The sequence below is a fragment of the Acanthopagrus latus genome, chromosome 1 (genome assembly GCF_904848185.1).
Source record: "Acanthopagrus latus isolate v.2019 chromosome 1, fAcaLat1.1, whole genome shotgun sequence".
Classification (NCBI taxonomy): domain Eukaryota; kingdom Metazoa; phylum Chordata; class Actinopteri; order Spariformes; family Sparidae; genus Acanthopagrus; species Acanthopagrus latus.
Window position 1 is genome coordinate 16,167,725 of NC_051039.1, and position 60,948 is coordinate 16,228,672.

A 60,948-nucleotide genomic window follows, 5' to 3' on the forward strand; every position below is an offset into this window, starting at 1 on the left:
TATATATATACATATACCCTATAAATATATATATATATATATATATATATATATATATATATATATAGATATATTTCAACATGCACGCACATGTACAGGCACATATGTTCTTACCTGTTATAGTGTATTTTGCTTTGTCAGAGTGAAATGAAACCCCAGAGAATCACATCTCAAAGGCAGCTGGACGTCCTAGTCCTAAAGAGACAGGAAGGCAAAGAGAGAGAGAGAGAGAAGGAGAGAGAGAGATATGGGTGGGGGTTATTCAAGCTTACCGAGCTGAAGTCCCTGTCATTTTTCACAATAGAGACAGATAGCCATAATATGTAGTGAACGTGGGGTGCTATGTGAATAATGGGCCCCTCCAGATTGTGTGAATAGCCCATAACCCACTCAAACACAAGAACCAGACAGTTCACAAGCCACTATCGCTCGAGATTGCTTGTTTAGTGTTGGTGTGTCCGTGCGCTCGTACACATGCACGTGTGTGTGTGTGTGTGTGTGTGTGTGTGTGAGAGAGAGTGTACCTGTGCTCTGCCTCGTAATGACCTCTAAAAGGCAGAATGAGGAGGATTTGTCGGTTGCGGGGTTGGGAGCAAAAAATTCAAAGTCAGCCCCTCTTCCGCACCAGAGACAACCACAGCTGGTATATGGTCACCATGTTTTTTTATGATAGGCTCTATAAAACATGGGCGTAGTCTCTAGGATATCACACACAGGTTTCTAAAGAGCCATTGTGAAGCTCAGAGTGATGGCTACGGCTTTCGCCATCTGCATGGAACCTGCATGGGTCTGAGGTGGGCTGAACGAAGCCTGGTTGCTGACAGCTAACTAGTCAGTTAATGTTTCTGGAAATGACAGTATGTCCAAGGTTGACATGTGCACCAAATGTGGCGGAACATTCACACTATATGATTATTAGCCACCTGTTACAAGCCAATAAGGCCGCCAAACAGGCAACCGGAGTTCGAGTCGTACCACTGGATAATTTTAAGGACACATGGAGACATTTCCAGCCATCTTTAGTGGCAACAAAACTGGCTATTTTTCACAGGAAGTTGGCCCATCCATGAGTACGGGTGACCAAAACAGGTATTTCAAGCCAAACCATGATGCTTCCCTAACCTAAACAGAGTATATGCACAGTGCTGTGATTGAAGCAAAATAGGAATTTCAACCTAAAGAAACAGTTGCAACATGAAGAAAGGTCCAGTTTTGCTGCGGTGCAGAAATGTACTTGGCTAACATTTATAATTATTGCCTCTTGGTTTTTTAAAGAGTACTACTATCCCAGTGATGTTGGCCAGAGGGGTAGACATCCACTGCCCAAAGGTTGACACCCAAAAACCTCCCAATCAAGAAGATACCCACTAGAAAATGCACACTTTTAGTGGGTCATAAGTGATGATTGAGAGGGATTATCATTGTATGAGTGCATAGATCATTTTCATTGTTTTTTTTTTCTTTTTTTAAATCCCACCCATCCTGCCTTTAAGTGTCAGGGTATCAAAGTCCATAATGGTCCATCTCAGTGCTCGCTGGCACTTTACAGCTAAAAAGCTCTCTCACGCCATGATAACCAGTTTATGTGTGTGGCATTTCACTGCCAAATGCCAGAGACACTTTTCAGAGAGGGGGAACTGTTAGCTTTGTTACTAGAATGCAGAGTTTACGGTTATTCACAGTTAGAATCTCTCTTGTGTTGTTCTTCACCTGGGCCTTGTCTCGTCTTCCTACCTCCCTCTGCACCTTCTACTGTTTTCTATCACTGTGTGCTTTTTTGCTTTCACCTCCCCACGCTCCTCCCCATCCTTCTCCTCCTGGGGGTAAACTCTGCAGCCTCATCTCACCAGGGTCAGTCTAAATGTGAGTGTGTGTGTGTGTGTGTGTGTGTGTGTGTGTATTTTGACTGACATTGCGCGTGGGTTTTGTGTGTGTGTAGCTCTTGGCATAAACACTGTGGTTGTGTGTGTGTGTGTGTGTGTTTTTGCGGTTACTGGGAGGGCTGATGGGGCCAAGGAAATAGCTTATATGTGTTTGGCCTTGAATTTCCTGTTACAGAGTAGTTGACTGTGTGCAAGATTTTTCACAGGTGCACGAAAAAACAGGTGCATCAACATACTGTTGTACACATGCACACACACACACAAACACTAAAACAGAGTGCCGGAGCCTCGACCTCTGTGGAGATCTCAGGCAGAGCAGTGCAGTAATATGGTATATTAGCCAGTGTGGGAGGCCAGGAGCAATATCTTTATGGCTGGGGGGTGATTCTGTGTGTTTGTGTACATGCATGTGCCGCATGTATTCATGTGTATGCATGTGGATCAGCATATACCTCTATTTCTATATGCGTATGCACGCGCTACATTGCGGGAGAATTGAAAGAAGCAACAGAGCATTGGTGGGAGAAAGAAGTTAGGCACTGCGCTCCCCCACCAACACAGCACCTTCGTTTGTGTCTCGCTCGCTTCTCTCAGAACGCGGCATACATTATTCACACCGAGCTGGGCCAACAATGGAGGGATCAATGAATGAGGAGTGGAGGAGGAGAGGTGGAAAAGAAACAGGCATAGCTGCACGGGCGAGCCGGTGGAGGAACAAGTTTGCGGTGGGAGCAGAACTGAGCGGGGAATGAGATTTTTCATTAGGACTCATTTGTGTGAACAAGTGGAAAAGGGGGGAACGAGGAGATTAAAGATGCAGCCATCGCAAAAGTCCGCGCATACATCCGCAGAGCACCATCGCCTTTTTTCCATCTCTGACGAGGAATTCTTCATTAAATTCTAATTTTGCTCTCTTGTCTGTCAACAGTGTTCCAGGGAACGACCTGGAAAGCTGCAAATGAATGAAAAAAATGTTACATGGGTACATGCTATTATGTTTTTTATATTATTTACCCACAAGCCCAGTAACATGAAGAACTATTTTCACACTGGATAATTCCATACTTCATAATGCAGGAAGTAGCGTGCCCTTTAGTGGGGATATTAAGGTTGGGCCGGTGATGGGAATGTAGCGCATCAATCTTTAATGCAGGAGCCATAGCTTGTGTCTTGCCACATTCTTACAATTATTTTTAGCTGTTGTCCTTAACTCTAACACAATCTTTCCCGCAAGTCAACCAAGTATAAAAATAAGTTAACTGAGCGTAACAATACAGTAGTGAGGATTGGGTCGGACTGCTTCGAAATGTAGTCTTTATTTGATTGGTAATTAGTAATGTAACTAGTACAATGGATTAGAATTAATGTCATTCGCTGCACAAAGAAAACAAGAACATAATCTCACCATAGCACTTTTGGATCAAACAAATCAAACATTAGAAACATTGCTCCTAGTAATAAAAACAATGTTCACAGCCATGACATTTTGAGTTCCAGAAATATTCTCTTTAAACATTTCCAAACATGCTTTCCAAGCAAAGTTTCTGTTGCCGCTGCCTCATCAAAGGTCACGCGTGAGACTTTTCCCTCGTAAACTCAGCAGAACACTCACTCAGAATATTTATCTGCCATTTTAAATCTAAATCTAAATGGAAAAAAAAAAATACTCCATTAGTGTCAGTGGCTGTTTGAACCTGCCATCTTGACTGAATGCTGTTCTTTTTTCTCCTGCCATGTCAGACAGAGTGGAAAACCTGCCTTAGAATAAACCTATATGTCAGACACGCTTTTTAAGAGTTAACAGATCATTCCCATACGCAAATGTAATATATGTAGGCAACATACATTTCCTTTATATGAAACATTTGTAGATAAATGTGCAAACCTAAATTTAATCTATTAGGAATCTGAATCATTTCATGTCATCAAAAATGTATCCCATGTAAACTTTGACAGTGTAAAAATAATATAATTCAAAATATTTAAATAATAATAATTGTTTTCAAATGTTATCGGGGCTGATTATCGGTAGTCATTTTTGTAATGTGATTACATAATTCTGTATTTTTTGTTGGTGCTGGTGTTGGCCATTTTGATAACTATGTCAACATTTGAATTAATACAGGTTGCTCCACTTTCAAAGAATCAGCTGCATCTACATGGGTCAATTGCACAATGTTCCCTGCTATACTAACCATAGCGTCTGACTGCCATTTTTGTGAGCAAGGTTAAGACTGAACCGCAATTGAGTTCAAAAGGGGCGACAGAAGCAAGATTTTGATCAAATGAAGGTGAGAGGGCTCCTCTGAGAGCACTAGACGGAGAAGCAAAGACGAGGACAGCAGTAGAGAGATTATAATGAGAAAATGGTAAGCGCTTATTGCTTTGTAAAGACTTAGGAAGGGGCACTGGTCAAGTGGGTATTTGACAGCGGGTGACTCTGCCTAACCGAACAATGGATGGACATGATGACGAGAAAGGAAAAGGTTTTTTTGTCAAGTCTCAGGGCACGGTATCTTCCTGAAAAGAAAAAACAAACGAAAAAAACAAAACAAAAGGGGAATAGATTCCAAAAGATAGATGCTGACCATTTTCTCACGGTAAAACAATGGTGTTCTCTATTATGAGAGGCAGTGGTTGTATTGATGTCCCATGTCACCCCCATTACTCATGCGCCTGCTGTATGTAATTAGGATGACTCTACAGTATGCTTTCATGGCGGTTTTTCGTGTATTACCCTTTTTAATTATGCTTCAAACAACAGATTGCGCCATAAGACGCGAGGAATGGTGTTGATACGCGTTGGTGGAGATTTACGACGCTTCCAAATGAAGCAACGTGATAGCCCTCCTTTTCAAGGGTTGGAGTCCCATATATGTTCATGGCAAAAACCACAAATCTCCCCCTGGGCATGGACAGATTCGATATAAGCATGAAGAATATGGAGCAATAGTGTATATGGTCTGCCCAGGCGTAAAATTAAAGACTCTTGTCTGTGCGCCCCACATAAATCTTCGAAAGAGAGGGAGGGAGGGAGGATACAGAGAGGCGAAGTGGATGGGTGTGCATACTTACACACACACACAAAAAAAAAAAAAAAAAAACTGATTGGATTGTCCAGCGATTGTGAATCAGCGAACTGCAATGAACTGCACTCAACCCTGGACAGTAAGATGTTTCAACACACGCCGACATGTATCATTCTCACCGCAACAACAGCCTGTAGCACGCCTGACACGCACGGGTTTTGTGCACAAAGAATGGTTTTAAAATACCAAATATCATTCATCAAAGACTTTCACCCCCATCACTCTACAATAATGCCCCTCAATCCCCTCTCACTCTCATCACGGTACATGTGATGGGCACCGTATCATCTATCAAACATATGCCGTCTGAGCGAGAGCCAATAAGGGGGTTCAGAACGCGCGTAAGCACACTGCAGGAGACGCAGGCGTACAATTTCTTACATGGTTAGAAAACAGACACATGGTCCTCGTAAGTTATTGCTGCAGGCCCACAGGCCAGAGTGGTGCTCATCCGTCTTGCCGTGACACTATCAGGCTCCCTTGAACACAGAGATGGTAAAATGGTTTTATTGCAAAATGTGAGAGACACGTCGGGGGCAAATTGACGGGTGCTGATACATGCCAAAGGGGGCATGGTGTCTTTATCTCGAATGAGTTGTATGGTCCTCGCGACAAAAACAACCAGAGCTGCGCGCTGACAACACGCTAGAGGTTAGCTAGCCGCTTCGAGCCCCTGTGGTATTCAGCAGCCAGTCAAAAGGGGATTTAACCTGAGGCACAGTTACGTGCTATATTTACACTCGAGACAGGAATAGTCAGCTCAATAACATGAGGAGAAAACACACAAAAAAAGCGCAAATGATGTAAACATACATTATCAAGCCATTGATCACTACTACATCGGCTAATATCTTTGTTCCATCAAGCATGACCATCTAGTCATCCACGCCCTCGTTCAGCCTATCACACTGCACCATCAACTAAACTCCAGATCAATACTCCCTGGCACATATTCTCACTCTCAAAGACTTGGAATGAAAATGCCATTCGATATCAGTCAAGATCCCAGCTGTGCCACTGAACAGGCACAATAAACGACAATATTATTTTTCAGTAATTTGCCATCAAATGACCGGTCGCATCGAGGCGCTCCACATCAGATCTTTCAGCCTGGTTTATGCTGAAAGGAACCAGATGAACAGGGAGTGGAAGATGTATGTAATGCAGTTAAAGTAAAAGCCCAGTAAGCAGGAAATTTAAGAGGGGCCTGGGGATGATGGTATTACAGCAGACGCTGATTGTGGACAATCTGCTGAAGAAGGGAAAGATATGGAAAATATTATTGGATGCAGCACGGTGGATAAAAGAGGCGTGCAAACACTTTAAAAGGCTGGAGGAAGGGGAAGATTGAAACAATCTGACAATCTGTAAAGAATCTGGTATATTTTGCAGCGATCATTCAAAATTAGTGCACTGAAAAAATGATCTTGGCGGGTTGTTACTGCAGCATAATCAAATCTCTGATATTAACGATAATAAACAGCCTTATTGCCTTTCCCCGCTTTTTTGACGTGGCATTTATGTGTTGTCGCATTTTCTTGTTCTGTATTTTGTGAACTTTGTGTATTAAATACGTCTGTGTTTCACTACCATCCCTATAGACACTGTGTGTTTATATTGTAAACATACAGTGTCCACTGGACAGAGGACTATAATTCCCTTGATGTTAAGCTGCAAAAGTTCAACTGATTGACACAAGTGTTCTGCATTAAGGCTAATCGAGTGATGTTATCTTAACCTGTTGCACCACAGCAACCTCTTGCTGCCTGTTCAAGCCTTGAAGAAGGTCTCACACCAAAAGCTTCACATATTAAACAGATTTTTTTGACACTCACTGAGTGTGCTGGCACTTATTTTCTGTCTTAGTTTGATGCTTTATAGCTCCAGCACCTCGGCTAAGTTTGACACCTGGTGAGTGGTGTTATTTCCCTATCTTTGAATCCAGCCTGAAAATTGAAAATTCTGCACCATACTGTAGTTGCTGAGACATCAGTTTAGAGTTTATTTGAAAACGAAATGTGGTAAACCAAAGATAGTTAACCATTGAAACTGAAGCTTGATTATTGGCTGTTTCTTGAGGCAATGCTTGATGGGATTTGCATTTTGCTTATTTTCTATTTCAGTGTGCACATTCTTGTACTTTTGTACCTTTTTTGTGATGAGCATCAATTATTTCAACACAGCTACTATTTGTTGTACTGGTGATGGTGATGATGATGATTCAGCTGTATTATGCCCAGTCACGTGTTGTAAACCTGAATACTGACCCTTTGGTCACTACATGACCTTTCCTTAAGAGCCACCCTCAGGCTAAAATGTACAAACCTCATTCCCTCACCACTTGCACTCCTGCTGACAAGAAACAGTGACGGACAGCCCACACAAAATCTTACCAAAGTAAATAATTAACTATTTGAATGGGTATTTTCAGTTTAATACCAGAAACACTCCATGGCTAAATAGAAAATGGGAGTAAATGACACGGGCACATTTGGAAAAACAACGTAGCTGCACATGAAGTAGTTTTCAATTAGGAAAAATAGATTTTTGAACTCTTTTGAGTTTAGGTCGATCACACAGCCATTAAAAAAAAAGAGAGAGAAATGCTAAAATGATGTTCGACTGGACTCACGTTGTTTTATCAGCTCCAAAAAAAAAAACCCTGTATTTTTTTTGCACAGACTAATCTTGCTTGATCTACGTACCAATCGGATGCAAAAAATAAAAAATATTTACGAAGATCAAGCTGATTATTCTTATCGGAGTGTGAAAATGTAACTGTTGTCAGTTGACGTAAACAGCACTCAACACACAATGCCACTGCCATCAAACCAGAATTCCCCTACCATTGTCTCTGCCACTGAAGTCGACCAATGCAGTCCTTTCTTTGCGACAATGAATCGGCCTCTCAAACAATACTGCATTTTACAAACCCTTCTGTAGTTTCCTCCATTGATAAGAAATGCTGTGTTATACCACGGCACTGGGAGATTTATGCCCCCAGCCCTGCGATGACCTCATTGTTCATTGCCCCATAATTCAAATCTGCTCCGCTGTGTTGCATCACATTGTGTATGACTCATTTCCAAGCACCCCATTCTCTAAACAAGTGAGACCTCCTCAACACGCTATAGTCGACCGCGGCAAACAACACGGCGAAGAATTTCCCCATCAATACTGTGGTGACGACTGACTCAGGGCTTGCGTATGCGCACACACCGACGTGCTGTTTAAATGGACTGAACTGGGAGGAGGAGGAGGGGAGGGGGAGGTGAGTGCTATTGTAAATGATTTCCTGCAGAGACCAAAATAATCGGCAGACCTTTGAGTGAGCTTCTTACAATCACTCTGGCCTTGTACACTGATTCTCCATTCAGCTCCCTAATGGCACTGTGTGTGTCACTAAATATACAGCTGCAGGCGATTGTCTGTGTGTTGCTCTCCGTGATGGTGTGTGTGTGTGTGAGCATATACGTGTGCGTTAGCCTTCCAACCCTCCAAGTGGGAAAGCGTGTGTGTGTGTGAGAGTGTCGATAATTGATGTGTTCCGCAGTGATGTGTGTGTTACCAGAGTCTGTGGAAAGAAAATGCATGCATGGATGCACGTGTGTGTGTGTGTGCATGTGTGTGTGTGTGTGTGTGCGTGTGTGTGCATCCGTGTGCGTGTGCTGTTCCTTTTGAGTGGTGACAGCTTTGAGTGGGGCTCTGGGAGGTGAAGGGCACCGAGAGGAGGTGCGGACAGGAGATGTGTTGACTGGAAGAACAAGTGTTTTTTTTTTTACTCTGTGAAAGAGGGATAACAACCCCCGGGTGAGAGAACAGTGGACTCTGGATACAGCGGCCAACACTGAAATCAGCTGCTTAAACATGTAGCAAATGGAGTGGTGATGGCGCTCCACAAGGCCATTTGCAGAATAAAAGAGCATAAGCGTGCCGACATTAACACAAACATTAAGGCTGCTAAATTCTGTCTCAAAGCTCAGACTCTGGGATTATTTAAATGGTTATGGTAAGCTGTGCACAGCGTGGTTTCTGTCAGTTCAGATAGAGGGGGTTAAGATGAACCATTTCAGAAATCAGCTGCATCTTTCTTTAACCCGTTATCTAGAATAATTGCATAAATGTACCTTTTCACAGCCTCCACACTCCACCCAAAAAAGGCACAATAATGACCTTTATCTAACAGCATTACAAGGTGTTTTGCAACCAACAAATAAAAAAGCCACCGACAGCAGAAAAGCCAGATGTGAAACAAATTCTGGGCCGCCAAAGACACAAATTAAAGGCTGGTCAACTGGTCAAAGGAGAGCAAATGAAAGCCCGTCTTTTAAAAAAGCATTATCGTCAGATGTGACATTGATTTCACCCACCGAAGCCTCTTAAATTGATCACTTCAAAAGGAACGGCAAATTGATGGCGAAGCGCAAGCCATCAGCGCGTGTTTCTTCTTCATTCACAGTGGCCAATATTTGTTCTCTTTAGGAGTTTTACAACAGGAAGGTGGCAAGAAATATAAAGTAGTGAAGAATGAAAGACGGCATCGTGTCCATACAGTTCTAATATCCTCATAAATGGCTGTAGGGGGATTTCTGGATTTATTCACACTGATTGATTTCTCAATCATTTTTATCCCATGTGAGATGGATCATGACCCAAGTTCAGCTGTTAAAAAACTGTGATTATAAACAAGATGCGGTTGAATCTCTGAGGAGGTCTTAGGACTTTTCAACTTATTCAACAGGTTTGAATTGCCTACCTGCTTTTTCAGGAGTGCGTATATATATATATATATATATATATATATATGATCATTATTTTATTATCATTATTATAATCATTATTAAGCAGTTGTAGTAGTAGTACAAAAGCCGGGCATGATATTTTCAATACCAAACACAAAATCTAAATATATTCACTTCACTGTCAAATAAACCAAAGAAGAGCAAAAGACGTTCAGTATTTGGAAGCTGAGAAGAGATTATTTCTGCTTAAAGAACTGTTTAAAGCAACAATTGAGTTGTATAGTTTTACTATCCATTTTCACGCAATTGTTGGGTTGGAGGGCACCAAATCGCACATTATGCCAATTTCAACATAATGTCGCTTTAATTAGAGGCATAAGAAAAACATTAGACTCATCAATCAGTTTAAGGATGCACATTACTGAACATTGCTAATATCAAACACACGCAAAGAGAAACAAAAACCAATAAGATAACGTTGCTTGTATTTATATTGTATTCTGTTGGGATACACACTTGTGTATTTAGCATCACTCAAAACCAGAAGGATGTTGTATGATACACATGTGAACAGAGCTGCATAGTATGTCATTCCCTTTTTTAAAATGTTCATCCTGTTAGTTATCCCCTTTTCTACTGAATGTATTTGTAAATTAATCACATTTCTTTTTCCTGTAACATTATTCAAATAAAGTATTTTGTTTGGTACCCTGATCACATTATGATCCTTTTCATGTATTCCATTACTCGCCCAGTCTGGCCTTGACTCACTTAGTCATTATATCCTCGTTTCTGGTGATTTTCAGTTTAAATCGAGTTTAAATATTTTTTGCAAATGTACCAACAGTCATCCTCACACATTTGCAATATCATTTCAAGGCCACATAACCCAACCAGAAAATGGTGAATAAGTATCATGACGGTTTTCTGAAGCCCAATGTATTCAATTTACTATATATAAAAAAGCCTAAGACGCTATAGAAAAGCAGCAAATTGGTATTTTTGCTTAGAGAATTACTTAATTATCACTTAAGGAGTAATTTCCACTAACAAATTAATCAACTCTGTTTCATCTCTAATTATCAGTTTCCATCCAGGAGGTTACAGTGATTCATCTCTGAACCATCTTCCCTTTGTCTTGGCCCCCACACTCAGAACAACTGCTGATTTAGCGTCACAGCACTGCACGTGTTGTTAGTAGTATGATTACAATGAACTGCTCAACAATGTAATAACCACTCAGCAGGATTACGGCGCGTATCACTTTCAGCGATGCACACAAACAGCCCAGTCAACTGGCGGCGCGAGCAGCCAGGCCGAGAGTGCACATTTCCTCCGATCGGCCCCAAAATACCGACAGATAATAGGCCGTGGTGGTTGGAGCAGAGAGCCTTCCAACTGCTCCATATTTAGGCAGAGTAAGACATCTATCTCTAGAGGGCTATTCTAGTCGAGGCCATAGGAGCAATGAGTCAGAGAATGCCCTGAGATCTGACAGCCCCAGTCGTCCACTACTGGTTTTTCCCCTTTCCTGAGCGCAGATCTAATCAGGTAGCAAAGTAACTGCGTACGGCCCCTCGCATGGTCTCAACCTCTAATAGGGTTGAATGATATCGCTGGCGAGTTTCACACATTAAGAGAGGTGAACTGAGCTGATAGCTCCAGTCGATGGAGGGACTGAGCCGGGGCTATTCTTTGAGGGACGGGAAAGGGTAGGGAGGAAGGATGTGTTAACACATGACCGAGTGCTTTAGGTGGATGAGGAAGACAGGCAAGGATCTGGCCTCATTATTTCAATACGGGAGAGAGATGTCGTCTAGCGCAGGAAGGGGCCTTTTGAATTAGGTTAAACTCGGCACACAAAGTGGGGTTGAGACGAGCAATGTGAATCATCGGCGCGTTAGGCAGACGGTGCTGTGAAATTCAACAGCTCCGCTTTCATTGAAAACGTAATATTATTATTGCTGAATTAAGATTTGTTTTGGTTCCCCGTCGCAGCTTTAAGCCGCGAGAGTGACAATTTATTTGTGCGGGGAGGCTGGTTGTCGCCGTGCACACAATGAGCACCACCTTCTGTTTATCTACAAGGCTCTCTGACACAAACCTTTACCTTGCTGTGCATAAATTAACTAAATAGAGGACTGGATCTCGGGATGTGCAAATTCTTTAGGAAACGCTTGTTAAAAAACGGTTCTGGGGGAAATCAGCCCTTAGGTTCTACGTGCCCACTAAAATGAATTAATTGCACAAGTGTTGAAGTTAGACTCTCTAATAACCCTTGACGATGGAAATAGAGACTTCAGTAACAAGCAGTTACACTTGTTCCAAAACTGATTATGTGCCTGCTCGTATTAATATTCAAGTGTGTATGTGTGGCTGTTGCTGTCTGTCTGCGGCGGATCACGCTGTCTGCCGGGGTTTATTTTCATTATCCTGAGGTTTCGCTGTGCTCACACACCATGTTTGACATATACGATCCCCTTATTTAAATCACAGGCTGGTTCCATAACACGGTCGGATAATGTTTTTGGAGCCAGCTAAATCTAAACCAAATATTGTGTTACATTAACAGCTCCAAACAAAGAAAAGTCAGCCCTCGGTCAATCAGGCAGAACAATCCGTATTAGCCCAGCCATTGTAACTTGCACCCTGTTTCCCCCCTCTACCCGACGAGGAGCTTTGTCTTTCTTGTGCATCAAAACAAGTGAAATGAATCAGTGACCTAATTAAAGGAGGACAGACAGACACACACACACACACACACACAGAGACAGACAAGACAGACCCACAGTCAGCAGAACGCTCGACTGCTGCTGTTGCACATTACGTAGCTTCAGGTGCTTCATCGGTGCCGTGTGGGTGTCATTTCTTAATGTGGCCCACGATGCTCTTCGACACACCTCGCGTTCGCCGCGTGAGCACTGACAAACACCCTGTGGTTCTCTGGAGGAGCTAACCGAGGCCTGTCAGGAAAGTAAACCAAAAGCATCCACTCTGGCTGGTGTTAGTTTGGACGAGGGGGGGAAATCACACACACACACACAAATACCATCGAAGCTCCATTTTTTTGCTCCACCGTTGAGACTAGATAAACAACTTGTCAGACACCTACAGCCAACAACCACCGCAGGATTTGGGCAGCGGAACTCAAAGTTTTTCTTCCCTTCTCAGCAAACGTTTAAAACACATGATCCACTTGGCATGCCAACGCAACCGCGGAGCTGTAGGATCACTTAGACGACAAACAGATGCAGGGATGAAAGGTGATTTAGTGATATTCATCCATCCATCCAGTAACCTCCTTGGAGACGAGCCTGAATTGTTGGGGGTTGTTTGTGTTGTTATTGTTTTTTTTTTCATTTTTTTTTAACAGATGCTGCCAAAATGGAAGCCAAGCAAATCTGTGTCAAATTCCTCCCGACGTACACGCACAGACAGCGGCCCACGCTGACCGATTCCCCCGCCTGCTCCACGGAGCTCCTTGTAGGCTCTTTGCTCGACCGCAAGCACTGACAGGCGAGTCGACACGCTGCCATCCACCCCAGCCTATAGAGCCTACAAACCCGCCCCGCTGTGTCACAATGAGCACTGACATCAACACAAGGGCTCGCAACACAGTCTCTCTGCTGATAGCCATTTGGATTGTTGAGAGCGGTGATTCAGAAAAGGAGACTCGTTCTCAGCCACCCAGGCAGCCACAGGCAGCGGGAGGCGCTTTTGATGGCCAGATATCTGCATGGGCCACTTATGATTAAGCATATAGCTCATCATCGCCGGCGTGGAGGCACAAGAGGATTATTTTTGCTGCTTCAAAGCAGGAGACTGAGTGTGACACTCAGCGCTGTGCCCTCTTCCTGTTCAGGTCAACAATCGGAATATTGTGCAACCTTCAGTAGTTTCTCAGTGGCGGATCAAGGTCATGTGCCTCCACAGTAACTAAGAGCCACAGCTTTCACTCATGGATCCGCATGATTGACATATCCTGAGGGGGGGGGCGGTGCACACTGGCCTGCTGGATGCTCCTTTTTCTCACAGTAGCTGGATTTACTGTGGATTTTTAAGACTGCGGCTGACAAACCGGTGAGCACAGCAGACCCCCACCACCACCACACTAAATGGGAGAACTGCATTCCAATATACACAGATGACAGCCATATGAAATAGGACTTTAAAAAAAGAAAAGGAGCCGAGGAGGTGAACACTTAGTCCAGTCTGTCATCCATCACGCCAAAGCATGCGATTAGTAATTGCGCCCTGCAGTGAGGCGCGCGCACACACGCGCGCGCGGGCCACAGAATAATAATCATGTGTACACCTTGGCCGAGGAGCCGTCATGGGATAATGTGATTGCATTGATTATTCGCCGGAGAGGTAATAGGTATCATTGCATATTATTTCGCCTCAGCGACGTCTCGCATCCGAGCGACGCCCATCCAGCCACAAGTCGCCGGACCGTCATCCGCGCGAAAAAAAAAAGAAACACACACACACACACACAAAAAAAAAAACATGGGAACTACATCACATTCCGAGCCCCGCTCCTCGTCCATGAGGGGCCAGTTTTTTTGTGTGTTGTTGTTGTTGTTGTTTTTTGTTGTTGTTGTTTTGTTTTTTGTTTTGTGTTTTTTCATCCCGCGCCCCGTAAGCGCAACGATCGCAGGCCACATTCCCATGGGCAAGCCGTGAGAACCGAAGTCAGCGCTGCCTCACGGCTTCCCGGCGCAGGTCACAGGTTGACATGCAGCACAGAGGTTGTGTCTGCAAACACAACATAATTACAAAAAAAAAAAAAAAATCTACATCACGTGTCAAAGCGACAGAGATCCCTTACCGTATCACCAGTCGCAGCCGCGGTATGGGGCGCGTATACACATCCAGCGCACAGATGAGTCAGGAATAACCTTTTCTGCCCTCTTTCATACAGTCCTCTCCTCGCCCTCCTCCTTCCTTCCGACAGCGAAACGCGAGCTCTTGGATAGAAATGTATTCTTCCTCAGTCGATGAATGATTTTCGCCAGCCTCGGCTCCGGGTTCGTTGCGGGTTAATTTCTCTCATGCAGCTGCCGCGGCTGCAGAAAAAGCGACGACGTGGGCATAAACGAGCGAAAGGAGGAGGAAGAAGAAGAACAAGAAGAAGGGATGGAGATAAAGCTTGACGGGTGTAATAAACCAGATAGCTTCGTGCTTAGTATCCCGATCAGCGCGCACACACGGGAGGATGTACCGCGTCCGTCCAAACGCACCAAGTCCGGTGAAGTGCTGGAGGAGGACAGAGGCGTCTCTCTCTCTCTCTCTCTCTCTCTCTCTCTCTCTCTTGCTCTCTCTCGTTCTCTCTCGCTCTCTCTCTCGCTCTCTCTCTCTCCCTAGCCGTCTGTCTGTATCCCTGCCTCCCTCCCTCCCTCGTTTTCTCCCTCTCTCTCTCTCTCTCTCTCTCTCTCTCCCGGCTGCCTTTATGTTCTTACTGACTTCTGCTCAAGTCCACAGACGCAGAGCGCAGCGGAGTAAAGGACCGTGGTCAATACACACACACGGACACACACGCATACACGCACGCACACATGCACGTAGGGCACGCACAGAGTGAGGGAGCGAGTGTGTGTGTGTGTGAGAGAGAGAGAGAGAGAGAGAGAGAGAGAGAGAGAGAGAGAGAGAGAAGGGTCAGAAATGACAAACCAATTTGGAGGCGCGGTGGATGCTCGGTTGATCGAGCGCAGCCCGGCGAGAGGAGCGTTGTGCGTCGCAGGCGGGCGGGGAGCCGAGGGTGGGTGGGTGGGAGGAGGACGAGGAGGAGGAGGTGGTGGTGTTGGTGGTGGTGGTGGTGGAGGAGGAGGAGGAGGAGGAGGAGGCGGGGAGGGGGTGATGATTCCTGCCTGGGGGATGCAGAGACAGAGGGAAGGAGAGAGCGAGGGAGAGATGAAGAAGTGGGGGTGTCTGGTGGAAAACGCGGAACTGGATCTGGATCTCCGAAATGTCTGGACCGAGGGCTCCACCTGCCGTGTGGAAACAGGGGCTCCCGAAACTTCCCGCGCCGAGGGAACGGCGCGCAGAGACCCCCGGTGGACCCGCACCGGACGCGACTTTAACTCGAGAGCACCCAACTCAGAGGCTGTTGGTGGACATGCCTCGGTGTATGATTGCATAATTTCGCCCTTGGGTGACAATTGCAATATGTACAGTTGGTACAGTTCCATCCAGTGTCACATTCCAAGATGAATAAAGAGGGAGAACAACAACATTCACTGAATGACTCATATGGACGAGAGTCTGGGATTTAGAAAGCCCAGGGATGGAATGTAACTGAGTACATTTACTCAAGTACTGTACTTAAATGCAATGCTGAGGTACACCAGCCTTCTTCACTTGAGTAATACTTTTATCTGCTTCTCTGTACCCCACTACATTTTTTATTTGCATTTCCAAATAAATCAGGTTAATTTTTATCAACAGTTGGAATAAAAAATTAGGAAGAAAACTGGATCCAAAAATCTGGATCCAAGGTTGGTAATCTGTCAAACCCGGATTATACCGGATGTGGGCCTAAATGTATAATATACGTTTTTAAAGTATTCATTCGCAGCATCTGACTTTGGTTGATATTGATTTATTGTGTCTTATTTCGAAGGTGTAATAAAAGAAAACTTACTGTTTAAACGTGTTTTAGTAAAAGCTTTCAAAAATAAGTTGATTTAAAATCAGACGCATCTAATGAGTTTATTTTGAAATATGGGTAACTGTCACTTCAACCAGAGGGACGGGACTATATTAACACAGCATCTCTCACACAAGTCGGGTGCTTTTTTACAATACTGAGAAAGCCAGACATTAAATGTGGACTGTCAACAGTTCCCCCTAAAGGGGGTCCTGTGGGGAAGTGGTTCTCAAGGACCCCGTGCATAAATTAGAGCACATACCTCCATTTTATGAGATTCTGTCCCGGGGTCCCCTATTCGATTAGAGTTTTAATGCTTTTTAAATGTTTTATTATGGAAATATATCAAATCCATGAGAAAGAAAATCCCACATTCTGTCACTGTGTTATATATGGACATAGTGAAAATAACCCCCCTTTTTGCTGGGAACCCACAGGAACCCCATCGAGGACGCATGTGGGTTTCCGGACCCTATTTTAAGAACAGCTGCAATATGGGTCCACTGGGCAAAGCTGAAAATGAGAAAATGACAAATTCACAGCAGCAATAAGCTGGAAATGCTATTAGAAAAGAAGTGGCCTAAATAGCCAATGGAAATGAGCCTTTTAACAGATCCGACCACCCATTTTTCCTCGATATGGGTTCTTATAACATTCCCACATTAGTTGGAACACTCTCAAAGCTTCCCTGTAGGATAGCCACATCAGTTTACTTGGCACCACGCGATCCCCGAGATTTATTTGCAGTGTCCCACTGAAATGCTTTACAGGATTACTGTAGGCTACTTCTTTTTCATTAGGGATGAGCCCTGTGCGCCTGAAGATCAGAGGGTGACATGCGCACTGCGCCGAGCGCTCGCAAGCCGCGCGGACACAACGCCGGGAAATAAAGCGCACAGCACTGCTTCTTGATATCTTGTCGTCTCTCTCTCTCTCTCTCTCTCTCTCTCTCTCTCTCTCTCCGCAAGCTGTGATGACTTGTCCCGTCAGGGAAGTGTCGTCCTCGGTGTTCGGTGCTGCTAAATTCAGCCTGCGGACCGGTGGTGGTGGTGGTGCTGGTGGTGGTGCTGGTTGCGCGGTGCTTGGAGTGGGGACCTGTTGATAGCCCGCCGGGCGCTGCAATGGAGGTGAGACGAGGCTTTCTGCAACATGCGATGCTGGACTGTCCATGATGTCCGCCTGTTCGTCACAGTGATAGGTCTGACGCTCCCGGGTCACTCTTAAAGACATTAATGGACCGTTTGGTGGATTACATATCAAATTAGGAGCTAATTGGTCCGCGTAATTGCCGTAAATCATTCGTGTGTAATGATTTTTTAAATTTATTTATTTATTTATTTATTTTTATCATTCTGAAGCTGTCAGTGTCGCTTTGATATCAACAGGTATAAGATATAGATTGCATTAGGCTGCCGTGAAGGGCATGTAAACACTGCGGCACCCCGAGTGCCTATCAATGGGCCTTAATTACATTTAAGATGAGACGTTGTCATTTCCAGCCAACCGTTTTTTTTTGTTGTTTTTTTTCCCAAATCAAATCATGTCATTCGTGTCGCGCTTAGATGCTATACAGGCTCCCCCTCAAGTCAGAATGGCCGGACAGGCCATGTGTCGCTGTTAATTAGCGTCACTGGCTGATAAAGCCTTTTGGAGAAGATTTAAATCCTGCTAAAGAGCATTAGTGCACAAGCAAGGCGCTTGCAAACAAGCATGGCCTTGCAAGGGGATGTGGAGGTAAAATGATACTGAGCATGTATATAACACAATGGTGCAGTAGGGTGGGAGGCTGATAAAAGTGCAATTTTGATAAACACAAACCAACAGTGGACTGCCAACTGTCACAAGTGCTCAACCACACAAAATGAAAGTAGACCATGAGCATAAGTGTCGTTGTTGTTGTTGTTACACAGGTGCCAAACAGAGAAGAATGACACTCAACTGAGACAGGAAGCCACAAAGACACAATTCATCCGAAAACAAATCCGTCTGGCTACGATGGAGATCATGGGTAAGCGATTTGCAGATGCAGGGGGCTGTTTAAAGCCAAACCTGTTCCAGTAACCTCAGCGGGACTCCGCCGTCACAGGCTTACAATAAAGGTGTCAGGCACGGCGGCTGCAGGCAGACAGTAGGGAATAGTTACATGTGCAGGTGGCACAGGGCTCGCAGTCTGGTCGGTAGTCAAAACTTTGTGGTGAGGAGTTTACAGGGTCTTAACCTCCTGCCACATGCAATTACTGCAATTGTGGCTTGCGCTCATTAGCCGCCGCTCACACACAGACACCCAAAAAACAAGGGCAACATGACCTGATGCAACATTTCAGTTGTTGTCTTTGTTTTTTAGTGCTGCAGAGGGGCGGGCACATCCCTCTTTTGCACTATCTAAATGTTTCTTGATGAAGTTGTCTAATAAAGGGAAGATTTTGCTGCACACAAGTGACACCACATGTTTAAACTTTGCAAGGTGACGTGACAGCATTTGTGAAAACTTCGGAGCTGAAAACAACAGGGTTAGGAAGCAGGGTTCTTTTTTTCAGAATAGTTCCCTGTCCACTCAAACCAGCCTAAATGTGTTTTTCATAGTTATCACACTGTGGATCAGAGTCTGGAATCTAAAGCCAGATGTTATATTTTAATGGTCCCTATTACAGGAGCACTGTGTGGTTTTAGGGAAGGAAATAGAAATTTCTTCATTGACCGTTTTTGTTGAACAAACAAACTGACCTTGCAGAACAACGCTATTTCATACTTACTCTGTTACTCTGTTTATATGTGGCGGACCCTGCCACCTCTCTAGCTTCAAGCAGTGTTCTGAGGACCTTATTTTCCTCCAAGAACGGCTTGTTTTTTCAGTTGCACGAAAATATATATATATATATATATATATATATATATATATTTCTGAGTTTGCATCATCCCTCAGTAATATCATACATATCAAAACTCTGAGTTTGAATTTCATCTCCAAAACTATTTATCACCCCTTTAAGTATTGACATTTCGCAGCTTATTATAAAATGAAGGAAAAAAAAAAAGTCTGGGTCTGTGTCAGGGTCACGCAGCGGCTGCTACAACACACTCCACGGGAAGAAACCCTGTGCCTGAGTGACACAAATGATATACGATTCCTCTGCAGATACTCAGCGTGCCTTGGAGGCTGTGGAGAGGCTGCAAGCCAAGTTGAAGGAGAGAGGAGAGGCCCCCACGCAGGAGAAGCTCTCCCTGCTGAAGACGGTCCTGCAGAGCCCCCTGTTCCATCATATACTCAGCTTACAGCAGGCTCAGCGGAAGTCCCCAGCGAAGGTACAAGCGCGAGCGCGTGGGCGCTCGGCGTATAGTGAATGGTGGGGAAGGAGCCGGAATCGTTCCCAAAATACTGAATGCAGGAACCAAACTGGATGAGTAATCAGCTTACCTAAGCTTACCACTTAAAGCCCCGAGAAATAGAGAGAGAGAGGGAGAGAGGAAAAAGGGGGAGGGGGGGAGGAAGAAGTGGCTACATCATGTGGAGGGAGTTTGCAGAAGTCATACGTAACTGTGTTCTGAGTTTTGAGCCGGTGTGTGGGATGTGGTCACCAAGCAACTTTTCATTTTGCACATACCGGCCTGATCGTGCGCAGGCGCACGTGTTGGCGTATGACATTTGTTCCACCATCAAGGTATTTAACGCGTTTGTCAGCGTTAATCATCACGGCTTTGTAGTTGTCTGTTGCGGTCCACTGTAATAGGCTAATGCTATAAGCGCCACAGATCTACACACACACACACAGGCATTATTACATTAGCTTTGTGTGTGCCAGCCTGTAGCCGTTTGGTTTCTCTGCACTCCAGGAAACACGGCACTGGATCGCGTCAGAGGCTTCTGGATTGTTAGCGGCACAGGCAATCGACACAGTTTTTAAAAAAAAAAAAATTAAGTTCAAGTTCTCGTTGTAATGTAGATAAAGCACAGAGAATGATGAGTGCGACTCGAAGGGGTTGCTTATTAGTGTTTTGTTAGTGCTCTGCCTTTTTGTTCAGGCGTCGTAGTTGCTGGAATGGAACGTCAGAGATCTTCTGAAACTCCTTTTTTTTAAAAAAACTTTGAAACAGCAAACCTAAAAGACAAGAGGGGAGCGGTTTCGTGGTTATGTGGTATTGAACGGAAGCGTTTATCTCAGATCCCCGTGTTCCAGCTCTCCTATCTTTTCCCGCTCGGCACCATTTTAAAGCTATCTTTCTCTACTATTTTTTTTTTCTTCTTTCGGCTAACACACATTCACCCGCCCTCCCTCCCACATCTTTCTTCATTGTCTCACAATGCCCTCCTTTCTCAATTTTTTTATCCTCTCTATTTCCCTCCATCGCTCTCCCACCCTCATCCTGTTCCTCTCTGTCTCCATATCTCCTTTCTTCAATTAATGCCTCCACCTCTCTATCAATCCCCTTTCCCCATCTCTTTATCTCCCCCATCCATTTCGTACGCCCTTCCCCTGGATCCCTCAATCCTTCTCCGACTCATCCCCTGTCTCTCTTTATCCCGCTCTCTGTTTTATATGCGTCCTTTTTCCATTTTCACACCCTTTATCCTCCTCTTCTTCGTCTTCCCCTCAGTCCTACCAGGGGAAGGGCATTTCCAAATCCGTGTCCATGAACTGTGGCCCCTGCCAGGGTATGCCGCAGGGCCTGAGCCACAGTGACTCCTACACATGGGCCATGGAGAACCGGAGGCCCAGCACCGCCCAGTCCGCCAACAAGGACGGCAGCGTCTGTTCCCTGGGCTCGCAGGATCTGTCCTACCCAGACATGTACCCAGACAACTGCATTCCCACGGAATCACAGGTCTGTACGAGATCCATCGTAAATGCAAGATCAGTCAGGAGGAGTTTCTGAAAAGAAAGCAATTTATTCTTAAAAGCACCCCATCCAGAAACATGTTTTTTTTTTCGTTTTTTTTCCTTTTCAGTCGTAAAATGTAACTCACCACCATTCAAAATGTCACATTTAACATTTGAGAGGATTATACACATGACGTTTATTTATTTATTTTGTTTAAGTACTGCACTCCCCCTCGGATCTCCCGCACCATGTCGATGGGGAGAAACCTGTCTGCTATTGCTCATGAGGTACAGTGAGCTCATATGTGACGTGTTGTTGCTGTAGAGCTGGTAAAAATGTGTGTCTGTGGGTGTAGTTTGGATCACGCCTGTTGTTATTTAACAGCTCAATAACAATAGATTTTTCTCTCTCTCCTCCTTTTCTGCCTCCCCCCCTCTGTTGTCCTGACCTCTGCCATGTTAGAGGCGTCATGTGGAGATGATAGAGCTGACCAACGATGGGAAAGGGCTCGGTTTTGGTATCATAGGAGGCCGGAGCACGGGAGTCATGGTCAAGACCATCCTTCCCGGTGGAGCTGCCGGGCAGGTAAACGCGCCCACCAGTCAATCGCACAGCCAAAGCTTAACTGGCCAAATAACGTTGTAACTCATAAGGAGCATTGCCGAGCGTTACTGCACGTGGAAAGATCATCGCTTACTGTCATTTCTGTCCAGCAAACACAAAACTGCTGACATGTTTTGATTAGCTTTGAATGGAAGTCGGTCAAAACAGCAAACCTGGCTCTACAAAATACACCAATCATTGCACCTACAACTGAAGATATAGAGTCTGAAGTGCAGAAATGAGACATTGTGTACCCACCCAAAATGTTTTTTTTTTTTTTGTTGAAATGTGCTTCTGCAGGATAAGCGCCTGCGTAGCGGAGATCAAATCCTGCGCATTGGAGATACAGATCTGGCAGGCATGAGCAGTGAGCAGGTGGCACAGGTGAGGTATCATTTCAGCAAATGTATAAAAATCAGATGATGAGCTGAGGCTGATGAGCTTTTCCTGTCCGTCTGTAGTGATAATGCTTTACGCCTAGCCCTACTAAGTTTCACCAAGTCACTGATCGTTCCACGGTGAAGCTCGGGGAAGCAGATGCGCTCTGCTCGTTGAGCGTGGAGAGGCGAGTCATGAATCACGCACATGATGTTTGTCTGTTTAAAAGATCTTTCGTAATCGCAAAAAGTTTGTTGGAAAAGTAGTGAAGCGCGATTTAGTTTTGTGCGAAACTGCTTCAGCGAACCACATCATCCCGCTCAATCTATGTCACCAGCAACAACATGGCCATCACCTCGGCATAAGTTTGAAAAAAGTTGAAAAATCTAAACAAGTTTGACCATATTGACAGCTGCAGTGATACGATTGGAGGGTTAGTCCGTTCTGTGAGCTAGCTAATGTGCAGGACCACCTCTGCAAGGTTTCAGTGAGTGTTAAACAAGATGATGTCACTTACAACTGCTTCTAATTATGGATTTTATACCTGACCAGTTTCACAACAATCTGCGCCTTTCTCAAGTTGAAAAATTATCTTTTGATTTGACAAACATTGTATGCGTACATCCGGGCGCTATTCAAATGGGATCCAAAAAAATTGTTTCCCCACTCGCCATCATACATGACTCGTCTGAAATGAGTTCTCATGGTGGTCCACCAGGAGGGGAGGGACTTCACCTCTCTGTGTAAGTCTTGTTAACTGCCCCACCTCTGCAAGAGAGCAGCGTGCAGCCAGTTTCAGCTGATGAAACCTTCCAAATGGTGCTAATCTACTGCCTCTCCCGAGCAGCTGCCTCTTTTTGTGTTATTTATTTATAACTTGACAAACGCTATCGCTTTTCATCCGTTCAAAAATGACCACCTGGCCCAGGTTCTGCGAAACGCTGGTAGCAAGGTGAAACTGCTCATCGCCAGGGATGTCATCAAGGACAACCACGTTTCCTCTCCCGCTCTCAGTCAGGACAGCTTGGACGACAAGGTGTGTGTGTGTGTGTGTGTGTGTGTGTGCGCGTGTGAGCATATGCCTAGAGCATAACAGCACATAATTAATGTCAAATGCAATCTTTATGTAAAATAATTGGCTAATCAGTGCCTTTAAATGTTGAAATCAGTGTCCTCCTAACCTTAAAGATAAACATTGTTTTTTTTTTTTCTGTGTGTGTGTTTTGCAGCTCAGTGACTTGAATGATGACTATGAGTTCAGCGTGCAGTTCACTAAAAACAGTCGGGGCCTGGGATTCAGCATCTCAAGCTACATAGGTGACCTAAACTCAGGTAATAACATCTAGTTGAAGTCAAAACAATAACCTAATGCTGCTAACTGTAGCTGGGGGACCAGGGGAGTGTTAGAATGCTTGTCAGTGTTATTATTTAATACCCTTAATGTCTGGCATTATGTGAGTAGAGCTACATCAGTACAATCGATGCAAACTTTTCCTTTGATTTTATCCTGCTCTCCTCAGTCTACAGTGCCGGTGTGATAGTGAAGAGCATAGTGAAAGGCAGCACTGTCGATCAAGATGGGCGCATCCACATTGGAGACATCATCCTGTCTGTGAGTTCCACTTAAAACACAACAGATGGCTTTTTTTTTTTTTTTTTTCCCTTCTCTTTACTGCATTTCGTGATGACAAATACCGATTTCAGCATCTCCAAATCTGCACTGTTTGCAACTTTTAGTAGTTCCCTACATGCCAATTAGGGTCCTTCTGTTTTTTTTTTAGCTGATGAGGTGGAATTCTTCCGTCCATCTCTTTATCACCATGTTCCAATCTAGCTCTTTTTTAAAATTTTTGATTACTATCGATTCAGTCTTTTATTCAACTGCCCTCGCACTGCGTCCACGCCGCCCACTTCATCCGCAAAAACAAAACGTTTCTGTCTCCGTTCTCTCCGCTCACTACTCTTACATCTCCCTCAGGTGGACGGGGTGAGCCTGCAGGGCTGCAGTGAGCAGCGAGCCATGGAAGTGCTGAGGAGGACAGGTCCCCTGATCAGGCTGAGGCTGCTGAGGAAGGCTGTCCGACTGAGTCACATCCTGCCCCCAGTTCCCCCTCTGCAGCCCCTCCGTCACTCCCACAGCTTCCACGAGGGCAATCCATACAGAGTGGGCCTCAACAAGATTCAAGAGACAGGTGCTTTGTGCTGAGAGAGGGGGATGTATTGACTCAGTGGTAGCATGAGAGGACTGGTTTTGAAGGAGCTGGCCAAACGGAGAACATGCAATTTGGCAGAATGCACTAAAATAAACTTTATAAGAATTACGCAAGCAAACATCCAGATACTACCTGCATTTGTGAGACACATTTCCGTGCTTCTTTTGGCCTCTTGCAGGTTGTCGTCTCTCAAATGCTCGCTGGGAATTCGTATACAACATTACCTTTTTTTTGTTTTGTTTGTACGTGCGATCAGATCCCGGCGTGTGCACTCAAATGTGTTTCCTCGTCTCTCCCAGGAATCTGCTCTCTGCGCGAAATCTCCCGGCGTGCAGCATACGCCAACCGACGACCCCGACACGATTCCAGAAACGGTGAGCCTCCCCGCCCCCTTCCCATGCTGCACTGCAGTCTGGAACTGGATCATGGGTCTTAGTTTGATATGCTGATTGGGCTCAGGGAACAGCGATGTGGCAGCGAGAAGCACGCTCTTTGATGGGGAGTCTATTTATAGTGTCATGCAGTCATGTGTTTATCCAACTCATTCAGCTCATTCCAGATGATTTGTCTCTCGCTCCGCCTCTATATATGGCTTTATTTAGACGAGGATTTCAGGGCTTGATTAGAGAGCGCAGCCAAATAAGCCCTGATTGCTGTGAGGCTTTAATAAATGAACGAGAAAACATTAGTTTGCCAGGAAATTACAAGATGGTGGGTGTGAATATGTGTGCCTGTAGTGTGGGGGCGTGTGTGTGTGTGTGTGTGTGTGTGAGTGTGTGCAGTTGACATCCTGCTTTGCCTCAAAAAGAATTATGTTGTCTCCTCTTCATAAAACAGGTGGGGTGATGTTTTCATAGGGGATCCTATTCTTTATTGATTGGATCATCTGAGGCTAGGAGCAACGTAAATGGAGATGTGTATTTGTCTCCGCGTGCCAATGTGTTTGTGTGTATGTGGCGTGAGGGTGATTGTCTTTTTTTTATGTGTGCGCACCTGACAGGTGTGAAACTGACGCCGGCTGAGGAGGAGGACCTGAGGAAGAGGTGGCAGCACGCAGTCGGACCGCGATTCGACGTTATCGTACGTCTCTCTGTGATGAAGACAAGCATTGGATATAAAAAAAAAGCACAACACAATCTAATTAAGGCTGTTTGGAATGTGATTTTTTAACATTCAAAGCTTCTATTGAGGTTTTCAATGTTCATCACAACAATCAGTAATACATTGCATATTTATAGTTAATTTAACTTTAGCTAATAGTTAGAAACCATTTACTTAGGTACTCATAGAGGATACTCTTTTTCAGTGAAATGAAGTCGTTTGGCATAATACAAAACAGGATTAAAAGATACTTTAACAAATCAGAATTAACACCAATTAAATCACAGTATCAGTATTGCACAGATCCCTCGAGCTATTGGACAAAGAGATGTGAAACTTTAACAGTCACAACGAACGCCAGCTATATCACAGTATCATAATATTGCATAAATGTCTTAAATTACAGGCTAAAATTACCCTCAGTACGTTTCACCAATAAAATAATAATAAAAAAAAGAGTCTTGAAGCTATATAGCCCTTCTTGAGAACAAACCCCCCCACGTACTTTACTTTGCTTCTCTTTTTCTTCATTTCCCACCACTCGACCTTACCTCACTCTTTCAGGTGTGCCATCTGGAGCGTTTCGGTGAGACAAGTGGCCTCGGCATCAGTCTGGAGGCCCGGGCGGGACATCATTACCTGTGCTCCGTCTTACCTGAGGGGCCTGTTGGCCAAAGTGGCAAGATCTTCACCGGAGACCAGATCCTGGAGGTAACCCACGACACCGACCCTTTTCGGCCAATTTCTCTTAACAGCTCAGGCTTTGACAAAGATATGTAGATGATGTAAACCGGAATCAGATATGATCTGAGTGGGACTGATTAGTTTCATCTGTGGCTCCCTTGTGGATTAGCTCGAGGTCACAGTATCATAGTTCCCTACTATGCTCATCTTCTCTTAAGCCGTGCACTGCGGTTGACAGCTTCTCGGTAAACACTGCACGATTTCGAGTGTAAAATCTCAGCATTTTCCCTTAAGGCAGCAAAAACAGTCATAAGAAGGTGGGTGTGAGTATGTGTGGCTCTGTGCATTTGTGTTCGTGTTGCAGGAGGGAGTGCTTGCCCTCCTCCCCCTCCACTGGGAAAGTTCGCGCACCCACACGTATCACTCATCGTGATGAGCTGTCTGATGAGCTCTCAGACAATGTGCGGCGGCCGTTCGCTCGCGATGTAGAAAACACTGACGGCCCACTGGCACACTCGTGTCCTTCGTATCTTCAGAGTGCAGAGCCAACATCTGTGTCGCAGCTCAGCCCTTTGATCTCCCTTCAGACGACATCGGCGCGGCAGAGCCATTGTTCAGCGACGCTTTTTTTTTTTTTTTCAAATGAGCCCCGCTCGGTTACCGCTTTCAGCTTTAATTGTTCTTTCCGTGGTTTGATGTACTCTGGCTACTAATTGCTTTCACGAGACCCACGCCTGAAATGTCACTAAAAATATCAGATTTTAAGGACTGTCTGGCCCACACACACACACACACACACACACACACACACACACACACGTGTCAAACTGATTTACATAGAACCATAAATGTGTGATAATGGCAGGTATTATTATTATTATTTTTATTATTTATTTATTTATTTCAAAAAGCCCACCAGCATGACTAACACCATTAGGAGATCTATTTTAGAAAATGCTGTATTATGTGTCTTCCTGGCAGGTGAATGGGATCCCTCTCATTGGAGTGGCACATAAAGAGGTGGTCAATATTCTAAAGGAGCTGCCGATGCATGTTTGCCTGGTGTGCTCTCGCATCGTGCCCCCCACAATACCTGACAGTGACGAGGAGGACGACGACGAGGTCCGTCTCACCCTGAAAGAGCTGCTGGCGGAGTTCAACGACAAGGTGATTGCGCACAGAGGATAAACCGCGTTAGGCTTGTTACACATCCTGTGCGTTCGGAACACGACCGACATGCCACTTCTCTTGTATATCAATCTCCTCTCCCTCTCCTCTGCTTGTCCCAGTTGGACCAGGGCTGTGTCATTCCCTGTCCTACGGCTGAGGACATCACCAAGCGTGGCGTGCCCCCCATGTCACCTCCTCTGGCCATGTGGGAGAGAGAGGCACAGGTGGTCGAGCTGGAGAAAGGCGAGTCGGGCCTGGGCTTCAGTATCCTGGACTACCAGGTCAGAGACATGCCCCTCAGCCCTTCCGCAAATAGAACAGACTGAAATAGACCGCAGTCTGATAATGTCAGTGTCAGGTTAGATAGGATGAATGTTAAAAAAAATCTGAGAAAACGGAGAAGCATATGGAAAATGACAACTGCTCTGATAGTTTCTTCTTTTCAGTTTTAGAAAACAAGTCCAATCTTTAGCAAAAACTCTGTGTGAAGAAATAGTAGTGTTGCTATACACGTTTCATTTTATTCTGTTGTTTACCTGAACTAAATGAATCTCTCATTTTCATTATAAAATATTCCATGTATATCCTTCACCAAACCATCCTTTCCAACCTTCTGTCAAACTCTAGGATCCAGAGGATGCCACTAAAACAGTTCTGGTAATCCGGTCCCTAGTTCCTGGAGGTGTTGCAGACAGAGATGGTCACCTGCTGCCCGGTGACCGACTCATGTTCGTGAATGAAACAGACTTGGAAGGCTCCAGCCTGGATTATGCTGTGCATGTCCTCAAATCCACTGGATATGGCCCTATTCGCATTGGAGTTGCCAAACCACTGCCAGTATGTATAATTTAATAAGGAGTACATTCCAGTTTTTGTGTAGGACACTTGAGAGAATTTATTTCAGGTTTTGTTCCATTAACGGAGACATATTATGCTAATTTTTGGCTTCATAGTTTTAATTTGGGTTACTACGAGAACACGTTTACATGCATAAAATACTTCAGTTTTCTCATATTGTCCAGTGCTACAGCACCGCATTCCACATCCAACACTCCTTTAGCTCCCGTCCCTTTAAGGCCCCCAGCTGAAACTACATAGTCTTCTCTGACTGGCCACCTTACACATGCCTGAGCCAGCGATAGTAACGACAATTTAGTAGCTGTGTTAAATATAATCTTTGCCGAATTAGCTGCTAGACATACAGTATGCTAATGTTCAACCTGGTGAAGTAGTTTAATGTCACAGTCACAGAGTTGAAGGCGAGACTGCTGACTACTGAGGAGCTCCCGATTTTTCAGGACCATTTACATGCATAATGACCGACGTATATAAAAGACTGAAGGACAAAGAAAAAGGAAAAGGCCCAATAGATCTTCTTTGTATCTTCACCCAAAAGAGAAAATTCTTATGACAAGAAGTGGGTGATACAGATAAAATCCTCATTCTGATATCTGTTATTTTGCACTTAAACATCAGTATAGATAATTTGATTCGAAACAAACTTGCTGACTAAAATAGTCCGAGAGTATGTCTTCATCAAATGAAATACCTAGAAGATCAGAGGAAGGTGCTTCACCACAATAATACAAAAAACATAAAGATCCGCAACTGCTTTCATGAATTCATGCTCAGTGTTTTGCAACACGATGGCCTTAATACAGCGGCTCCCACCCTCGTCCGATGAGCTCATGTATTTATCAGCACTGCCATGTATAGTCAAAATGTGTTTATCTGATTGTACTTCAAAACTGGCTGTTATATAATCATCATATGACAGTGGATGTTAAAGTATTTTCGCATAATTGAACTGTCTGTGAGACCACATGGAGTGGCAAAAACTTCCATCCATTTATTTCTTTTGGTTGACTAATTCAACAGTGTTCCTGTTACTACAAGCTTTCTATCTCATCTCCTCTGCTCTTTTGCTTGCTAGTTTTTCAAGCACTCTTAATTGCAGTAACACCTAAATTAATTATTTAAAGCGCACTCAATATGTGGATGTGTTTTTCAGTTCATTAATTTGTTTTCTTCAAATTAGATGAGCTTCTCTCACTATTTCTCCATGTTCCCCCTGGCAATTGCAGAGTACCACTGGTAGAAATCGCTGGCCTAATAAACCAGAGCTATCAAAGGGATGAATATTATAGTGTGGCAGAGTTTTTGACGATAGACGCGTGTATGTTTTCGTGCAGTTTATCATTATGCCGCACAAACCTATGCACGTGTAGGAAATCTGAATTCTCAAAACAAGATATTCATTATAATGGCTTGCAGCACATGTGCCTTTTAATTCAAAACTGTCTTTTCTGTATTTTCATATTTATAGGTAGTAATTTCCATAGATATCAGACTTCAAACTTAGACTTTATTATCCTAAGGGGAAATTCTTTTTTTTTTTTTTTTACAGCACTGTACCCGTCAGATCACAGTACAGATGACAGACAGACATAATGCAAGACAATTATTTAAATGTGTGTTTTTTTTTTCCTTGAGAGTACAGTATTTCTTCTCCCTTTTGTTGTGGGCTGTGGCTTAGTAACAAGGAACAGAGAATCCAGTTACAGGCCGTCTGAATATTTAATGCGGCTGAGAGATGAACACAATGCTCGACCACACTACAGATGGAGAGAGAGGGGGAGAGGAGAAGAGGGTGTCTAATTTACAAGTCACCTTCTTTAGCCTGTGTGCCTCCATGTGAATTTGCCCACTTTTAACCAGACGGTTTCCTTTACAACTTCTTCTGAATTTTTGCATTCTCAGCTGGAGCTGTGCGGCGGCTTAACACCCATCTCAGAGAGGAGCGCCCAGGCCTCCTGCGACGACAATGACAGCCACACTCAGGTCAGCCTGCTAGCTGAGGCAGAGGAGGCTAACACCAACAGCAACAGCAACACTCACAACTCCGAGGACAGCAGAATCGTCCAGTCACATTACACTACAACGGTACGTCATGGAAAGCCACAACAAAAACTTTTGTTGTATAAACTTTTTGCTCACTTTTGAGCGTTTGTCGTCTGCAGAAGTTGGGTCCACAGGGTCCAAAAGTTGTTTGAATAGCGCCAGCTCTTGCAGAAAACAGAGATGAAAAGTAGAAAATGTCACAGTCCTTGCTGACGTTCATCCGGTTTGAAATATGTCGCTCAATAACATGAACTCGTTTGTGAGTAATCATGCACAATCAAGTGTAGATTTGCATTTCCTTGCTTTAGACCCTGCAGGAAGCGTCATTGCGGTGACAGTTACAGTAACGCTGCGGCAGAAGCATTGCTCATTACCATGCAAACCTGAGATTCAGTGGGTAGCCATTTTAGCTCCTCTGAAGGAGATTACTGTGGCAGCGTCTGCTCTCTCTGTTCACGTTCTATAGCGAGGGAGCTTACAGCCGGCAGTATCAGTATCAGTGGGTCAGGTACAGCGAAAGTGCTCAGTGTCAAAGACTTGTTCTTCCATTGTGGCATCGACTCCGTCCTATTGAGGCAGCCTTTTGTACTTTCTTTTGCTTAATTACCAACAATTGCCTCTCAATGAAAAGTGCTTACTGCTCACACGGCATTGGCACCTGGTGCCGCGCAAGGACGTAGAGTGCTGCCTCGGTGTCTCCCACGCACACACACACACACACACACACACACATACACACACACAAAGAGACTCAGAGCAGCAAGTGTCAGTGTGTTCTCATCAAAGACAGGCTTGTTGCAAAGGTAGCTTCAGAACTTCAGTGCTGCTTGTACTTTCTGTGAAGGTTCAAAGACGATCTCCTCGTTGCCCTTTTTCTTTGGGAAGTGCCCGGGGGGACCAAAGGAGTCCACCTTCCTGCATGTTTTACATTTCAGTATTACTCTGAAGGCCTTCACCTTGGAGAGTTAACCGTTGTTTGAAGTAATTTTGGTGTGAGACCTGAAATATGATGGTTTGTGTTGATAGTAGTTTAGGACTTCAGCTCCAAGTTACGTCTGAAAAGTGAATTTGCTCTGTAATTGTAAGATTTACTCTAGGTGATGTGCACCAAAGTTGATATTTGGGGTATCTGCAGTTTTCCACCGTAACTGGTGCTCTCATATAGCCAGCAGCCAGCAGCCTGGCTCTAGGGATGGCAATGTCTGTCAGTTGGTTCGTGGATCGATCAGTAGTCATCGATTGGTCCACAACTTTGGGTCTGACTAAAATATCTCAACAAATATTAGATCACTTGCCTCAATCACCAACATGAAATTCACATTTAGATATTCAAGGATACCATCTCGCTAGGTAGTCTCAGCCCTTTATCGTCATCTCGATTCCACTCAATTAAAGTTTAATTTCAGCATGGTCGGTAAACATGATTGTATAGTGGACTGTGGCAACCAATTACAAGACCAACATACAGAAATATTTGATCATTCTGAGGCGCTATGAGTGCAGGATATAAGGACAGACAGTCAATATGGACCACGTTTTCTCCCTTTTAGATAGATGGGGAGGAAGTCAAAGTTTTACATTTGACTAGTTATGTACTGTGGGTTGCTTTGGACAAAAGTGTCTGCTAAAAATGTAAATGTAGGGCTTTTAGCTTTTCTAGCTTTTTTAGGGTTACAATATGTGTTACACAGTGAGAGGCTACATAGAATTATATTTACTCAGGATCTTGGCATAACTGCATAATGATATCTACAAGAGGGAAGAGTTTGACGATGACTTTGACGATGATAACAAACATGAATGTCACAGTAAACAGATACAAAAAGAGCTTAATGATGTGTTTCATTTTAAACAATACCAGTAAAGTAATACGTTTAGCTGGTGTTTTGTTCGCATTCAAGTAGCATAACATTAGCTAACCTTACCATCTAGCAAACTGAAATTTTGCAACATGTTGAGAGTTTCTCTTTATATTAGCATTTTATCTTTGGGTGTATGTTATAAATTTCTGGTGCTGATCGATTAACAGATGACAAATGGGCGGTGGGAGATAACGTCAGCTAGTATGCTATCCTCCAAAAATGGCTGCGTCGCCCCAGACTGCTGAACTAAGATGGTGAAAATGGTAAACATTCTACTTGCTAAACATGAGGTTGTTAGCATTGTGATTGTGAGCACGTTAGCATGCTGATGTTAGCATGCGTCTTCAAGCGCCACTGCGCCTGAGTAAAGCCCTACAGAGTTGCTAGCATTGCCGTAGGCTCTTACTCTTGTGTACTGTATTTGTCGCGACATCCTCACGCTCTTACTCACCCACGCCCTCTTGCTGTCCCTCTCAGGAAAACCAGCTGCGTCATCGTTACGGCATGATGGAGGACGACAATGGGCAGCAAGCGCCGCCTCTGCCCCCCCGCACCAGCTTTGAGAGGACAATCACTGTTGTCCGGGGCAACCGTAGCCTTGGTATGTTCTCCGTCTTTCTCATGGTGATGGTGTCTTGGTGTGTGTACGTCGCCGGCGTGGCGGTAATGACGCTAATAGGCAATGATGATGACGACTGCCTTGAAGAGGAGTGGTGAAGTGATGTGCTCCTCATACCTGATGAAGGAGATGATAACTCTGTGTGTATGTGCGTCTGTGTGTTTGTTTGACCGAGAGGATAGTATGATGGTCAGAATGGGGTCCAAGTAATGTGATAGAATTTTAAGAAATTATATTTAAAGAGTTTATATTGTCATATATTATATATTAAGTGAATATTGATCTACATATATTTGTTTTTGTACTCGAGTGTCGAGAGTACATTGTCTACTCCAAGAGAAAGTCCAATGTTTGGCTGTTCAAACGTGACAGGGAGGAAACAACAGGGTGTAAGGTGCTCCTGCACTTTCATCTCAGGGCACAATGCAAAGCTAAGGCAGCAAACTCATTTGTATTCTGGCAAAGTGCTCCAATAAGGCACCGCACTACTCTTTTGTGTGTGGGTGTGTGCGTGCGAGTGTGAAAGTTTATAATTATGTAAATGTTCTTAGGTAGCGAAGATCAAGGTCATAACCTACAGTCTGTGTGTCACCACATTCTTTGGTTTTCATCTGTTTAAAATATTGTAGGTCCCCTTGCTGAGAAGTCTTTGTAGCATGGCATTTCCGGAAGGTTTGCAGATTTTCTGTGATTGTGGTTTATTCTAATATATTTGAATTTGATGCAAAGCTTCAGCGCTGGTTGAGCTATGGTCTGTATCAGCAAGCCCTGAATACTGGTGATGTTTTATGAGCAATAGTATTGTAGTACAAAATCTGTTTGTACTACATTACATTCTTCCTGTTATTAGGTGCCATGTGTAATTCTACCCATTGTGTAACAATGATGTTATGTTCCAATTTTGGAGATGAGATACGCTAATATGTACAGAACGTACATTGTATGGTTGTTCTGAACTACAAGGACTGTAAGGCTTTTAGAGCAAGTTGGTGAAGGAAAAGGTCCGATGGACTAAAATGAGGTCTTTTTTTCTTGCCTTGCTCATCTAAACAAATGAATTTAAACAGCCTATTTAGAAGTATCTTCTTGAATGATGTGAACCTGTTGCGCTTACTGTAAGTCTGTTGTAATCTAACAGAGTATTGTTGAGATCAAAACAAACAGATTTTCACATGGAAATCACCATAAATTATTATTAATGTTTCTGCCACAGAGTTTGTAATAGAAAAATGTATTTTGTTTGCGTGTCATAGTATTTCAACACCTTTTGGATGTTCGAGACATTCATCGTTACGACTCCAGACTTCTTCTCATGTCTTCTAAATGTGTGTCTTCTGCTTGTTTTGTCAGCGTCACTAGCCATGTCTCCAGTCGATTGTATTCCATGCACTATGATTGTATTGTAATTTGAATGTAATTCCAAAAAGCAATAAACTATTTATTTGATCAAAAATAAGCACAAAGTCATTTTCTTTGACCAACTTCAAATTATGTACGACCATAGTGTTGTGGATGTGCGTAGTCTTCCATTAGATAGCATCATAGTACGCAGGCAGCCTTCCCCATCAGCGTTGTGTCTATGTGTGTGCATGAGACGTGCGCTCGCACGCGCCTGTGTGTGTGTGAAACCCGATTTACCTGTTTCTGCCTGTTTGCATTAATGAAGCGTCGGTGTAATCCGCCTTGCATCCAATTTGATAATGCCAAAGTCAGGTGTTTGCGCGACTGGCATGTGTTACCCCCGAGTCACCTGTGCCCCTTGCCCTGTGTGGGTGTGAGTGTGTGTGATTGTGTTCGTGCACCGTATGTGAGTGTGACTGTGAGGGATGATGCTGTGCAAATGTCAAGCATGTGTAGCCATGTTTGTGTGCTAATCTGCCTAGTGTCTGTCTTGATTATGCTGATTATGCCACTGTCAGGTGTTTGTTTGTGCGGCTGTCTGTTTGGCATGCAGTCAAAGCAGCCTTAGCCAACCCTCCACTCACCTGAGCTCCTGTGTGTGTGTGTGTGTGTGTGTGTGTGTGTGTGTGCGTGCGTGCGTGCATGTTGGCAGGGATGTCGGTGAGTGCTATCAAGGATGGCTCAGGCATGCTGGTGCGTAGTGTGGTCCAGGGGGGCTCTGTCAGCCAGGATGGCAGGCTGGGGGTTGGGGACGCCATCTTGGCCATCAATGGAGAACCTACCTCCAACCTGACCAACGCCAGGGCCAGGGCCATGCTCCGCAGAAACTCTGTCATAGGGCCGGAGATGAGGTGAGGGGCCAGTCACTGTCTAACAGCATCACACAATGTCAAGTGCTTTGTTCTGGGTTGAAAAATAACATGCGATCTGTACTGTTGTGTCATGGTGGAGCTCACAAAGCTCTGTGAAAGTCTGATCACACTGCATTACTGAGCGCCTCTGTGCCTCCCCTGATCTCAATAATCCTCAGCCTGTATCAAGAACCAGTGGGTGTTCCAGGTAAGCAACGCTGTGTGCGTCATCCGCTTGACAGCAGCTCAAGTGCTGCTTGAATCTTCTTTCCTAATTGTTGTGGAGAGCGGCTCCTTAATCCACAAGTAGCCTACAGTCAGAGCAATTCATTGTTGCTAATTTTGACAGTAGGAGGTACACAGATGTAGAGGGGGGTACAGCAGGATTCCATTTCTGATCCCCAAGGTACAGTCTGAACTATTTGATCCCATAGGGCTCACTGCTGGACTTCAAGGTAACTGTGTGTACCTTTTGAGGGTCAGAAAGATAAATATATGTACCGTTTTTACTAAATTAAACCAATAAACTTTTTGTATGCTTAAATTATTTTACAAAATTGCCATCAGAGGTACAAGGCTGGGCTCTTTAATGTTCAAACTGCAAGGATACAAATAAGTACCCAATGTCAGGGGTGTAACAGCTGTACCTCCAAGCTGATGGACCCCTAAAGGTCCAAATATAAACTTCCTTTCTGACAGTGTAGGGTCACAACTAATGATTCATTTTACCGTTGACCAATCTGCCAATTAATTCCACAGTCAACCGATCAATCATTTAGTCTATCAATTGAAAAAAAAATGGAAAATGCTTATTATATTTCCCAGAGGCCAATGTGACGTTTTCATATAATCGCCTCTTTTGTCCAACCGACAGTCCAAAAAACCAAAGCGTCTTCATCTACTGTCATAAATGACAAAGAAAAGCAGCAACATTCTTACTTTTAAGATATTTCTTGTTTAAAAAAGAAAAAAATAATCAGAACAAAAACTTGATGTTGGCAGAATTGTTAAAGTTACAAGGTTTTTCAGACTTGGTGGGGGGAAAAGCACAGGTGTTATAAGTGACACTAACGATGGCCTCATTCTAGTGTCCCCGCGAGTCGTGACAGTGAGTCAGCATGCACAGCATCAGCACCCCGAATAACAAAAGCAGCTATGGAACTCAGCCGTCACTCACTTCATGACTTCCACCTGCACTCCTCCTCCCTTTACTTGTCACAGAGACCCTACACACACAGGCAGGTGTTTTTCACTTATCCTGGCTAATTGGACATCTGCTCAGGCTGACGTCGTAAAGAGCCGTGTTGGCTTTTCACGAGCTCATCAAAATAGTAATCCGAAAATGTAAACACTGACAGGGACCATCTCATTAGTACTTTTTCATTTTTTTTTTTTAACTTGTGAGATGATAATGATGATGTGATGACAATCCTTACACATGTTTACTGTTTTATTAAGGTTTGAATGCCGGACATTCACTTGTATTAGAGGGTGGTGTTAATACTTTTACTTTGGTAAAGAATCTGACTACTTCTTCCCCAGAATGGGTGTAACTGTCTGACCCTAAAGGAGCAGGGTTAACAATGGTCAGAATCAGGTGCAGTCAGAGGAGACGGAATCAGGTACAAGCAGTGAAAATGTCTGTAAGACATAAAGGAAGCTCACAAAATAGAGCATTTCATACCAGAAAAACTCATGGGGCTGTTCATCAGCGTACAACTCTACATCATAGCACTCAGAAAACGCATCCTTACGAATATTTGTCTTCTGCCATCTAGATATAGATGGGGAGCAAATGAGTTAAAGTAAGAAGAATGGGTCAAACAAACGTGACTTTTCCAGAGAAACAGATTAGCCATTGATTATTGATTATGAACAACCAAAGTAGCTTACAACACAATAAAATAAAAAAAAAAGAAAACCTATAGCCCGTTGGCCCAAAAGAAGAGACTTTTTTGTGAGTTAGGGTTAGGCTAACCCTACCCTAACCCTAACCCTGGAATTGATCCATTAACTATCACAGGGAAAATGATTGCCACACTTCTTTAAATGTAAAATCTAGTGGCCACAGCTCGCGACACAAAAAGAAGGCCCTGCATCTGCCCATTAAAGTGGGACGTGTTCCCCATCAGTCCCACGCACTTTCCTTCATGTCATAGTTCGAACACGTCTATGCTCGCAAAAACGGGAAAAAGCCAGAGTTCCTAGAGAGAATGTGGAAAAAAGCTCCCTCAGGAATGCAGAGAAACAAAACAGTAATTGAACACTGCTCACGTTTTTTTTTCTAGATCTACCCATGCAGATCCCAACAGTCTGTGTGACTCGAATGAGTGAGTATGCGTGCACGATAAATACAAATATGTGCTCTCCGCCGCCGCAAGCATGACTTTCCCCGCACGCCGTCAGTGTCTGAGCGATCTCGTCTTACTTTGGATCTCCATTACCACCTTGTTTTTTGACACCGCAATCATAGTTGACGGAGGCGCCGCGGTCATGTTAAATTAGATTAGATGATGAAATTTTAAAGATTGCCTGAGGGGAAATTGGAAAAATTATTACTTGTTCTAACATCAGCAGTTATGGCTCCACATCGACAATGCTTGTTTGGCTGATTGGAGATGTGCCCCACCTCCACCACCCCGCTGCCCTGCAAAACACCCACTCACTCTCTCGCTCAACCTCTCTGTCTCTTTCTCCCTCTCTCGCTTGCTTTTAAAGGCAACCACACTCTCACACACACACACACACGCGCATACACAGCCTTTCAATGGTCTAACCTCCAAAAACACCTTTTTCCTGCGATGGGAAATATCTCTGAATAATTCATCACTCATCTCACCTTGAACAGTGCGCTTCTGAATAAAAGAGCGTTTTAAAGAGCCCCTCATAGATGCACACACAATACACACGCAGATGAACACATGCCTGCGTTCTGTCTCTCTCAATCTCATGCACACACACACACACACACACCTAAAAAACACTCGGCTGCACACACATGCTCGCACTGCCTCCTCCTGACAGCACTGCAGACAAACTAACAGAGAGTGGAGGCAGATGAGTTGCTTTGGCAGCCTCAGAATAAGACAGACATGGAAGGGTGAGGGCTTGTCACTATCAAACTGCCTCTGTTGAGACAAGACAGGCTGTCCACATGGCTCAGTCACAACAGCTTAGCGCAGAAGACCTCCATATTCAATCTGCCACCATGAGTGGAACAGAGAAATTGGCTCTTTCAGCGGATTCAAACAGCATGTCTACCGGTAGCGTCACGCGAGAATGGAAGCGGGGGGCGGGAGGCTGGGGGGAGTCTTTAATGATGTCCTTGACACTTCAGTTAAATGACATCCATTACACCACAGCTTAGATTGATCCAGGCTTATGCAAAATCACGTTCCTCTATTATACCAAAAATGATGTGTTTCAGGAACTGTCTTAGAACTGTCAGAAATGCATCACTTAGTGACGTAAAATCGCCATTTTGTCAGAATTGTATTTCCATCTTTATTCTTTTCATCTTGCACCAGCCGCTGTACAGCCGCTTGTTGGAGCGGGGTGTATCTCAAATTCATAGCTCGCTTAAAAAAAATAAAACTTCACATGAGAGACAGTGGTTGTTTGTTGGTGATTTTTCAGGAGATGATAGTTACTTAGGATAATAAACATGGCTTCAGGTATCCAGCTTTCAATTTCTTACAATCTAATGGTGACAGAGTGAGTCCAGGGAGTCACCCGACTAAGGAAAAGCCTTGGACGGTTAACCCCCTCCGCAAAAAATAAACATATTTTTCCTCGTAGAGTTATTTATCTCATCCAGATTATTTTGTTGTGTGTTGCTGAGTTTTGGAGATACAGTATCAGCCCTCTCTCAAACATCATAACCCCAGAGTCGAGCTGACATTTTATTTGTATTTGTTACTTTTAACCAAGTTCCATCAAGTTCCACTATATTTCAAGAGATGTTAGACGTCTCCATGGCCGATGTCTCCAAAAATCAGCCACTCGCATCAAAACAATCTAGATGGCTACAACATACGGCAGTGGTAAAGTGTCTCTTTACACAAACATGACAATGTGTAAATTGGGGAACTTTTAGAGGTGCTAGTAAGCAGATTCAGGGAGTGCTGGCTGTAGCTTCATATTTACAATACAGACTGTTCCTTTAAATCATAACATTATCCTCGCCGTCCCCTGCAGAGGTGATAATCCATCTGTGCGTTATAGAAACCATTACATTCTGTCTCTTGTCCTCTTCCTTGTCAACATATCAGTCATTGTGTTGTGCATCTGTGAAAAGAGTGATGGAGGACACATTAATATTTAACACTGTGTCCACCCCGACCCCACATCTCCTCTCCCACTGTCCCCTCCCCTCAGCATAACCTATGTCGCAGCCCACCAGGTGGACGAGCACCGAACCCGTCTGTGTTTACCTCCTCTGGCATCCATCGCAGGAGACAGCGCCCCCTGCTCACCAACCCCACCTTCTGCAGATCCTGCCTTGGACCTGGCCCCGGCCACTGCAAGATCCACCAGTCCGGTCAGAGCTGAAGCTCCAGCTCCGACTTCAGCTCCAGCTCCAGCTCCAGCTTCAGCTCCAGCTCCAGCTCCAGCTCCAGCTTCAGCTTCAGCTTCATCCGCCCTCAAACACTCATCCTCTGTCAAAGTTAAGGCTGCAGCACTAGATTCAGCGTTAGGCAGGACCTCTGCTTCATTTAAAGCTCCGTTCAGAGGCCCGACCATCACCCCGGCCCCAGACTCAAGGTAACGTAAGCTCCAGAGGTCTCAGGCTATTATTTATGGTCACCTAATCTGTACTCTGGCCCCAGAGTGCAAGATAAACCTGTCTCAGGGTTTATTAGACTCCAAGGCTCCAGCTTTATTACACGTTGATATGTTTTCTGCAGAGAATTCGGACTATGAAATAGCTATACGTTGTGCCTGATGTGAGTTCTTTGAAAATGTTATCCTCAGGCTTTTTGAATTTTTTTTTTTTTTTTTTTTTTTATAGCAACCAGGGGTTTTACTGCTGTAACACATCACACATTTCAGTTACCCAGCAGCTTAAGCCACACTAATGATCTGAGTTATTATCTGACACTTTAATTAACCGTATCCACGAGGAAACAATGTGCTTCAGTGTGCGGCCGGCTCAGCGTGAGTCTCCTCCAGTCCGTATTTTCCCCTATCCATTCTTCGCTGCGGTAAAGGCAAAAAAGCTCCTCTGAATGTTGAATCTCTGAGTTATATTTAGCTGTTCGCTTATGGATCTCAGTGCTGACTGTCAGCGAAAATGAATTGTTTCGCTTCTGTCTGTCCCTGCTTTCACTCCATCTCCCTGCCTCTGCCTTTCTCCTCCCTCCCTCACTCACCATTTCTCTCCGCAGCCCTTTCTTCACTCTTATCTCCCAATACATTGTCTTTGTCTCTCTCTTTCTTTCTCTCTCTCTCTCTCTCTCTCTCATTCTCTCTCTCTTTGCTGCCTCTCTCTTGACTCTTTGTGTCTACATCCGTCTCTCATCCCACCCTCCCTCAGTCATCGTCCTCCGGTCTTTTTCCTCTTTACCTCATTTTCTCCCTCCTCCCCGCCTCGGTCCTAACCGCCCCCCACCCCTTTCTCCTGGCCGCTCTCTTTCAGCCCTGGTGGAACCATTTGTTCTGCCCTCTTCTGTAACTTAACTGGCTATAGGCTCCTGCTGCGTAGATAGCACCACTATCACTCACCTCCATGGGCTTATTACAGCCCTCCACCGTTAAATATATTCATGAAAAATCCTCTCCTTCTCTACTTCTTTCTTCCACACACACGCACGCACATATATACAGTGTGTATACTGTATATATACAGATATACTGTATATGTGTAAACACACACACACACACACACACACATTAAAGACACCAACTTACTGCGACCTCACCGGCAGAAAATGTGTGCTTTCAGGGCTGTTTGCACCTAAAGCGGTGTATCCTCTCAAGGACCGCATATAGAGGTCGCTAGCGGCGATGTGTCACAGTGTGTCAGGACTTGAAGAAATAACAAAAGCGCGCCAAGATACCTTGTTATCCACAGCACTCCTGCTAGCGTGGGATCTAGTCGGAAGCCGTTTGTTTAACAGAGAGCTAAGGATTAATGAACTGATTATTTCTTGGCTCGTTAGACTGTAAGAAACGTCAGAAAATTGAGGAAAATGCTTGTCATCATCATTGTGATGTCTTCAGATGTCTTGTTTTTTTTTTTTTTTGTTGTGTTTTTTTTTTTTTTCCTCCAACAGACAGTCTGAAACAAAAGACATCAAATTTTCAGTGACATAAAAACAGAGAAAAGGCAGCAAATCTTCACATCTGAGAGGCAGGAATGAAAGAATGTCTGGCATTCGTCTGCTTGATAATCCACCATTAATCAATCAACATTGTCGCAGCTACACAAAAAAACACTATTTGATCAGTTACGGTGTTATTAACTGAACTGCGTAATTGTTCTGAAGATAATGAAACAAAAACATTACGAGCAGGGAGTTAACGGTTGAGGAAAATGACGTTTCAAGCACAGGTGCCGGCGTATTTGATCATCAAGTTTCTCGGAGAATGATTCAATATACTTGCATGTTTATTTTTTTTTTTCACCATCAGTTGGCAGATTCCTAAATGTCTGCCTCACAAGAAGAACGAGGAGGCAAAAGAAGATGGACAGATTACGGAGGAGAAAAAGGACGACGGCAGCTCCGCCGACGGGAAAGCGCCGAAGCTGGGGCTGGAGATAAAGGTGGACGGTAAAGAGGACGCAGAAGACGAGTTTCATCCCCATATCGTAGTGACTTGGGATCCGCCCAGGAGGTTAGTATATCACCGATGTAGGTAACAATGTCAATTTCTTCTGTCATTAGATTTTGATCAGATTTTCCATTTTCTGCCCGTGATGCCCTTTATCCTCTCTCAGCCGGCGAGGGCTTAACACAATCCTCGTGTGCTCAGGTTATGTTCACAGCAGGGGCAGAGCAGCACAGTGCAGACTCAACGCGCTCATATTTCTTAGGCCCGGAGAGGACGACTACTTTCACTACCCGTATTTATCGCATTTATGACTGTATCCCCCGCCTGGATAAATCGCATAAGCTGCACTGCATGCAAAGACCAGCTTTTGTGCATTTCTGCCTGGCAGGTATAATATTCTATTGTTTTGACTTAATCTCTGAAACTCTATCCGTGGCCCTAAGCAGCGGATAGAAGGAAACTGAAAGAGGGGGGGGGGGGCACACCCACTGGATTAATTCCCCTTCTTGAGCATTTATTCAGTAATGTTTCAAACCGGGTAGGTCCTCATCAGGCATACGGGAGAGGTGCATTCATCACCACTGTACTCGTACTGTAACGAGGATTTTCTGCTCAACAATATGAGGATGTTCCCCGTATCCTGCTTTGTGCTCCAGCGTGCGGCTGTTTCGAGCACCAGGCCAGTCCCTGGGCATCAGCATAATGGGAGGCAGAGGCATGGGCCGGAGACTGAGCAGTGGAGAGATGATGAGGGGAGTCTTCATCAAGCACATCAGCCCCGACAGCCCGGCAGCACATAATGGCACCCTCCGGACCGGAGACAGGATACTAGAGGTATGTGTGTGTGTGTGTGTGTGTGTGTGTGTGTGTGTGTACTTGTGCCTGAGTGTGTGTGTGTGTGTGTTGCACAGACAGGGGAGGAAACACACTTATTAGAGATTGCGGGAACCAAGAGTGTGTGTGTGTGTGTTTGTGTGTCTGGACTGTATGAGAGTCTCTGAGTGGCCCAGAGACCAAAAAAGTGATGAAAACAGGATTGTGTGCGTTTGCAGCATGCGCAGTCATCCGGTATTGTTTGTGGTCACCGTTGTATTGAAAGATGAGAATTTTATCTCATTGACTTCTACTGATTATCTACTGTGGGTCCAAGGTTAAAAGTTCAGTTTTTCAGTACTCTCATGATGCAGCACACGCAGAAATAAATGTCTCTTTGCAAGTGGAAGCGACACATATTTGTGTCTTCTGCCGAGAAGTATCGAATGTATATTTGAATCAAAATACCAAGAACTTCCTTTTAAAGAGATAAATGTGATCCCAACCCTCTCACGATAGGGTTTTTGAAATCTTTTAAGCATGTCTTTTTGAGCATATTATGTGACTGACACACATTGTGATTCCTTTACTTCATCAGGGATGTATAAATAAATGATCAACCATCATCAAGCCGAGCCCCGGCCAAGACAGCACAACAAGTTTCATGTAAAGGAAGAAGCAACGACTCAAAATAAACAACAAAAAAACTTCTAATACTTCTCAGCTTACATCGAGAAAAACAAAATTATCTTTTCAATGCGTATTAAAGTGCTCTCCTCCTCACAGTGTGGTGTTCTGAATGGTCAGACTGTATGTTTCCATCTTTCTCTGAATTCAGAGACGGTACAAATCTATTTAATTTGGCTGAAAAACTGTTTTTCCAGTTTAGTTGATATTTCATCAACATTACACATTCTTAAAAAAAATGTTTTTTTTTTCCTATTTTCTGCTGTGTGTTGAATGGTCCAAGGTGTGCGGTGTGGACCTCAGAGATGCCAGCCATGAGCAAGCGGTAGAGGCCATCCGCAGGGCCGGAGACTGTGTGGAATTCTTGGTGCAGTCCGGACAACAGAGATCTCAGGTACCACATCCCAGAAAAACAGCCAAAAATACCATACTACGACCGTACACTGCAGTGTATATGCAGGTTTTCACACATTACATTTACAGCATTATGGTATCTTGAGGTTCCAGATTCATTCCCACTTAATCTCCGTACTGAACTAACGCAAAGGGAAGGAGCGGCGTGTGCATTCTGCTGGACAACTCTGTCAGAGGTTTCAGCAGTTTTGAGCGTGGGAGTTTGTAGCGTTTCGATAAAATGTCCTCTGGACATAAAGCAAATTGAGCAAAAGTATCTCCGACTGGAAACCTATCTAGTGCCACATAACATAACATATTGGATATGCCGTTTAAAGTATCCATGTTTCACAATCATGTACGCAGATATTCATCTGCCTACTCTGCATCTTGTGTTTTCGCCCACAGTCCCCTATACTTCCCAACCACGAGAGGCTAACTCCAACACCGCTGTCCAACTCTCACAGCAGCAAGGTAACACTGCCCAAACAGATACTTTGAGCTTCTCGCTGCTGTTTTAATAGATACAAGTGGAGATAATGATAGTGTACAATGAGCGCTTGAGAACACATACTGTATACGGCACTACAAAGTCGAAGAGCAGCAGCTACTTGTTTGTACCTTTCGAGGTCGTGGCCGCCGCTTTAGATTCTTTAGAACAGATGACAAGCTGTGAAATCACTTTTCACTCAGTTTCTGTTCCCACTCGGTCACTGATGTTCGGCTGTGTATGGCTGTAGCATATAGAGAACGTTACGTATACACTGCATTTTATATAGAGAGATGAATCATGGACACCCACAGGGTATTCCAAAAAAAAAAAAGAAAGGAGGCCTTATGGGTTTTCTGAGGGGAAGACTGTTGTTTTGATGGTGATGTGTACGGGACTATATCTGTGTTTCCCCTCATGATCGTAGGAAGCAGAGGCTCTCAGTGGTTTGTTCCTTAGTCTCTCCCCTACAAACCCCTTCACTCCCACCCCCTTTAAGGTTAGTACATTTCTGTGTGCGTGTGTGCGTGTTATCATGGTTATGCGGCATCTTGAAAGCAGCCTTGCATTAGCATTTGCATTAAGCCAACTTCCAAAAACATAATTAACGTGCATATTTGTAGATAGAACCCTTGTAGTTCAAAGTCCCTCGCAGCTACCTTGTTTGTTTAAACCCTTTGTTTTTTCTCTGTGGTGGAGATGCATAACTCTCTAAATAGACAGTACATTCTTTTGAAGTTATTTTGCCATGCACTTGTAAGTTGGTTACAAAATAATGCATGATTCTGGTCATCTTTCATGTTATTTTTAGCTGACATTAAAGCTGTGTTCATTAATTCATCCTGTTCGTCAGTTTTTTTTTCCCCACTGCTACATCAAGCGCACTGAACAAGCCCCAGGGGTAGTCCGACTCATGCCAGAAGGACCCCTGAGGCATCCCCAACACTGCCTGTTCAATAATGTAAAAACTTTCTCCCAAGGTACCTTCCCCGACACCAGATGGGATGGATCGGAGGAGCCCCGCAACGGCCACAACACCAATCACAGCGGCAGCTGAGGACGAGGACGACACCGGCAGGAGTAAGTGAGCGTCATAAAGACGTCACGGAGGCGCACAGAGGGATCCTCCACAGCCCTCAGGAACAGAACAGGAGCTGTGTGGCAATTTTTTGCGTCGTGGCGACTGTCACACTGTGGTCACAGGATGCCCTCTGGCCTATTGACACTTTTTTTTTTGCTGTGCACATCCATTAAAAATGAAAAAGCTGTAATAGTAAAACATTTCATAATCGTCACACAGATTTGAATAATGCAATCTTCAAAATATTATGTAATTAAAAGTAGGGTACACCATTACCTGTACCTGGGTGAGCAGTGGGTGCGTAAGCCAAATGCGGGTGGGGCTAGCTCAAAGTTGTTAGAAAACTTTGTTATTCTTAACATTTTTTTTTAATTTTATTATACAGACTGGACATTTATCACATACACAAGAACATTACATACACATACGACATATAAAAACACTTAATTCAGTATGGAGCTCTAATATGACCTTATTGTGTCCCATAATCCTTCTTGATCCCTCTATTTAAAAAAAAACTAAACTTTACAGAACAGTCTCAGAATTGAGTTTCAGATCATGTATGTCTGTAACAGTAAAAGAAGTAACTACAAAACAAGTCTAAAGAAAAAAACTTCAGTAAGCTACCCCAGTAGGATTTTCATCACCCAGTGACAGATATTGACTCATTTTACTTCCAACTCACATTCCTAAAAAGTATCTGTGCTTAATACTCGTTTCAGTCGAGTACCTCCTCAATTTTTATTGAGAGTTATATTAAGGCCACTTGGCAAGGCGCACACAGTTTGTCCTGGGAGAGAATCGAGACTTAAAGTTTCTTCTTTGGCACATAAAAAAACAAACCCATATTCAAGTTGTATCCATTCTTTGGTTTGCTCGATGCACATACAGTATTAAAAGTGCCCTCTGGAGTTTCCTTGTAAACAAACGAAGTTTCTGTTTGCATTCAGCGGTACTCGTCAAAATCCACCGTGTGAATCCTCAAGGTCTAACAAATGTGTTGAATTTATTTCTGTCCTCACAGAACATTTTCAAAGCCGATTTTTATGAAAAGTTTGAAACCAGCTTTTTTTTTTTTTTTTTTTTTTAGATCCACGTTTGCTAGCTAGCAGGCTCTTTCTTCACTGCCTTTGTCGGCGTGCTGTTATGTTGGCATGGTATCACCTCCTGCAGATCAGTGAAATAGTGTGAAACTCTTGAAGTCGAAGAAGAAGAAGAAGTCTGTGTGACCATGGTTATTTACACACATGTAAATCTGAATCATGCAAATATTTGGGTGCATATGCACAAGAATACGCGTGGATATAGACATGCACACATGGATAAATCGCCAAGCACCCAGAAACCCACACACACACACACACACACACACATATGCTATCTATTTTGGTGATAGAGGGCATCGTGCGTGCTCACACAAGCCTGTACTGTATGTTCATTATACAGACATCCCTCACCTTTCCCATAACATGACTGACATCCTCCCTTCCAGACAAATTGCGGCAACACACACTCGCACAAGCTCCTCCAGGGTGTAATGCTTTCTATCCACATGAAGTGTCAGTCATTACATGTAGCCTTCCGCACTTCTTTTTTTTTTTTTCTTTTTTTGGCTCAGCCATCATATCCTCCTCCTAACAGCCTCCTGTTTGTTAACTCTGTCTCCTCCTAGAGAAAATGCTGCAGCGATATGGCAGCTTGTCTGGGAAGCTCCATATGTTTGAGCTGGAGAAGGACCCCGCAGCTCGGGGCCTGGGAATCAGCCTCTCCGGGAACAAGGATGGTTCCAGGGCCCGCATGAGTGTCTACGTGGCAGATATAGACCCTCGGGGACCTGCTGGCTTAGACGGGAGGATATGTGTTGGAGACGAGATACTGGAGGTGAGGGGGAGAGTGAGCGGGGACAGTGAGGGAGAATCACTTTGGAGAAAAAAACAGATGGGAGGGGTTTTTTTTTAGGGGCCAAGAAGGGTCAGAGTCCAAAAGAGAGACAAAATTGAGAGCAGCAGAAGGAGAGCAGTAGGTTGTGGGTAGGATGGATGGATGAGTACCTGCGCAGTGGATTCATCACGCAAATTACCACCGAAGGATGGCTGGTTCTGGGTTGGAATCCTGCGATGAGCAACCGTGTAATAAAGATGATGAGCAAAATGGTGGCAGAGGAGTGGCTGAGAGGGGGAGGGGAGGTAGAGGGAGATGACAGGAGATGGCAGATTAATGTGGAGATGGGATGGAATATAGCACCTGACGTGATTTCTCTTCTAGATCAACGGTCAGATCTTGTACGGTCGGAGCCACCAAAATGCCTCCACCATCATCAATAACGCTCCGTCTAAAGTCAAGATCATCCTCATCAGGTAGGACATGCCGAGCGCATTCCCGGTGGCATTTAAAGCCTCTCCCAAACTATAGGTGTTGACAGCCAGCTTCAGGGCGATACCAGATTTGGTTTTGTTTTATCAGGAATAAAGCGGCTCTGGGTCAGATGGCGCAGGGATCCAGAACAGAGTGTGAGGACACGGTCGACTCCCAGACAGACCCCGCAGAGCCTGGAGGATTACCCAGAGACACCCAGCACATCATCCTACCTCAGGTGCAGCAGCTTCAGTGAATCTTGGCATTTAACCAATGTCAGACATCCAGCAGCACATATCTGACATCTAAAGCAACCGGTTGAGTTGTAGCCGACCACATGTTGGAGCGCAAAGAGTGATGACGCCAGAGAAGATGACAAGCAAATACACACTGATGCAGAACCCTGCTATTAGCTTCACTAAGTCTTGGTTCAGAGATAGAGTTTGTTTTCTTTGTCTTCCATCTCAGAACACCTTGAAGATTTTGACTCAACAGTTAACTGAGGGTCAAAGTTCAACGTCGCTGTGACCTCGCAAAACATGTCTATAACTCAAGAATGAAAATGTTGACACAATTTCACACAAATCTATAATAGAATGAAATAATGAATTGATGTCACGTTACATCCAAAATTTCAACGGTCAACTTGACTGTGGCATCATTATGCTCTGCAAAACATTGTTTTGGCCATTATTCACTGACATAAACGGGGCTGATCCAAATGCTTCGAAGCTTCTACTGCTAACACGGCAATCAATGTCCGAATCAATATTCGATAGCGCTGTCTGATCGGTTACGCGTCACAAATAACAGCCTAACTAAACTGAAGGGTGCTGCGCCGCAGACAGGTGTCAAGGGGCCACAGATATTGGCAAAGTTGCAATCAACAAGCTTCTTATCTGTTACTATGACAGCTTGCTGAATCGTGGGCTGAATCTGTTTGGATCAACGTGTTTCGTGTACACAGATGCTGGCAGCACTAGCCACAGCCCAGGCACAAAAGTGGAAATTGCGTCTATATTTCACATTTGGTCGGGTTCTGAGTTTGTGACACTAACCTTGGTTGCTCACCTTGAAAGTTTGGTAAAGATTTTCTGTTCCGCGGGGACAAAGATGTGTGTGAAGCGTCCACCTCTCAGAATGCAAAGCTCCTTTGCCTCAACTTTCCAATTTGAATGCCGTCTACTGTCATGGCTCCAGCTTCCATAGTAATTGACAGACAGCAGGACAAGAGTAACAAAGTTTAACAAAGTCAGGTCGGATCAATTTTTTTTAATATCTCTGTATCACAGTAAACATTTGCCTCAAGGGGCTCCGCAGTCTTTATCCTCAGAGCCTCGACTCGTATGAGGAACGAGTCCCATTTACTGGCAAAATTGGAAGAAATCCCAGGAAGAACAGTCAACTCTGTCCCGAAGAGGGCTTCGGTTTCATGTTTTTTAAATTGATTTAGACCATAGGGAACTCGTCAACCAGGACAGAGGACCTCCTGTCCCTCCGGGAGTTCACCACAAGCCCATTTGTTTTGTCGATATTGAGCCTCGGATGATTGTGTCGGGTATCGTGACGAAGCTCTCTGTCAGTCCTCTGTACCCCTCTGCAGGAACAGTCTCTAAATAAAGACAGGGTGTTTCTCACTGGAAATGACTCGCTGGGATCATACATGTTAACACAAAAAAATTACACTCAAGGTTCAAAAACCTTGACGTACACTGCAACTTGAGGTGTGCAGCCGCAATGTGATTCTAGTTTCCAATCTCCCTGCAGGATCACGTAGGTCTCGGCCTCTGCCTGGCGGAGGACAAGTCCAAGGACGGAGCGGTGGTCAGGTCCCTGATCCAGCACGGCACTGCCAGTAAGGTGTGACATCATCAGTAGCGTCATCATAATCTTCAACATCTTTATCCATGACACGGCAACGTTTACGCTATAAAAATTCTAACCCTTTACGCAGCCCGCGTCCTGTTACTGTCTCGACCAGTTTGCTGCCATTTGTCCTCTTGTCATATGTATGTCTATTTTTTCATTTATTATGAATTTAAAAAATCAGACAATAGCGTTATTAAAAGTACTGAAATTTAAATGGAGTAAGTGTTTTGGCCCTTGTCAGAGTGTTATATTATATTACTGGATTATTTTTTTCATTATTGATGCATTAAGGTCGGAGCAGCTTTTAATGCTATTACCAGGTAAAGTGGAGTCAGTTTAAACCATTGTTTTGATTGTTGGATGATGTTGCTTGATTTTTGCCTCATATTAATCATCTTTAAACTAACTATCTCAGAGTCAAGTAGAAGTATCAAGTAGAATAGAATAGGAATACTCAAGTAAACTGAGTACATTTAATTTGTGACATTTCACCACTGCATTTTATCCCAACCTTGGATTTCTCTATTTATCTCACACGAGATAATAACCGTTGGCTTCATTTAATTTTTTTTTAACCTCAAACATTATTATTTCTATTGATTTCTTATTATTCCGCATTCTCAGGATATTGATTTGTGTTTTTTCTTTACGAGTAGAATCATCTCAGTGACTTCAGCCTTCGTCGGACCTCTTCTTAATTGTCGCTGTGGATTTATTTCAGCACACGGGCTGCACATGACTTCAGCTGTTTTTAGCATCTATCAAACCTTCATTGCTTGACTGCAATTTGGCGGATCAATAATCCATCAGAATAAAAAAAGGCTGCACTTACATGTACAGATGTAAACTGAGATGCGGTGGCTTCTGTCTCTTCGGTGTTTCTGGCAAAATTCAAACCAGATTAACTCTGAGATGATGTTCTCCATGTTTTAAACTCATGTCATCATGCACTAATAAGCTTTCATGTAGGGCCCCGGGCTGCAGTTATTCAGATATTTGTCCAGAGGGTGCGTTTGGTTCTTAATCTCATTTCCTCTCCATCCTTCCGTTACGTACACTGTCATGCATTTTGCTTATGTGCCATCTTTTATTCATGTTTCTGTGTGTGTGCAGGATGGCAGAATAAAGGTTGGAGACAGAATCATAGCGGTGGGTGATGAACCTGTGGCAGGACTGTCTGTGGACAAGGTAGGAACACACACACACACACACACACACACACACACAGAATGCACCTCAAGGTCAAGGTCAAGCGTCAAGCTGATTTAATAATCTATGACTCACCTGTCTTCTCTTTATTCAGGTGTCCAGTTTGATTCTCAAACACCGGGTCACTGTCAAGCTCTCTATCAGCCGCCCCAAGAGTCTCTCCTCCTCTTCTTGTTTACCTCTGCCAACATCTCTTTCCCATCCCTCCTCTCTCTCTCTTGCTTCCTCCTCAACACTCCCTGCTGCCTCCTCCTCCTCCTCCTCCTCCCCTTCATCCATCAACACTGTGCAGGCCTGTCCCAAGGAACGATCTGATTGGCTGGGATCAGCCCCAACAACTTCTGACCTCGTGAGCTGCCCAGTTGTGGCTGGCAGGGAGTCCACCATAGAGATCTGCAAAGAGAACTTAGGCCTGGGCCTCAGCATCGTAGGAGGATTCGACACTCTGCTGGTGAGAGCAGCCAACTGATGTTTGACATCAGCGTTTCATTTTGTTGTTAATCATTTCTGAATCATTCTTAATAATCGAGATGTACAGCATCAAATTAGGCGGCAGGAGTTTGTGTAATGCGTCTGCACAGATGGTGTCAGCGAGAGTGGTGATGCAGTGCTGTGGAAACAACTTCTTATGTTTCAGTGCATGTTGTCTGAAATACTAAGTAGTACAATATCGATTCAATTCAAGTGGACTGGACAAGTGGATTGGACTCCGTAATAGTGAGAGTGATGTTTGTATATTTCCACCAGGGGGCAGTAATAATCCATGAAGTAAATGATGGAGGAGCAGCACAGAGGGATGGAAGGCTGCAGGCTGGAGACCAGATATTAGAGGTACTATTATGTTTCAGTGTGACTCAATCAAGTCAGAGCTTTCAACGTTCATCCAAATCTGTTGTCATGACATGGCATTCCACTGTAGGTTTATCATAAAACACAATGCAAAACTGTATTTTCCCTACACAGCAACAGAGACCTATTTTTACGTGGACATGATTGCTGAGTTTGGCCAGCGCTCATATCTTTATGTCATTACTTTTCGGTGAATATCACGTGTCTCCAGTTTTTACAATTCTAAAATATTGTAAATGTCCTTTAATTGGCAATTAAAGGACAGGGTTTTGTTTTTTTTTTGTTTTTTTCCAAGAGTCACCGAGCCAAAAAGGCAGTGTAATGAACACAAACACACTACAGCACAACATCCAGTTAATGTGCAAGACAAGGTCATGGACACAGATCCAATTACGATGCACAAACGGGTACAATTTTCTCAAGCGATTTCAGAGAAATCTTAGGAGCAATCACACTGACCCAGGTTGCTGTTTCCTCGATCCTTTGAAAGTGACTTGAATTGGCTCATTGCAATCAGCCCTGATAATTTCAGGCCATTCTGTAAATCATTCGAGAAATGTAATTCTGCTCTGAATCCAGGGACGCACATCTGTAGGATATTCTGAGAGAACAGGTCATATTGGTTCTGTCTCTGTATTTTTAAAACAAGAAAGCACAAGCCCAAAAAGAGATTCAAATTTTAACGTCTGCTCTGCGGGCGGTCAATTGCTCTACATGTGCCACTGTAAGTCAGTCAGCTTATTTTGAAAACCCAACAAATTGATAGGCTCAGAAGTACAAACCCATTAAAAATAAGATGCGGAAATAACACCGAAATCAGCATGCAGCAGTGTGCAGTGTACAAATCATATAGAGCATCAGAAAGCATTGGTAGTTCAAAGCAGTGCCATGCTTGTAGATTGATGCTTTGGTCCTAAATGTGTCCATTAATCATGATAAATAACTCCTTGCAATCTTCTGTTTGTGATACACAAATACAATTGCTCCAGTCTCTTCTAAACCCCCCCCCGTCATCCAACTACAGCCTGCTTCCGTCTTTCTCACTTCCTCCTAGGTAAATGGTATCGACATGCGGCAGGCCACTCACGATGAGGCCATTGGCGTGCTGCGGCTCACCACCCAGCGCGTTCGCCTGTGTGTCTTCAGGCACCAGGAGGCCTACAGGGAGGAGGACCTGTGGGACGTCTTCAGCCTGGAGATGAGGCCGCGTCCCGGAGAGGGGCTGGGGTTCACCACTGTGGGCAAGAGGTGCGTTCATGAAGTTGATTTGAAAAGGAGAGTGGCAGTTATTTACACGACTTAGCAAATCTTACAGTGCTGCGGGTTTAATGACATGGGACACCGAAGCTCAAAATCCTAGATGGGATGCACGTTTGGAAAGCGCTCACTGAAAGTCGAACCACTGGAGGAGGTTGATGAAGAAGGTAACATGCAGTGTTGTGTTCTGAATTTGACAGAAGTCAAACCATTGTACCGTTGTATGAAATATAGACGGAGTTTCCAGGTTGGAAATGTGAAGCAAGTGTCTTAAACCTGCATGCTTTCCCAAAGGTCAGCAGGGGGAGATGCCACTGGTTGCAAAAATAAGTCCTAGGTACTTTTAACTTCAGTTAACAGTTTCCTGGGTTTAGGGTCTCAGTTGCTAGTTTTTAAACTTCTTCAAATAGTGGTCCCATTTATAGTTAAAAAGACAAGATAGAAGGTTAATTTTATGGGCATGGCAATCTTGCATTCCGCAGTGTCCATGTATTCAAAGACAACCATAACCATAAGTTGTTCCTGATGAGAGAGAGTGTGTTTGTGTGTGTGCGTGTGTGTGCGCGCGTGTGGCCAATTGTAAAGCACTTTGTCCATTAAGGCAGGAAAGCGCTATTTAAGTGCAGGCCATTTACCATTGCAATACTTGCACGAAGATGAGGAATAGGTGAGAATTTGGTTGGCCATAAAAGCAAGTGGTTAAGCAAACAGATGGGCCATTTCTTACCTGAAATTCAGAGAGAATGCACTCATGCCTGCCTTCCAGAGTGCCAGTGTTGACAGAATGTTTTTATAGTTTCAGTGGAAAAACAACACTCGCCAACCTTCTGTCAGTTTGTTTAAGGCTAATCAGGGGGCTCACGATTGTTTTTTTCATGTACCTCTGTTGATACAGCCTCGGAACCGAGCGCAGCCCACCAAAACAGGTTCACTACGGTCCTTTCAGACCCGAAGCAAATTAGCAGGCAGAATTTAGTCACGCTTCACACATAAAACTTACTTCTGTTCTTCGTTTCAAAATATCAGAAAGACCTTGCAGCCTTACTTTTCATTTGGTGAAGCAAAAGTAGTCCAAAAAATGCCAGATTCGATCATATTTGCACATTTATTTATTTTTTTTTAGTATCAGAGGGTATCATTAACTTTTATGAACTTCAGAGGCACTTTCATTTTTTTAAGTGTCTTTGAAAAAAGTAATGTGGTTATTCTTGCTTATTATTAACTGCCCTATTTCTTAACCAGAGTTATTTATTATTCACTGTATGTGTTGCCAAGGTTTTTGTCAAGGGGTTTATAGTGATGGAATGTCTTTGGCAACAGCAACAGTGTAAAGGTAGTGGCGTGTTAGGGGTCAGGGACTCTGTAGCAACAGGGATCATTATTTTGAAAATAACGTGTGATAGACACATAATGAAATCACACACCCTTACGGCATCCGATAATCACCGTAGAGGTTACAGAACCAGGGTGTCGGGTCACGCTGCAGCAGAGACACGGGGCACATTATTTATGGGTTAGAGTTTCGCTGCAGATTTCCGCGCAGCTTTATGTATTTACACAATCAAGTGTGACGCTATGCAAAACAGCAGGCTCGCAGGTCCGCATAATTCACCCTATAAGCGTGGAACAGACACCGTTTTTGACCTCTGTTTTCTTTCCGGCAGTAATGACACGGGCGTGTTTGTGTCAGATATCATCAGAGGAGGCGTAGCAGATTCGGATGGCAGTTTGTTGCTAGGTGACCAGATCCTGTCAATCAACGGGGAGGACGTCCGTGCAGCAACAATGGAACACGCGCAGAAGCTTCTGCAGGTCTGACATGTTGACACTAAGTCTATAAACTGATCAGTAAAGGTTTATACATTTTGGGGGGAGTCATCATCTTCACTGAGACGTGTCACTTTGCTCACAGAGTTGCAGTGGCACGGTCCACCTGGAGGTGGCTCGTTTTAAAGCTGGGCTGCAGTACTCACAGCGGAGCCAGGTAAACTGATCCCCACGGCTGTCTGTGTCCGAACCATGACAGGCCATCAAAGAACATATGAAAATGTAGAATGTCAGGTGCTGAGTTCACCTTTTTATTTGAATGATCTGCTTGTTCTATTGAATTGAGGGACCAGACTTTCTTAAATCTGCTCATTCATTTATTTATAGCCTGTAGTTCACCTAACCAAACTTTTGCACTTTTTTTTAACAATAGCACTTTGTGAACTTAGGAGTACTTTAAGTTTTGTTTTATCCAGAGCGAAGACTCCGACTGTTCCACGCTCACCCCCTCAAGCGATGCATCCCTCGGCCACCAGAGGGAGACAGATAACAAAACAGGGCGCTTCTGTGAGTGCACGTCAAAAAACATGCTGTACATATTAGAAAAGTGCTTATCAGTGAGGCTTTGATCATTGACGCCTGATGTTTTGGCTGGTTGCACAATCATGTATTTCCTTCTCCTCCCACAGCATTTCAAGACCACCCTGTCATCAGAAAAGTAATAATACAAAAGGTAATGCATTACATTTTGAAATGATAATGAATCATGCCTTTGATAGTCGCCCTGTACTGTCTTGCAATATATTGATGTTAATTTTTTAGAAAGCTGGTATTCTACTGTGAACACTAATAGCTTTTGTTTCCTTTAATGATGAAGTCCAAATTAGAACGATAGATATATAACACCTCCCTCGCTTACATAACATTAGGTATTGGTGTCCTGTGATTCAATGGCATTTATTTACATACAGTATTATTGTGTTACTGGTAAACATATTTCTTATGTTATAATGCGTGTGTGCTATCACCACAGGGTCCACATGACTCCCTGGGCATCACTGTGGCAGGAGGAGTGGGCAGCCCCCATGGGAACGTACCTGTTTTTATCGCCACCTTGGATGCCGACGGACCGGCTGCCAAAACACAGCAATTACAGGTGGGGAGCGTATTGTGGTCATTACTTGTGTCCGTTACATTGTGGGGACGAATCTGTCACATGGTCTGTAACCAACTGTCTAGGTTATAAAACAATCAGTCCCCACCAAGGTTAACTCTTTATTCAAATGTACGCTAATGATCTAATTTTAGGGTTAGCATTTGAATTATGAAGGCATATAGAGGTTAGGGTTAGGGTGAAGAAAGGTGAAGCTCCACACTCTGATGCATATTTAACAAAGAGGTTATCGTTTCACCCGTGTCCGTTTGTTATTTCGCTGACTGGTCGGTTGGTTCGTCAGCAGGATTACAGAAAAACTATTGATTCCCACAAAACCCTGATGGAGGACGGGTCTCAGTTCAGAACAGCCCTTATAAACCTGGCCAGTTAAATGGATGGATCTAGGATTTTTCTCCCAGTCGCTTTTGTATTTCAACAGTTTTGTTAATTTCTCAGGTAGTGATGCGTAGGTTTTTTCTGAGTCCCATTTCAGTCAAAACACAAAAAGAAAACGAGGGCTTTATAAAATCAAGAGAAAGGAAAAATAGGTTGGTTATGTAACAGTGTGGGTTAATGTTGAGGTGTGTCTCCAGGGAGTTAATGCTCAGGAAGTCAATAAAAATCTCTTGGCAAACACAAAAGCAAAAAAACTTTTTGTTTGTGTGCGACAATCAGACAGGAGACCGGGTCCTCAGCATCAATGATGTGTCCTTGGAGGGGATGACTCACGTTCAAGCCGGACTCTTGCTGAAAAACGCCACCGGAGCCATCAGTCTGCAGGTGATGTCGCAGTGTGACACGCAGTAGTAAATCTATAATGCCCGTGAGGCACTGAGCTGCCATGACGTCAACAACACCTTCAGTATTCTCAGAATGAGGCACCACAACCTGCTTCCTCTAGGCCATTAGTACGTTTTTTTAAACTTAGTAAGACTACACTGTAATTTTAAGACAACAGTGTTTCAGACACTAATTTGACACTTCTATTTTGAAGTTGTTCGTTGTCATGTTTATACTGTTTTTAGGACTGGCATGACAGTGTCATTACAGTGGTAGGATGATTTAATTCAAATAGTTCATTTAAAATCCATCTATCTCCATGTTTAGACATTGCTTTGCATGTGTGTGTCTAGGTGGCAGCAGGTTCTGCTGGGGTCAGCACTAAGGACCACAACGATGTCCATGCCCAGTCGTCGTGCCAGCCCAGCAGCCTGTCCCGCTTTCACAACAACCTGCGGTGAGAATCGGTTTCCTGACAGTCTCCTGCTGTCGTAGGATTACTTCGGGTCCCCTCCTAATTTATTCACTGAATAAGGACAAAGGCAGACCCTGGTCCCCTTGACAATAATGAGGAGGTGCAGACGCTGGAGGGAGGAGAACTGGGACGAATGTGCTTTTGCCCAGAATGAGCTGTGTTTTCAGCAAAAATACGGAAGACCAATTTCTTTCGTCATTTAACTGCGAAAATAACACTTTGAGTTTTTTGGGCAGCTTGTCACTAAATAACACATTTGAGACTTGAAAATGTCAGAATCTGGTGACAGAAGTACTTTCATTACTTAGATGCAAGTAATTATTTGTAACCTTAGCATATTTTTTATTCAAGAAACATCCGCATAGCAGCCTTAAATCTGTTGAAGCCCTGTGTGAATAACTGGCAACCCAGCCCCAAGGTTAAGAAACTTGGATAAAACTATATAATATTCTGGGATTCATCACATTTACCCACACAGCACACTAGAAATTCATCTCTGTTTTTATCACCTTTTTGTCTGTCCTGGTGAGATGAGATGCCTCTGTCTACGCAAACACTATGCGCTTATTTATTATACGCTTGCTCTCCAAACCTCTCACTAGAATGCCCAGCAACACGTTGTTTTGCCTTTTATTCCCACAGTGCTCGCACGTATAAGACCATCAGCCTGGAGAGAGGCTCAACGGGCCTGGGCTTCAGCATCGTAGGAGGGTTCGGCAGCCCTCACGGAGACCTGCCGATCTACATCAAAACCGTCTTCAACAAGGTGAGAGGATGCGCTCCAGGGAGAAGTCTTTCAAGGCGGATCCTGGGATTCAGAAATTTAATCGCAGCACAGCACGGGGTTCAGTTATACTGGCAGAGTTTTAATACATGACAGGAGAATGCAAAGGTGGGAAGCCACGAGTAAAAACCGCTAAAGGCTCTAACAGTTGGTGATCGAGTATAGTAAGATAGTAAGATAATCTTGCTGTGACTGACTACCCGCTTTCATTATACATCAGTTTATCATTTGATCCATTTGTTATGTTTGATCATTTTTGGAGTAAAATGAAATTAGAAAGACAGTGTAGTTACATTTCAACTGGAGCTGAGCATGGTCATGTGAGGGGCTTACAGATCCAGTCCTAAACCTGCTGAACTGCTGACAGAATCAAACACATTTGATGTTTACAATATGAAATCTGTATGATTACATCCGCAAGCTAGGACACAACAACCAATGCCAGACACATCCCCAAACAGCTAATGGTGCTGCTACCATTCTACCCCTTCAGCCTATCCTTAGCTAACAAACCACTGTTGACAGAAAGTTAAATGTCAAATCTTTTCCATCTCTTCGTCTTCCCACTACACAATCATTGCAAGGTGTTACTGCAGCATGTCGTTGCACCACGCTCCATATTGTTTGTGTCTTATTTCCAATTAGCTCACGTTAGAGGGATCACATGTGAGGCCAGCTTACCTATTATCGTGGGTACCCATTATCGATCAACACATCAAACTGTACTTCAGTTTTCGCTGATTTATATACTGTATATACTAAAGGGCCAAAGCTCATGAAAAGTCTATAGGACTTGCTTTGAAGCTGCCAAACCCTCCCACAGAGCAATGTTGACTGGTGAGCTTAGCATAGGACCAAACAAGACAGAAATAATTGCAAGCACGACCATTCTCTGCTTCCTTTCATTTCCTAATGGGTACCACGGCGTTGTTTTTATTGTGCTTTTGCATCTCTCAGTGTTGTGATAATCATGAAAACAGTGTGTGATCTCTGATCTGCACATGCTGATGAGCTGCTCTTTGTGCTCTGCAGGGGGCGGCCGTAGAGGACGGCAGGCTGAAACGGGGAGATCAGATAATTGCTGTGAACGGACACTGTCTGGAGGGCGTGACTCACTCTGAGGCTGTGGACATCCTGAAGAAGACCAAGGGGACTGTAGTCCTGACTGTACTCTCCTGAGACACCGCTCAATGTGTCCCATTATGTCGTCATGTCTTCACAAATAGCCTATAAAATAACATAGCTGCTGCCCGTAGATGTGCTTCACGCAAATCTGAGAAAGCAAGTTTGGACAGTTAAGGTGATGCAGTTTTGCTCATAATCGTAAAAAGGGTATAAATTGATCTGCATTTAGTTTGGGGAAGCTACCTCTGACTGCGAACGCTTCCTGGGTATGTTTACATGCACACAGTATTCAAGGTATCAAGGTTGATTTATTTGTCATTTCACAATTGATTGAAAAAAAAAAAAGAGTTTGTTTTAAACTCCTTCCTGCCACACAGGAGAAAAAAAAAACTATACGAAAGCATTAAGATGAACACAAAACTATTTATGGAGTGAATTGGGGTGTGGAACGATGAATGGAGGAGTCTCATGAGCCTGGGGAAAGACGCTGCTCTGTAGTCTGCTGGTACGGCAACGTATGCTCCTGTAAGCTTTGATCTTTTGAACTGTCTGGGGTCTGTTTTTGAGGAAGCCAGTATTCAATTGTAGAGTGCAGCACTCGAGCCCAGAGTGTTCAGTTTTTTTCAAATGAGCTACGTGGGTGAGATTGTATTGAACACTGCGGCGAGATCAACAAAGAGTACTCTGCTGTAGCTGTTCTTATTCTCCTGGCATGTGAAGACTGAGTGGAGGGCAGTGGGTACGGCATCCTCTGTGGATACGCTGGTTCTGAAAGCATACCCAGCATGAACGCGTATTTCTGTGAATGTGTTTTTTGACCTAATGTGTTTATTTAATATGCATTTTCATATCCCAGTCGTGATTATCAGTCTATCCAGTCTACAAACAGGTTGTTCTTTTTAATTACCATGGAAGCAGAGCTGATGATAATAAGTCAATACTGCAGCGCCCCATCTGATGATGATAGATTGCCTCATAGCGATCCTATTCATAATATCTGTAAGGCTTCTTCCTGGACTCAGATTGAGTTTTTCCAGAGGTTCTGTGCTTAGGGATACACGTAAACATTTAAAACACAAGAAAGCTCAAAGGCACTATCTTTTTCAAGCAATTAAAATGCCTTTGTTGTCATGGCGTGGTCATGTTGGACCTCAACACACAAACTCTGACACATTAAGAGTTGTTATGTGTCACTGCCCGTGCGTCCCCAAAACCTGCCGACCGTACATGAATGCAACAGAATCATCACCTAATGAAACACGTGTATTTACTACTGTCTCCAGTCTCTTGTTCATTAACTACTGTGATAAACTCCTAGGACACGTAACATGCCAAGTGCTTCTGCCAATCTTTTGTATGGCAATAAGGTTTTAGGACATTTTTGCTTTGAAAGACTTTTATTCTCCATTCTCATATTCTGCTCGTCAACAGGGTGTCATGATTGCCTGGATGATCAATGTATATTGCGTGGCATGATGACGCTGATAATTAGCGATGATAACCACCTTATGGTTAAGCAGGGAGTGTAGAAAAAAAGTCATTTTGTTGCATCTGTTAAAAGCAGCTGTTAGGTTAAATATCAGCTATGTGAGATTTATTTATTTATTTATTTATTTATTCATTCATTCATTCATTCTTTTCATAATGTTGATTTTTTTTTCAGGACTTGCGTCAAGTATTGTTATAGTGTTATGTGCAGTCTTTATGTAGACACCCTCTCAAGAGCGTTTTATATGAATGTAGGTACACTGTGACATTTACTTTTTCTTCAGAGTTATTCATTTTATTGTATTTATGTCAGTAGTCCTCAGAGCCATAATACACACACGTTTGTGTGAGTGTGTGTTTGGCATTGTGTCACATTGTACAACTGAATGTACTGAAAGTGATCTTATTAAATGTTCATTTGTTAGAGTTTTGTATGCAAAACTCTTTTTTTTTTTTCATCGTTCGGGACTTATTTTGTTTTGATCATTTCCTCAAGCAAGCAGTCACCTTAAATATGGTCACATTTTAATGAGGGATGACAATAACAAGTCTTTCCTGTTAGCTGATACTTTGTGACGACTCTCTCTGGAATAATACCAAGGCGGATAAGCCAGTGGATCTGGCATTGTTTG

General features: G+C 43.9%; 2 protein-coding genes across 13 annotated transcripts in view; one reads left to right on the top strand and one right to left on the bottom strand.

Moving 5' to 3' along the window:
• adgrl3.1 (adhesion G protein-coupled receptor L3.1) overlaps nt 1-15,438 on the bottom strand; it is a 132,475-nt gene extending 117,037 nt beyond the window's left edge. For 3 of the 11 annotated variants that reach the window (XM_037107893.1, XM_037107875.1, XM_037107861.1), the window contains exons 1-2: nt 14,546-15,240; nt 115-195 (exon numbers count right to left, since the gene is read on the bottom strand). The gene's annotated coding sequence lies outside the window, so the exon portion shown is untranslated. Of the gene's footprint in view, nt 1-114; nt 196-14,545; nt 15,247-15,387 lie in introns of those variants that run through there. The other 8 variants (XM_037107852.1, XM_037107845.1, XM_037107821.1 and 5 more) reach the window with 7 other exon arrangements.
• A 1,805-nt stretch (nt 15,439-17,243) lies between these two features.
• si:dkey-92j12.5 (multiple PDZ domain protein) lies at nt 17,244-60,742 on the top strand. Of its 2 annotated transcripts, XM_037115987.1 has the most exons (45): nt 17,244-17,490; nt 18,274-18,371; nt 19,500-19,666; nt 20,957-21,184; nt 21,400-21,468; nt 21,644-21,766; nt 22,085-22,168; nt 23,091-23,198; nt 23,392-23,494; nt 23,683-23,774; nt 24,141-24,354; nt 24,675-24,749; nt 25,376-25,455; nt 26,041-26,187; nt 27,142-27,327; nt 27,450-27,611; nt 27,958-28,167; nt 30,091-30,273; nt 32,571-32,694; nt 34,766-34,964; nt 37,253-37,294; nt 39,342-39,728; nt 41,598-41,801; nt 42,395-42,572; nt 43,522-43,632; nt 44,040-44,105; nt 44,549-44,620; nt 45,102-45,201; nt 46,875-47,083; nt 47,468-47,559; nt 47,666-47,795; nt 49,325-49,417; nt 50,540-50,614; nt 50,730-51,086; nt 51,383-51,466; nt 52,539-52,732; nt 54,406-54,553; nt 54,654-54,725; nt 54,985-55,075; nt 55,198-55,241; nt 55,542-55,664; nt 56,340-56,444; nt 56,798-56,901; nt 57,562-57,685; nt 58,736-60,742. In XM_037115987.1, exons 2-45 carry the CDS (start codon nt 18,359-18,361, stop codon nt 58,880-58,882), a joined length of 5,919 nt encoding a protein of 1,972 aa, XP_036971882.1. In that variant the 5' UTR covers nt 17,244-17,490; nt 18,274-18,358; the 3' UTR covers nt 58,883-60,742. The 2 variants fall into 2 exon arrangements, with proteins under 2 accessions (XP_036971882.1, XP_036971893.1); XM_037115998.1 differs by lacking the exon at nt 37,253-37,294 and having other exon boundaries at nt 54,958-55,075.
• The last annotated feature ends 206 nt before the right edge of the window (nt 60,743-60,948 follow it).

Excerpts from the sequence above, each read along its gene's own strand:
- si:dkey-92j12.5 (XM_037115987.1), top strand. Across the intron at positions 44,106-44,548 it reads CCAACTCTCACAGCAGCAAG|GAAGCAGAGGCTCTCAGTGG; the intron begins GTAACACTGCCC and ends TCATGATCGTAG. Across the intron at positions 47,084-47,467 it reads TTGGAGACGAGATACTGGAG|ATCAACGGTCAGATCTTGTA; the intron begins GTGAGGGGGAGA and ends TTTCTCTTCTAG.